This window comes from Carcharodon carcharias, chromosome 16 (genome assembly GCF_017639515.1).
Source record: "Carcharodon carcharias isolate sCarCar2 chromosome 16, sCarCar2.pri, whole genome shotgun sequence".
Lineage (NCBI taxonomy): Eukaryota > Metazoa > Chordata > Chondrichthyes > Lamniformes > Lamnidae > Carcharodon > Carcharodon carcharias.
The window spans coordinates 10929421-11001509 of record NC_054482.1 but is presented as its reverse complement, the minus strand read 5'-3'; the positions used below and the strand labels follow the sequence as shown (position 1 = coordinate 11001509).

General features: G+C 42.7%; 1 protein-coding gene across 1 annotated transcript; it reads left to right on the top strand.

The window, feature by feature from the left end:
* The first annotated feature begins 47647 nt into the window (after nt 1-47647).
* On the top strand, nt 47648-71448 carry ndc1 (NDC1 transmembrane nucleoporin). The gene is made up of 18 exons (XM_041207571.1): nt 47648-47822; nt 49367-49487; nt 49579-49680; nt 50962-51136; nt 51263-51398; nt 52600-52708; nt 54869-54920; nt 56884-57016; nt 57728-57820; nt 57939-58020; nt 58877-59035; nt 59500-59790; nt 60504-60619; nt 62691-62741; nt 66973-67036; nt 69347-69447; nt 70600-70760; nt 71012-71448. The coding sequence occupies exons 1-18, from the start codon at nt 47787-47789 to the stop codon at nt 71073-71075; spliced, it is 2046 nt and encodes a 681-aa protein (XP_041063505.1). The 5' UTR covers nt 47648-47786; the 3' UTR covers nt 71076-71448.
* Nucleotides 71449-72089: the final 641 nt, after the last annotated feature.

The window sequence follows — 72089 nt, the reverse complement described above, 5'->3', positions numbered from 1 at the left end:
GGGGGGGAGAACTTACAACAATCACGATCACTAGGGAAAGGGTACTATTAGAACTAAAGCCTGACAAGGCCACTGCACCTGATGACTTGTAAGTGGCTGCAGACATAGTAGATGCATTGGTTGTGATCTTCCAAAACTCCCTCGATTCTGGAAAGGTCCCAGTAGATTGGAAAATTACTAAAGTAATACCTCTATTCAAGAAAGGAGGGAGACAGAATGCAGGAAACTATAAGCCAGTTAGTTTAACATCAGTCATAGAGAAAATGCTATAATCCATTAATAAGGAGGTAATATCAAGGCATTTAGAAAATCATTATACAATTAGGCAGAGTCAACATGGTTTTGTGAAAGGAGAATCATGTTTAATTAATTTATTAGAGCTCTTTGAGGAAGTAACAAGCTAGGTGGGTAATGGGGAACCTATAGATGTGGTGTACTTGGATTTCCAAAAGGCACTCGATAAGGTGCCACAAAATGGCTACAACACAAAATAAGGACAGGCCTGAATTTTACCCTTGGCAGGCGATTGGCAGGCCTGGGACGGGTTGGGAAACAGGACCCCAACCACGATCAGCCCATGGCTATGATTTCACGCTGCTGGCCAATTAAGCACTGCGTTGACCCTCATGGCTGAGCGCACTGCGTCTTCCATTGAATGGCAGCTCTCATGGAGAGGCAACGCCAGGGACAGAATTGGGGGTTCCTGAAGTTGTGCTTGGACATGCAAGCCCTCACCCAGGCAATGACCTCAGATGGTCAGTACCAGTGTGGGAGATGGATGAAGCACCCAGTATCCCAGCTAGGTGCCCGTCCATCAATGGCAAGCAGTGAGGTCCAGACTGACCTCATGTTGGTACACAAGCTGCTTGTCATCTCTGCGGGCTCCTCTCAGAGCACTTTGGATGACGGCAGCAGCTCCTCCACCCTCTGCCAGTGACCGTGGCATCTGTGAGTCTGCGATGACCGGGGAGATGCCAGCCATGGCACTGGCTGCTCCCTCCCAGGCGAGACCAGCACAGACTCCACTGGCCAGAGAACGACCGTCAAGGTTATCAAGGCCAACAGGACAGCAGAGTCAGCAGGATGTCTCCAATGCCGCAGCCAGTGAGGGGGGAACGTGGGAGCATCAAGACGTAGCACTCGCAAACATAAGTTAAAAGCACCATGAGCACAAGAGGAACTGGTCATGGGTGATCTTCTGTTCTGTAGTGTTTTGTTTATGTGTTTACTGGTGTGAAAATGAACACCAGAGGTGGTAATGTTAATTTGTTTTGAGTGAAAAAATTACATAAATTTTGCTTTTGTCGTAAGTCTGAGTATGCTTTACCTTTTTTTTTGATGCAGGGCATGCCAGTATGTTATGCTGGACATGAGTGATTCTAAACTTTATTGTACAGGCATTGAGTGGACTTTGGGTTCAAATGAAAGGGTCATTTCAGGCATCTGGGATGGAGGCGGCAGCCCTGGCATGAGGTGGGAACAGATCTTTGGCAGCCCAGCTGAAGGAGCGTTGGATCAAGGCATCTCTGGTGTCCCTGCCTCCCTGAAGAATACAGAGGTGTGCCTCCATGCCCTCAGCATTCTCTTCACCGTGCTCCTCTTCTGCCTCATTACTGGATTGTTCCTCTGTGGAGCTGCGTCAAGATCCTCTTCCTCCAGTGGGTTCACCCTTGCCAGTACCAGACTGTGGAGAGCGCAGCATGCAACCAGTATCAGTGACAGCTGCTCTGGAGTGCATTGTAGTGCTTCCCCTGAATGGTCCAGGCATTGGGAGTGCATCTTAAGAAGACCTATGGTCCTCTCTATCACCATCCTTGTGGAGGCACGACTCCTATTATAATGACTGCACTGCCTCTGTTCTTGGGTGGTGGAGAGGCATCATAAGGCACCTTTTCAACAGATAGCCCTCGTCACACAGCAACCATCCATCCAGTCGGGCCAGAGCACTGAAGAGCCTTTGCACCTGGGAATGTCTGATGATGTAAGCGCCATCGGAGCTGCCAGTGTACCTTTCACAGACTTGTAAAATCTGCACCTTATGGTCATGCACTATCTGCACGTTCATGGAGTGGAATCCCTTCCTGTTGGCGAAGGCATCCGGCTGACCCGTTGGCGCCTTGATGGCCACATGTGTGCGGTCGATGGCACCCTGGATGCGAGGGAATCCAGCAATCGCTGAAAATCTCTGGCTCGCTCAGCCTGGCTGGCCTCATCCATACGGAAATGAATAAATACCATCACCCACCTGAACAGAGCTTCTGTCACCAGCTTGACGGAACTGTGGTCAGCTGATTGGGACACTTCACAAAGATTCCCACTGACCCCTGGAAAGAGCCGGGGGCATAGAAGTTAAGGGCCACTGTGACCTTTAGAAACACTGGCATGGAGTGTCCACCCCACACAGTTGGAGGTGATCTCTGGCCCAATCATCTGACAAATGGAGGTCACGGTCTCCCTTGAGAGGTGGAGCCTCCTTCGGCATTGCACCTCGGATATGTTGGGTTAGCTGCATCGCTGCCTGTATACTCTGGCAGCAGGATTGTGGCATCTTCTGTGGCCCCTTCTGCCTTGGACTACCTGCTGGCCCTGTGCCCCCTGTGCCTGCGCCTCTTCTCCCACAGGTCCCTCCCCTGGAAGCTGCATTGGGACACCTGGCCTCCTCTCCCTTCTGTCCCTCTCTCCCTCCACAGAGGAAGTGTCACCAGCGGAGACCACAATCCCCGTTACCAGGGTAACACAAGGCTGTCTGATACCTGGAAGGATCCACATAGTCAAAATCCTCCGGGAGCCTTGGAGACACCAATGAGTTCTGAAATGAAGCCTGGAAATGCTCAGGATGAAGCTGAGATGAATCTGTCAAGTTCAAATAAGCAATCAGCTGCAAGCTATCTCCTAAACTCCTCACTAATCACACTGGCAATGCTGCTGAACCTTTTTATCCCCTCCTTGGCTGAGGTTTTGCAAAAAGTGGATTGCCCGCCTGCCCGTTTTGCCCCTGTGACATGCACAAAATCACACAGGCAAAGTAAAATCTGGATCAATTGGGTTTTTAATGGCCTTAAATGGCCTTTCAATAGATGGTGGGCGAGGCTCCAACACACGCGCGCACCCACCGACCTGAAGATTGTGCGCGTCATCTCGCACGATTTTATGCCCAATCAGGTCAGGTGCGCGCCCGCCCATGTGGTGTAAAATTCTGCCCATGGTGTAGAAAGTAACATATTAGCATGGACAGAGGATTGGTTAACTAACAGGAAGCATGGAGTCATTTTCAGGTTGGCAGGTTGTTCCTAGTGGAGAGCCACAGGGATCAATGCTGGGGCCCCAACTATTTACAATCTATATTAATGACTTAGACGAAGGGACCAAATGAATGGTAGCTAAATTTGCTGATGACATGAAGATAGGTAGAAAAGTAAATTGTGAAGGCGACATAAATGGGTTACAGATGGATTTAGAAAGGTTGTGAGTGGGCAACTATTTTGCAGATGGAGTATGATGTGGGAAGATGTGAACTTGTCCACTTTTGTAAGGGGAATAGAAAAGCAGCAAATTATTCAAATGGAGAGAAACTGCAGAACTCTACAATACAGAATCACAAAATGTTAGTAAACAGGTACAGCAAATAATTAGGAAGGCAAATGAAATGTTGGTGTGTGTTGCGAGAGGGATCAAGAATAAAAGCAGGGAAGTGTTGGCACAGCTGTACAAGGCCTTAGTGAGACTGCATCTGGAGTACTGTGTACAGTTTTGGTCTCCTTACTTAAGAAAGGATATAACTGCATTAGAAGAAGTTCAGAGAAGGTTCACTCAACTGATTCCTGGGATGAAGGGATTATCTTATGAGGAAAGGTTTAGAAGAATGAGAGGTAATGCTAATGAAACATATAAGATCCTGAGAGGACATGACAGAATAGATGCTTACAGGTTGTTTGCCCTTGTTGGGGAGTCTAGGCCGAGGGGACACAATTTAGAACTTAGGGGTCTCCTATTTAAAATTGAGATGAGGAGTTTTTTTTGTTTCAGAAGGCCAAGAATTATCTTCCCCAGTGAGCAGTGGAGGCTGGATCATTGAATATATTCAAGGCTGAGTTAGATAGACTTTGATCAACAATTCAAGAGTTACGGGGAGATAGACAGGAAAGTGGAGTTGAGACCAAAATCAGATCAGCCATGACCTTATCAAATGGCAGAGCACAATTAAGAGGCCAAATGGCCTACTCCTGCTCCTAACTCTTGTGTGCACACTCAGATCACACCCATCACCGGCTTGAGGCCTGTGTTTATAAATTCCTCTAGATCTACCTAGACATGTCAAAAGAGATCTGTCTTTGCTACCTCTGTTTCCAGAGACAGGCTGGCAGAGAGTTGTGCCATCTGCTGCCTAAAGACCTGCACACAAAATGGAAAACAGCTAAATTTGTGGCAACTTTCCCTTAGAAGCCAAGTGACTACAGCACAAAGTTTTCATCTACTAGGTCCTTCCAAAGCACCACAACAGACATTTGACACATCAGACATGATTCAGTGCACTCGAACATAAAGCAAATGCAATATTTGACATTTGCAACAGCAGCAAGTTCTCCGTTTTCTCGTGAAAAAGAGACATCAATTACAGAGGATGGAGAGTTTTTAAAATGTACCTGAGCTCCCTGGACAGCTAAGATTTGCACATGGCAGCCATGTAGGCATCAGAGCTCTTCAAATAAATCTCATGGCTGTCATGAATAAAAAGGGTTTGCATTCAGAATTTAGACAGCATCTGACCACTTTATTATGCACATCCAGGAAGCAGTTATGATGTCCTCTTTGTGCAACAGTCCAAGGTATCCACACTGAAAAAAGAGGAAACGCATCCTCTGCATCCAAGGCTGCTGCCCTCACTGAGAAACCTGCTGACATAAGAGGAGCACCTATACATCCCAGACCATCTTATCCACCTTCAAGAAAAGTGTTCCATGCACCTTGGGCAGAACAAAAGAGGGTGTAAAATAAGGGAATGATTTTAAGCAGTGTGAAAGCATAGAGGACACTTACCTTTACCTTGCTCCTCTTAACAGCCCACGTGCTTTGTTACAACTTCTGCAGTGCTACCTGCAATCTTACTGCATCCAAGGCAGCAGAATTGCATATCTCTCTATTGGGCCATCGTGATCAAATGCATCTAGTTTTTTCTGCTATCTACATAATGTCCCTTCTTATGGCGAGTCCTTTAAGAGCTGCTGCCCACCTGGATTTTGCACCTCCCAGCCAAACGTGCTACTCTCCATACAGCAGTCTATTCAAAATCAGCTATGGTCTGTTCCCTGAGATACCAGTGCAACTGTGCTAGCAGCATGTGTCAACACAACCCATTTTTGCCAGTATGGAAATTGGGGCTAATCTTTTCACCTCTGAAATCTGGATTTAAATCTAAACATCACAAATGTACAATTAAACTGCTGCTCTGAAGTTGGTGTTATGAAACATTACTGAGACAGTGTAAAGGGAGCTTTACGCTCACCCTAAATTATGCTGCATATGATTTGGAATGTCTGATGGTTGTTCTACATTGCATTGAAGCTGCTTTTCATATGATCTTCATTAGACAAAGTAGATGAAACTTTAATCAACATCTGTCTCATGTCAGAACGGAGGGGAGAGGCATTCTCCTCGGCAATCCCACCCAAAAGTGGGTGGGATCGAGGTAGAAAATATTGGCAAAGCCAAGCAGCGAGGCCTATTGCCACCCCATCACTCCGACATGAACCGCTAATGTCTGTCACTTCCCCACTCAGTACATACAAATAATAATAGGCATGAGGCCAGCATCTTCCCACCCCAGCTACCACCACTTCCTAGGGCACCAAGTGGAAAGTAAAACACGAGAAGTGGCAGTAAAGGCCCAAATCAGCCACCGAAAGGAGAGAGACTTCTTGTAGCCACCTATCGTTTTAGTTGGTCAGGGACATACCTGCTGAAGGCCTTGGCCTTGGCCAATGGGAGGTTTTTTCTGTTCTTCACAGCACTTCTGCCCCTTATCAACCCTTGCCACCTCTCCTCAAGCTGCAATGATATATATATATAATGAACTCTGACCAAAGAAAATGGTTCTGAAGGGACCAAGTGGTCCCACTCTGTCCCAAAGTGGAGAAGGGCCACCAGGGTATCCAATCTCCAGTCCCCTGGAAATCCAGCCTACAAAGCTATAGTGTAGTGCTATTTGCAATTATTCTCATTTACCTCTTAGAATGTGTAATTTTACATGCAGTTTCCTCATTATTGAATAAATCCTACATTAGAGAGAAAAGATCTATTGGTATCAGTATTCCGAGATATATGCAAACTAATGAGAGTTTGGAAATTGAAACTTAAAACGTGGCCATGAGGCCCATGGATGCAACCAAAGGCCCCATGAGAAAATGGTATAACTAACCTGGATACACTTAATGGCACAGGGTAAGTAAATCTGTACCCAGCATCTAACCCACGCTGCACCTGACTGGAAGTGATTGAGGTGGGGTGCAGAGTAGACATTAACTGCATCAAAACTGTGCTTTAACTGCTTTGTGAATGCATGACATTGAGATTACTGCATGACAGAGAGCTGCAGTGCACCTGAAGTAAGCTGGACCCACAAAGAGAACCCCAAATATCATGGCCCAAACCATAACCTTAGTTTGGGAGCCCACCGCACAGGCCCAACTCCTACACATGGCTGGGTATTATGTGCTGAGTGGCTCACCTTTGGACTCTCCACCTCAAAGACACAAGACAGGAGTGAGATGGAATATTTTCTAGTTGCCTGGATGGGTCCAAAACTGCAACAGTGCTCAAGAAGCTTGACAACATCCAGGACCAAAAACAGACAGCTTTATCAACATTTCACTCACTAGCCTAAACATCCACCCCCTCTACCGGCTTACAATGACTGTAGTAAGTACTATCTATGGCAATTCACCAAGACTTTTTTGACAGCACCAATTAAACTTGCCAGCTCTACCTCCTAGAAGGACAACGGCAGCAAGCCCACCTCCAAGTCCCTGTCCTTGTCACACACCATTCTGACTTGGACATATATCGTTGTTCCTTCATTGTTGTTGGGTCAAAATCCTAGAACTCTCTCCCTAACAGCACTCAGATGCACCTACACCGCACAGACTGCAATGGTTCAAGGAAGTTCACTACCTTCTGAAGAGCAACTAGGGATCAGCAGTAAATGTTGGCCTTTTCAGAGAAGGCCACATTCTAAAAATGGATGAGGCAAATGGAAGCAGGGGATCAGTAAAATGGAAACATAAGTACAGTGTGTGAGGAAACTGATGTGCTTATTAGTTCCGCTCTCAATCTGTCCTGGCTGCTACCAGAAGATCCCTAGGCCCAAAGATCCCACTGGAGAGGGAAACCAAAAACCTACCTGCGGCCAGTCACCCTCTGCAGGGTGATCTGCAACTCTCCTCAGACCCTCCAATCCAAGAAAAGTCCTGGCAAAGGCCCCATTGTCAGCCTTCTGGGGCAAGCATGAAGAAAGTGAGGAAAAGGACTGTCTATGTACCTTCCCATCTCCTTTTAATGTTACACCTGGCTTGGCCTATGGCGGGGTGTAGATCCACATGCGACCAATTAGGCTACTCAAGGAAGTCCCAGGGCTGCATAGAGGGATGGAGATCTGAAATTTTGGGGTTTTTTTATTCAGTCATGGGATGTGGGCATTGCTGGCTAGGCTAGCATTTATTGGAAATCCCTAATTGCCCTTGAGAAGGTGGTGGTGAGCTGCCTGCTTGATCCACTGCAGTTCAGTTTTTGTGAAAACCTTAAACTTTCCAAAGTGGAAATCATTTATTGAACATCACGTGATGAAACATCATATTAATGCCACATAATCATCTCCATACACCGACCAAAACACAAAACCTTAGATCAAAATTCTTTCTTAATGTCCTTCTACCTCCCACATGCACAATTCAATCATCAAAACTTAATACTCTAAAGCCAAAAATATTTTTCATACTACAATTTAATTAGCGTAAAGCTAACTTATTTACTGCGCCTTATAAGTTTATTACACAATAGTTTCCTCTGTTCCTTTCTGCAATAATTTTGGGTGAATCAGCCCTTGTTTGGTTTCATTGTCTGTGTTTAACTGGGCTGTGGTTACAGTAGAAATGTCAATTATCCAAAGTAATTGAGACCAGGGATGTCCAGATAATTCCTTTGTTTGGATAATGAAAGACCAATCAAGAAAAACATTGCACTGTGCTTTTCCTTTCATAAAGTAATAATGTGCTGGGCACTTAGATCTTCAACTCATCATACTCTGAACAACTGTGCAAACATCTGCAAAATATTTAACTGTACTCTCTCTTCCCACAAATCTGTAATACAAAAACTAAACTGAGACACCTGTAATACAATAAATTGTATCAAACTTACAGCTGTACTGTAACAAATTACATCCACATATTTCTCACATAATAAACTACATCCCTGCATCTATGCTGTTGCAATAAACTGCATTAATGTATTTCAATAAACATTTTTCCCATTAACACAGGAGTTCCAAATCTCTTCCACTGTGTTCCTTCTTTATATCAATGATCTCTATCATACATTCAACCTTTTGCTTATCAGCACATTTTACAGTATTTGATATTTGAATCACTGCACTTTCATCTCCAAGCCCTTTAATGAGGTAATGAAAATCTTGCTTCTTTCAATTTGTCAACAACTCCAAGTTCCTTCATTCATCCAGCAAGCCTACACAACTGCCAGAAATTTCTTTCAATGGTTCCACACTTACTCCTTCTTCAATGATCAATGCTTTTAGACAGCCTCATCATCTTCCTTCATGTCAAATTAAACTTTCACATCTTCTCCATTGCTTACAAGCAGCTTAGTTTCCTCTTTCAAGTCAAACAGTGCTGTGCCCCATAACATTCTGCAATGCCATGCTCTCAGTGTGCTCACAGACACCGTGTCCCAAAGCATAAGGGCTGGGAGCACAGAAACCAAGGAACTTTCCTCTCAGTACTCTACAAAGTACAAGTCCATCCAATTGTGAATACAGCTTCCATTGCTAGATTGAGTCTCCTAATACATTTCCTGTACTCTTGGACAGAAATAGCTCATCTTCTAAAACACAGGACTGAATCTTACAGGGATGGCTGGAGTCCTGCTGCCGGCGCCAGGACTAGGAGGCGATCCTGCTTAGCAAGAAGGTGGAACGCGGGAGGCATGTTCCCAGCAGTGACCCATTAAGTGACTGCCACCAGGGCTGCCATCCCAATTAACAATGGTGGCCCATTCCTAGGATGGGGGAGGTGATCCTTAACTGGGCACTTAAATGGCACAATTGGGCTCCTGGCAGGTAGTCGATCTGACAGCTTTCCCATTGCTGGCAAAATGGCATGGCAGTGGGAAGGCATAAAGCACGGCCCTCCCCATGCCTTCCCATGCCATTTTACCTGCCTTTCCTCCTCCAGTCCATTGCCAAAGAGCTGGTAAAATCTCAGCCACAATCGTTGACTCACCTCTAATATTCAACCTTTTGTTCCACACCAGTCTTTCTTGATTTTCTTCATTTTAACAATACAATTCTGGTCAACACTCCTCTGATCTTTCCTCTTTTATTCCTTCTCTGCCATCTTGTACACAGTTACTTCTCCTTTCATCTTTGCTGTGTTGAGATCAAGACTCGTTGCCCAGTCTCTTGCTCTATCTCATTTTCCAAAGACTTACCCTCAATCTTTTCCTCCTCCTGCAATCTCCGGGCTTTTAATAACCATGCTTGTTATTACTTAGCCATTACCTCCTTCTTTACCCTGTCTTCACTTTTATTCTTTTCAATGTTGTTGTTGCTCTACATTATGGCCCTTCAGCTGAAATTCACAATAAACAAGAATATACCCAATGAAACTGTAATGTAGTAACTTCATTGAACAAGCGTCTGTTTTTCCAACTTTGAAACTAATGTGAAGGACTCAGGCCACAAATCCAAAACACTACCATGCCTGAAAATAATAAGAGAGAAAAGAAGATAAATGAAGAAGTGATTAGCCAAAACAAACCCTGGGTTTTAACCATACAATGGATGTCACCTTTTGCTCACTGGTCCAACTCTTGCCTCTGAATGACAAAGTTGCAGGTTTGAGCCTTACTCTACATACATGAGTACGTAACCTAAGTTGATATTTCAGTGTTGCACTGATGGAGTGCTGCACTGCCAGAGGTGATGTCTTTAAGAAGAGACAATAAATTGAGGTCTTATATGTCCTCTCAGGTGAACATAGGCGAAAATGAGCAGGGGTGTTCTGGTGCCTTGCCCAATATTTATCCCTTAACCAACACTACTAAAAAAGATTATCTGGTCATGTATCTTGTTACTATTTGTGGGTTTTGCTGTGTGAAATTATATGATGCATTTCCCACACTGCAACAGTGACTGCACTTCAGGAAGTACTTGTTTGCTGTTCTGAGGTGGTGAAAGGTGTTATTTAAATGCAAGTCTTGTCTTTCTTCATTAGAGGAAGGGAAGATTGATTGACATTGGCTATAAAGTAAACCCCCAGGAAACAGTTCAATGGCTCATTATTTCAAAAGAATGAGCATTTAAATACATTTTATAAACATGGGTTGCACAATGGGCCTGTCAGTCTAGGGAGGAGAAATGTCTGTGCAGCAGATTATCCTGATATAAAAGCAAAATACAGTGGATGTTGGAGTTCTGAAACAAAAGCAGAAAGTGCTGAAACCAGATCTGGCAGCATCTGTGGAGAGAGAAACAGAGTTAATGTTTCAAGACCAATATGACTCTTCTTTGGAGCTGAAGAGTAGAAATGTGATGGATTTTAACTGTTGAAAAAGGGGGAGGGGGAGGGGCAGTTGGAGCAAATGGGAAGGTCAGGGATGGGTTAGAGGGCAGGAGAGATTAAATACCAAAGATGTCATGGAACAAAAGACAAAAGCAGTGGCAATAGTTGTAGTAAAGAAACAAAGCATAGGTCCAGAATAGATGTTAATAGCAGAATAAAAGTCAACTCAGTCCAAACACAAAAACAAGATACAGACTGGTACTTGCCAAAAAAGAATTCAAAGTGGGGGACAGAGTTCATGGGTCTGAAGTTGTTGAAAACAATGTTGAGTCCAGAGGGCCTAATCGGAAGATGAGGTGCTGTTTCCCCAGCTAGCACTAGGCTTTGCTGGAACATAGTAGCAGGCTGAGGACAGAAATATGAGCATGCACATGATGGTAAACTGAAATGGCAAGCAACTGGAAGGTTGGAGTCATGTTTGAAAACTGAGTGAAGGTGTCCTGCGAAGCAGTCACTCTGTGTTTGGCCTCCCCAGTGTAGAGGAGACTGCATTGTGAGCAGCGAATACAGTAGACTAATTTGAAAAAAAGTATAAGTAAATTGCTGCTTCACCTGGAAGGAGTGTTTAGGGCCTTTGGCAGTGAGGAGAGAGGAGGTAAAGAGGCAGGCATTACACCTCCTGCAATTGCTTGGGAAGGTGCTGTGGGAAGGGGGTGGGTATTGGGGGTGATAGAGGAGTGGACCAGGGTATTGTGGAGAGAATGGTCCCTTCAGATGCTGACAGGGGAAGGTAGGGGAAGATGTGTTGGTGGGGGCATCATGCTGAATGTGGTAGAAATGGCAGAGGATGGTTCGAGGAGGAAAGGGAAGAAGTGAGAGCAGAAGTGTGGGAAATGGGTCAGACATGGTTGAGGATCCTGTCAACCACAGTGCTGGGGAATCCTTGGTTGAGTAAAATGGAAGACATGTCGGAAATGCCGTTATGGAAGATAGAATCATCAAAACAGATGCGACAAAGACCGAGAAACTGAGAAAATGGAATGGGGTCCTTACAGGAAGCAGGGTGTGAGGAAGTGCAGTTGAGGTAGCTGTGGGAGTTGGTGAACTTGTAATGAATATTAGTAGACAGGCTGCCCCAGAAATGGAGACAGAAAAAATTATTCTGATAGGTTTTTTTTCGATGACTGGCACTTTTCTGCAACTCACTGCTCTGAATTAAAAAGGTCAATTGTGATATTTACCACCTGATAGGGGAGAAGGGATAAGGCAGCAGGAGACAGGATACAGAAACAGTATTTTGCAAAGTCTTTTTTTGTTTTCTAATTTTTAAAATATTTTTGATGTTTTTTGTGCTCATTGGTATTAGAGGTGATAGTGATAGAGCATGGAACACTTTACTATTCAAACGTGAAGTTTCAGCATCAAGCATTCCAGCTCAGGTTCTCCTAAATCAGCCATGACCCTAAGGGTCAGTCCCATGGCTCTTTTTTTTGAGCCAACCCAGGACTTGAATGTTTCTTCTGTGTCTTGGTGGATAGAACTTGACAAAATTTAAAATGAGATCTATCAGAGCAATGTACCGGAGTCAATGGAAGTCAAGATGGAAACTTTCCTCTGGTTGGAGTCATACCTCGCACAAAGATAGTTGTGGTTTTTGGAGACCAGTCAGCTCAATCCTAGACATTGCTTCATAAGTTCCTCAGGGTAGTGTCCAAGCTAGGCCCAATCACCTTCAACTGCTCCACCAATGACAATTAACATTTTTTTTAAATCAATTGATGCCTATGCACCTATTAAGAATAGCAGCTGACCCCAAGGGCTATTGCTGACAGTGGTGTTTACTGCTGAGACAGGCAGGAGATCTTCATAGTAAGACAGGCTGCCACTGGCAAAATGCAACCCCAGGTCCCGCCACCTGATGAAGCCGGTAAAATTCAGCCCAATGAGTTATGTGCAGCCAATTTTCACACAGCAAAATCCCAAAAACAATTAACATGAATAATCAATTGATTTCTTATATACTGTTGATTAAGGAAAGAAGGTTGTCTAGGAGAACTCCTTGCTCGTGTGGGAATAGAATCATTTGCATCCATCTTAATAGACTATACTGGGCCTTGATTTAAGGTTGGTTCATCCAAAAGACTGCTTCACTACTGGAGTGTTAGCTTGAACAATGGGCCCGAGTCTTGGAGTGAAACCCGAACGTGCTATCATGTGATGCAAAGGAAAGAGTGCTTTCAACTGACACTGTGAATTCAATGATTCAAAAACTGGTTAGGAAGCACAAGAAGCAAAAGATAACCTAACGCTGAATACAGCTAAGGTAACGGGCTAAATTTTATGATCCACCCCCAACAGGTTTGAAGGCGAGAGGCTCTTAAAATCCAGCATGCAGCCTTCCCACCGCCTACCCACCTGACCCGACATGTGGAAATTTTACGGTGGGGGAGGGGTGGGTTGCGAGGTGGAGACATCAGGTGGCCCACTTTTCCTTGGGCCTACTGAGGCCCTTAATTAGCCACTTAAGGGCCTCATCCTGCCCCCCCCCTGCTATTTTACCTGCGGCAGAGGGAGACCCCCAGCAGCTTTGTTTTTGTGGTTTGATGTCGATCATGGGGAGCCTCCTTGGTGGGTTACCTGTACCCATCAGAGTACCCCTCCCACCCCTCACCCCCGCCCCCGCAACCGAAATCACACTTGCCTCTTTACCCTCCCATCCCTTGCCAGCCTCCTAAAACCAGCCTCCCATCCCCCCTGCCCACTTCAATGAGGCCTGTCAGCCTGACCCCAGTGAAATCCCCACTTTTACCTTGGTGTCCGGCTCCAGCAACAATCTCCCCTGAGGGCTGCCAATAGTCCCAGCATGGCCACCACTCCTACCAGGTGCTAGACAGCTGCCGGCCATTCGATTGGTCGGCAGCGCTCTGAGGTGGGACCTCCTGTCCCTGAGGGACGGAAATCCCTTCTCTAGTTTATTAATGGCCAATTGCCAGCTGCTCTTTCCCCGGGCCGGCTCCCTAACGACCTTTTAGCCAGGGGCACGGGCACCATGGTCGCTGTAAAATCCAGCCCAATATTCAAACAGTTGTTTGGCCAAATGTTAGAGCCCTGTGGTGTGTTACAGCTTGGTCAAGGAGTCCCAGTCGCTGTGGCGCTTTTAGGTGCATATTGGTGTCTGGAGCCACAAATAGTGATGGTAGAGGCTCCAACTTTTTTTCCATCTCTTGCTGACCAGCTTTGTTTCCTGCTCTTACTGCTTGCCATTGCCATGTGCTGGAACTGTTGTATTATGTCTTTAAAGGCTGTCAGCATGACATCACTAGAAGGGAAGTGTGCCAAGTGATCCATTCTTAGTTTCACTTCTGCTTTGAGCAGAACATGCTCACATCAACTCTGATGTTTTCAAGCTTTATACCTATGTATAACTGTTCTCATGGGTACAATTTTCAGGTCAGCGGGTGGGCGCGATTGGCAGGCTCGGGGGGGGGGTGGGGGTGGTGCCTGTCGGCCGCCGGGTCCAATGGCGACCCAGCGGTTGGTTTACAAACAGCACAGGCAGCTCCTTGAAGGCTGCCACAGGAGAAAGTCTCCTCTGCATTTTCAATATTCAAGTTATGGAGTCCAGTGAGGCTGGACACAGCAGGCAGGAGGGCAGGCCGGGTGGACACTTGCCGCCCCCCCCCCCCCCCCCTTTTTGGATGAGTGCTTTGCGGTCCTCCTGGAGGAGGTGGCTGCCAGGAGGGACACCCTTGTCCCCAGAGATGGGAGGAGGAGGAGGCCATCACATCTCACAAAGAGGGCATGTGAGGAGGTTGCAGCGCTGGTTAGCAGCCATGATGTGGTGCAGTGCACATGGGTGCAGTGCCAGAAGAGGTTCAATGATCTGCTGCGCTCCAGGAGGGTGAGTACCATGTTGGCATGGATCAGCTTGTTGAAGTGTTAAGGTGTGGCTGTCCACCCATGGACCTCAGGGGTGCTAGAGTCTGAGTGCCAACTGTCAATGACGCCGGAGTTGGCAAATGGGTGAGCCCTGGCTGTTTAGACTGAGTGCCTTGCGGCTCAAGGGCCACAACTTGGATGTGCCATGCGAGGTGTTCCTAAGTTGGCGTTGGCCAGGCTGCAATGGCACTGCAGGTAGAGGTGGACTAATCCATGCCCATCTGTTCTTTCAGGAGAAGATGGACCGTAACCAATCAGGGAGTCACGTACAGACAGAGGCCCACCCAACCTGCTGCTGCTGACCAGGTTTGAGCAGGACGCCTTTGAGCTGGAGAGCCAGCATGCTCCCTGTGCAACCGGGCATGGAGAGGCGGGGGTGCCAGACGAAGGTAAGAGTGCAGTGCACAAAGGTGAGAGTTTCAGATTGCGCAACCATTGTAGTGTAGTCTCTTCATTGATGGGAGCCTCAAACCTGGAGTCCCCCATTGACCATTGAAAGATAATGGCACCGTGATGCAGATCTCCATTGTCTCACCAGGTTGCCTGGCATGCACAGTGACACTGTGATGGCTTTAACCAATGAAATGTCCTTGTTCTCCCTTAGGTTCGACAGCACGCACTCGTTCTCTGGACCCCGAAGGGCCACCCCTGCACCGGAGGACCACCGGGCTTCATTTGCACCTGCATCACACCCGCTCTCTGAACCAGGCACCAACGCAGATACCTCGGTGGGCATTAGATCAGCAGCAAGAATGTTGGTGCACATTTGTGAGGGTGCTTCACACTCACTTGAGGTGCAGGCGAAGGCAAAGAGTGCTCAGGGTGCCAGCAATTGGAGGACTACTAGGGATGAGGACGATGCTCAATTGAAGGCAGATGATGAGCATATGGAGTCATCTGTTAGGCAGCAGGTGCTGGATGTCCAGCGTAATGTGTGGGAGGATCTGGAGGAGATGCATGAGGTTCTGCGTGCCATATTCTCTGTTGTGGAGGAGTTTATGTGGAGCATGAGTATTGCGTTGGCCCTCATGGCCCAGCACACTGCCTCCTCCATTGAGAGTGGTGAATCTCATGGAGAGGCAGCTCCAGGGACAGAATCAGGGGTTTCTGCAGTAGCGCTCAGACCTGCAAGCCCTCACACAGGTCAGTGCCAGTGTGGGAGATGGACGAGGCACCTAGTATCCCAGGTAGGTGCCCGTCCATCAATGGTGATCAGGGTGGTCCAAAGCGACCTCATGTTGGCATGAACTGCCTGTCATCTCTACGGGCTCCTCTCAGGGCGCTCTGGATGATGGCAGCAGCTCCTTTGCCCCTCTGCCAGTGACCATGGCATCTGATGAGGCTGCAATGAGTGGGGAGATGCCAGCTCTCTACCAGGTGGGGCCAGCACAGGCTCCACTAGACAGAGGACGACCACCAAGGTCATCAAGGCCAACAAGACGGCAGAGACAGCTGCCTCCAATGCTGTTGCCAGCACGAGCGAGGAGGCATCAAGACGCAGCATTCGTAAATGTAAGTTAAAGGCAACATGAGCAGAAAAGGGACAGTTCACAGGTGATTTTCTGTTCATTTATGTTTGGTTTATTTGTCTGCTGATGTGGGCATCAGCACCAGTAATGGTAATGTCATTATGCTTTCAATGTGACAATAACATTAAATTTGCTTTTGTTCTGATGGCCTAAGTATGCTTCACTGTTTTTCTTTCTGGTGCAGGGAATGCCAGTATGTAATGCTGGATGTGAGTGGCTGGATACTTTACTGCGCAGACATCAAGTGGACTTTGGGTGCAAATGAAAGGGTCATTTCAGACATCCAGGATGGAGCAGCAGCCCTGGCATGAGGTGAAAGCAGATCTTTGGTAGCCTAGCGGAAGGACCGTTGGATCAAAGCGTCCCTGGTGTCCCTGCCTCCCTGGAGGTTACCAAGCTCTGGTTCCATACCCTGAGCGTTCTCCTCACCATGCTCCTCTTCTGACTCACTACTGGACTTGTCATCTGTGACCTGTGCAGGTGTGTCAAGATCCTCTTCCTCCAGTGGGTCCCCCTTGCCAGTGCCTCAGATTGTGGAGAGCGCAGCATGCAACCACTACCAGTGACACCTGCTCTGCAGAGTATTGCAGTGCACCCCCTGAATGACCAGATATCGGAAGAGTATCTTCAAAAGACCTATGGTCCTCTCTACCACCACCCTTGTGGAGCCATGACTCCTATTATAATGCTGCTCTGCCTCTGTTCTTGGGTGGCAGAGAGGCGTCATAAGCCACCTTTTCAAGGGTTAGCCCTTGTCACCCAGCAGCCATCCATCCAGTCGGGCTGGAGCACTGAACAGCCGAGACACCTGGGAGTGTCTGAGGATGTAGGCGTCGTGGGAGCTGCCTGGGTACCTTGCACAGACTTGTAGAATCAGCATCCTGTGATCACACACTATCTGCACGTTCATGGAGTGGAAGCCCTTCCTGTTGACAAAGGCACCCGGCTGACCCACATGTGCAGTCGATGGCACCCTGGATATGAGGGAACCCAGCCTCTGGCTCGCTCAGCCTGGCTGGCCTCGTCTGTATGTTAAAGAATAGATGTCAGTAACCATCTGAACAAAGCTTCTGTCACCAGCTTGATGCAACTGTGGTCAGCTGATTGGGGGACTCCACACAGATCCCCCACTGACCCCTGGAAAGAGCCGGAGGCATAGAAGTTGAGGGTCACTGTGACTTGCAGAGCCACTGGAATGGAGTGTCCACCCACACAGTCGAAGCTGATCTCAGGCCCAATCATCTGAGAGATGGAGGTCAGAGTCTCCCTTGAGAGGCGGAGCCTCCTTTGGCACTGCACCTCAGACATATTGTGGTAGCTGCATCACTGCCTGTAAACCCTGGCAGCAGGATAGTGGCGTCTTCTGTGGTCCCTTCCACCTTGGACCACCTGCTGACCCTGCACCCCTTGTGCCTGCGCCTTTCCTCCCACACATCACCCCCCGCACCCCCCAGAAGCTGCATAGAGACACCTGGCATCCTCACTCTTCTGCCTTTCTCTTCCTCCTCAGAGGAGGTGCCTCAGCGGAGACCATAATTCCCATTACCAGGGTAACGGAAGGCTGTCTGAAATCTGGAAGGGTCCACATGGTCTGAATCCTCCAAGGACCTTGGAGACACCAATATGTCCTGAAATGAGGCCTAGAAAAGCTAACAATGAAGCCCCAAACAGAGATGAAGCTGCCAAGAACTAATAAACAACAAGCAGCCAACTATCTCTAAAACCCCTCATGACTCACAATGGCAATGCTGCTGATCCTTTTTATCCTGCCCTTGGATGAGGTTTAGCAAATTGTCGGCTGCCCACCTGCCCGTTTTGCCCATGCGACAAGTGTGAAATCTCGTGGGCAATGTAAAATCTAGCTTAATTGCTTTTTTAATGGCCTTAACTGGCCTCATAATTGATGGCGGGCGCGGCTCCGGTTCCCACACGCATCCACTGACTGAAATATCGCGCAGGTGCGCAATGACATCGGGACACTCACCCAATGGCACCACACGTTATTTTACGCTTGAGCAGGTCAGGCATGCGCATGCCTGCTCCGCGAAAAATTCCACCCCATGTCTAGTCTTAATAAATGAATCCACAACATGTTTGCCAAATCCCTTATGAGCGACTTGTGCCTTGTGCCTGACACAGCAAATAAGCTCAAGGACTTATATTGTGATAATAAGGCAATAGGAATGATTTGCAATTTCATATTCAATCTGTTCTGCCACATTATGAATGCATCCTCCTTGACTATCAAGTCCTGGAGTAGGACTCAAACCTAGAGCTTGTGGCTCAGAAGCCGGGTCATTACTCACTGCATTGCAAGTCCTCCTGTTAGAGCTCTAAGACAACTTACACTGCAGCAGCTCAAGAAGGCAGCTCACTACTACCTCCTTAAGGGCAGTTGGGGATTAGTAATAGATACAGGCCTTGGTAGTGACACTCACATCCCATAAATGCATAAATAAAAAAAATTATGCAAGTTGACCATAGCTTCCGCTGACCTCTATGTTTTGCTATATGGGCTCAGCATTCTACCTGCTTTGTTGATTGCTGCCCCACAATGATCAGACATGTTGGGGGTGAAACTCAACTTTGGTGTGAGCACAACACAACGAATCAGCCGCCCTTTATGTACCCTGCCCCTTATGTACCCCGCCCAATTTTCCTATCCACTGAAATCCATTGGCCCAATTCCTTAAAGTCATTTTCCCTCACCACCTCCCCCCTGACCCCCACAAACCTCTAACGTGGGTCAAAGTTGAATTTTATCCCCGTTGAGCATCAAGCTAACTAAAAACCCCCAAGATGATTTTCAGCTTCATCCTTAGATATTTTAACACCACTGATGGAATACTTCTGTTGCTCAGTTTTTCTCCAAAGAGTAGTATTCTTGCTTGCCCTTACTACCGCTGTTCCATTTTATCACATATTTTCTCGATCTGATTTTGCAGCTCCCAAGATGCTTTCTCAGATTGTATTACCCCACCTATTTTGGTATAATCTGCAAGGTTGTCCAATTTGCATTGAGCTTCTGACTACAAGTCATTAATGGGAAATAGAAATAATAAGGGACCCAACAGAAATCCCTGGGGCACCTCACTCAGCACATCTCCCCACTCCAACGTATCTCCTCAAATAAATTTCACTACTTCCTACTTTCTGTCAATTTTTGACCTAGTCCCAATATAATAGCAACACAATTCATTCATGGTCTCAAAACAGGAAAATGCCTTCATTGCATTTGATTTTTAGTGTAACTAAAATAGATTTAGTAAGAGTTTTATAATAACTTCAGTTGGTGGTGGCTGACCCATAGAGGGAGGAGAGGCAAAAGAGGTTACTGACGGGTGATCTTATGAGGTAGACAAGAAAGTAAATGGACTGGAAAAGTTAGCTCCAAACATTACCTAACTTAAATCATAAGAGTAGGATGATGAGTCTTAGGTTAAACTGATAAAAGATTAATTTAGGAATGGTATCAAGAGGCTCTTTTTCACACAGATCAATCAAGAAGGATAATACCAGGACTATTGCTAAGAGAGTAGAGAAGGCTAACTGAACATTTAATAAATTATGAAAAATATTGACAAAATATTGATAATTTCCTCTGGCTCATGAATCAGTACTAAGGGATTACTAAGGTTATGAGGAGAGAGGTTAGCTTTTTGTCGTAGCAATTTCCATAGTACAGGGTACGTATGTAAGGCAGACATTGCATCTCTTAAAAATAGATAAACATTTGAGTAGTTTCTGACTGCTCTAGCACAGAGCTAACACAGTGAATTGTTGTTAGAGAATGTTAAAATTTAAAATTTTACATTTTTTTTCTCATTTTTTTTCTCATTTTTCCTTTCTGTCTCTTTTCTCTCTCTTAACCCAATCCTTCCTTCCTTCTCCTTACTTCTCTTTCTGTCCTAATTTGACTCAAATTCATTCTATTTCCTTTTCTGTCATTCCTCTGTTTTTTTTCTCTCAATCCTTAAATTTCATTGGTTAAGTAGTTCTCAGCTCACTTGCTACTGAAACCCTCATCCAAGTCTTCACTACCTCCAGACTTGACTATTCCAACACATTCCTGGTTGGTCTCCCACATTCTACGCTCCGTAAACTTGGGATCCAAAAAACTGTTGTCTGCGTCTTAACTCACACCAAATCCCATTCATCTGAGGCCCTTGTGCTCACTGGCCGACATTGGCTCCGGTAAAGCAATATCTTGATCTTAAAATTCTCATCCTTGTTTTCAAATCCCTCCATGGCCTTGCCCCTCCCTATCTCTATAATCTCCACAAGCCCCACACCATCCAGAGATACCTGCGCTCCTCTAATTCTGGCCTTTTGTTCATCCCCAATTTTAATCGCTCCATCAATGGTAGTTGTGCCTTCAGGTTGTCTAGGCTCTAAGCTCCAGAATTCCCTCCCTTCACCTCTCTACCCTGCTTTACTCCTTTAAGGCACTCCTTAAATCCTACCTCTTTGACCAAGCTTCTGGTGATCCTGCCTAATATCTCCTTATGTGGCTTGGTGTCATAATTTATTTTATAATGCTCCTGTGAAGCACCTTGGGAGGTTTTATTGCATTCAAGTTGAAATATAAATATAAGTTGTTGTTATTATTAGTCTGTTAGTCACAGATGCCCTGTTGCCCTCATCTCTATCAGCTTGCATTTCCAATAACTTGGAGAGCAAAAATACTTCCAGCTTGAGGGGAAAAGCATTAGTCTCTAACTAACAGGGCCCTACTCCAGCAAAACCCAGGTCATTGTTTCCTTTGTTATCAAGATATCTATAAAAGGTTGATGGAGTTATACTTCCTCTTTTCTGCCAAACAAGGTGCCTTATTTAAAACTTCAGAAGAGCAGTCCCTGTTACACCAGTGGGACATTTCCATTTAACTTGCCCAATTGTCCTGTGAGCTCTGTGACTGAGACTAATGCTATATATAGGGCAGGATTTTGCCCTTGGCTTGCGGGATCAGTGGGGGCGGGAAGCTGACCACCGTTCATGATCGGCAGCGCTCCGCGGATTTTACACGGGTGGGCCAATTAAGGTCTGCCCAGCGTGATACATGAGCGGCAGTGCTAAGCGCTGCCTGTGCGGGCGGGGGGAGGAGTGCGAGCTGGCTGAGTGTGGACTCCACGCATGCCTAAGAGACAATGCAGAATAATCTCCCTGAGGCACGGAGCTGCCTCAGGGAGATGAAGAACATATTGAAACAATTCATGAACATCAGAAAAATGTAATAAAACATGTCCCCTCATGTGATTCTGTCACATGAGCAGGGACATGTTTTCAATTAAAAAGTAAAGTTTTTATTTTATTTGTATTTGCTTTTGGAAACCCCATTTGGCCTGTGGATGAAGTTTCCAAAAAATGCAAAGGCCGCTTGGCCTTTTCACCTGCCCGCCAACCGTTAGATTGAACGTACAGTGAAACATTAACATCTGTTGATAACTTAATAGCTTTAATAGATCTTTTAATTGTCAGCAGGCGCGCTGCCAGCTCCAGCATGTGCCCACCAACCGAACTATCGCGCATCTGCACACTGACATCAGCATGCTCGGCCGACATCATCACGCATCATTTCACGCTCAGTCGGGTCGGGCGCATGTCCACCCGCCGAGCTAAAAGTTCTAGCCATAAGGTGTGCTTACTGATAGGTAGTTTTATGTTTTGGTCCACAACCATAATGAACTGAGTTGAGATTGCGACAAACGTATTACACTTGAACCCTTGTAACCAACAAAGAAAGGAGACTTTTATTCCATCATTGTGGTGTGTATTCAAACACAGACCCAGAGATTAAAAGGACAGGAACCCACTGCACCAGTCGACACAGTTGTAATTGCTTCCTTCAGCAATGAATTATATCCCCTTCCTCATAATCAAGTTCCCCTTACATTGCATGGCAGTCATCTTCTCACTGTATTAATGAATCATTTCTACATCCTAAAATCTGTATTCACAGGGTTTCTGTGAATGAGATTAACTGCAGTGAATCCAAATTGTGAGCACACTTTGGTATGATGGAAAATATGTCCTAAAGAAAGTGATTGCGATTACCTAATTCATTTCACTTTTGACATTTAGACAATTGGGGTAGGTAGAAATGTGCAGTTGAGGTTACCATCAGATCAGCCATGATCTTATTGAGGTTTGAGGGGCCAAGCGTCCTCCTCCTGTTCGTTTGTCCGTGTGAGTAAGCAACTGCAGTGATTTAACATATTTCCTATATAAACCACTAACAAAACTCCAGAAAACAATATTACAGAATGAGAAGAAAGTTTGGAGGCATATCCATTATTGTACAGCGTAGGTTTTTAAAAGCCATTGCACAGGTCTGTTTTATGATGATGATTCATGTTAGTACAATGCTCAATCTGGCACAGCATTCAATCAATAGTTTAATCTGACAGATGTTTTTCAGATGAAATACTCAGTGGCTCAGCGAGTGAACACATCACCCATTATGACACAGGGCCAAACATGCCAGGAAGACTCAAGGCTAAATCCCTGGTCAATGTTGCATTGGTTGTTCTCAGCCAAGGTGAAAATGGATGTGCTTTAATTGGTTTTAGCATATACCACCAGGGAACAGTCCATCTCCAAATTACTAGTCAGTAACCCCTGATGTAAAGTGAGTGTGCACATGCACAATTATGCCAGACAGGACAGACACAGGTTTGATCTAATGTCTCCCACAGCATCAGACGGCCTGCTGGCAATCACTAACTGCATTCACACATGAAAAATGTCACTTGGGACAAAATACCAAGGAGGGTTGCTGCTGTCCATGGACTGTACCCTGGGAAGAGTAACGGTAATATGGAGTGAGATAGAGAGGAAAGGAGAGGAAAGGAAAGGAGTAGAGAGAAAGAGGAGTTTGGAAGAGAGGAGAAGAGGAGACGAGCAGAGGGGAGAGGAGAGGAGGAAGAGAGGAAGGGGTGAGGAGAGAGGTGGAGAGATGAGATGAGAGGATGAGAGGAGAGCAGTGGAGCGGGAGAGAAGTGGACAGAATTTGAGTTGTGAAAAAGAATCTTCCCAGACCACATAAACTGATCACAGATATCTTCTCGATGGTTTTAAATATTGTTCCTGAGAAACAAACATTAAACTCTCACACTCTATCTCGGTAAAGCTCTTCAACACCTACAAACCACATGATGCAGTCTAATGCATGGCATTTCATTTTCAATACAATCGCTCGTCTATTTTTCTCTCATTAGAAGATGCGCTGAATGTCACAGGTCGGATCAGTATTTGTTTCACTGCACTTCTTAAGGTGCGTAGTTACACCAGTAATTACTAAATTTGCTGCTCTCTCACATTAACAGAACATACATTACTTCCAAACTTAAACATGAAACTGTATTACTGAAAAGAAACTCTCATACTGTAATCCAGAGATTAAAATGGAAGTTGAGCTAATCAGTTCCTGCCGGAGCTGGTCTTCAGCTCCATGTTTATCTAAATAGGGTATAAACTCGATAAACATGTTTATCTTCTGATAATTTCAGTTTGTATTGTGTGGTTTGCAGCAATTTCCAACAAATTGACCATGGCTACTGCAGTCATATATTTTTCTTTTGCATTTAGATGTTATTGGGGACAGTGTGCACACTCCCAAGTAGCTATCAAAATGTCCTTGTGCTATCCCTTACCTTTATTGTTGTGATTCTTGAGGAGGAAGCACTGCTTAGAAGGTTTAGGGCTATGCGTCTTATTTGGAATTTGAAACTCTTCCAATACATCTTGCCCCTTGGGACTGACACACAGTAAATGAATCGCATCTCCTGTCAGCGTCCTCTGAGGTACAACACCAGCGTGGTTGTTGCCGCATGGCTTTTTATTCCCATCGGGAGAAGAATTTTCTGAAACCATGCTAAGAGCTTTATTGTTTGCTGAAGATGTCATTCTCGAATAATCCCTCAATGCAGGCATTCGGTGTCCATTGATCATCCCAAAGGCTTGGGATGCAGTACTCCCACTGTGCATATTCTATTCCTTCTAAGCCTTCACAGCATAACTCCTATCAAAAATATATTTGGGAAAAATGTTTAAATATTATATCTTTCAAAAAAGGAACGTTAGAAAACTCAACATGTTTGAACATATAGACCTTAAATCTTTCCGTTTTTTCTCAATTCTTTGCCCCAACTGCCCAGATGAGTTGATTTCTGTTGGAGCACGATTCCAAAAGCCTCTCTCCATAAGTGACTGATCTTCATGTGTGAGTACAGGTGCTGAGCATCTTTCAACCACTTCACCAAGTAGGATATCAGAGCCAAGCCTAACTCTGTCCCCAACCCAACACCCACAGGCTACATTCTCTGAAAAAGGGTAACCGGACAGCAATCAGGAACAGAGAGCCCAGCAGACTGTTTCCCCACATTAGTTCGTGAGCACTGACGGTATTTCCACAGTGTTCCAACTCCAGCTGAGATCAATTAACTCAGCAACAGACCAGAAATCAAACTTGGGGTGTTCCTGGTCTCACTGTCTCACACAGTACATTTACCCACTGAGCCATAAGGCAAGATTTCTTTCAACAGTTTCTTTTTAAAAATGTGAATTTAAGAAAGTTACATAAAGTTCTTTTTAAAAAATTCTCCTTTGTTACAGTTCCCCTTTAAGAGGATATCACTTTAACTTGGTTTGATCTATTTATTTAATTTGACCTGTTAACCTGTTAAATTTAGTTACAGGTACACTCAAAAGAGTATAAGGAAATTGCAATATCTTTAGATCATTTGAAAACTACTTTAAACTTACTGTGATTCATGTAAAGCATAAGCAAACACGGGGTCAATCCTTCAAATGTTAGCTTGTAAACTGGATCATATAAACATACGAACAAGGAGGAGTAGGAGTAGGCCATTCAGCCCCTCGAGCCTGCTCCACCATTTAATAAGATCATGGCTGATCTGATAGTAACCTGAAATCTGCATCCCACCTACCACCAATAACCTATCACCCCCTTGCTTACCAAGAATCTATCCACCCCTATCTTAAAAATATTCAAAAACTCTGCTTCCACTGCCTTTTCAGGTAGACATCTGACAGATCTTTTCCCACTAACTTAACCTATCTATTTTTGATTGTAACCTCCTTATGTCCCCTTCGCAACTTACCTTCCTATTTATCTTTGTGTCATCAGCAAATTTTGCAATCACTCCTTAAATCCCTTCATCCAAGTCATTTATAGAAATTGTAAACAGTTGAGGTCCCAGCACTGATCCCTGTGACAAGCCACTCACTACATCTTGCCAACCTGAAAAAGACCCATTTATGCCTACTCGCTGCTACCTGTTAGCCAATCAATCTTCTATCCATGCCAATATGTTACCCCCTATACCATGAGCTTTTATTTACCGCAATAACCTGCACACAGTGCTCCTGCTGTAGCCTCACCAAGGTTCTATACAACTCCAACATGACCTTTCTACTTTTGTAATCTATGCCTCGATTGATAAAGGCAAGTGTCCCATATGCCTTTTTCACCACCCCACTAACATGCCCCTCACAAAACCTTGTTGAGTCTGCCTGATGACCTTGAGATTATCCAAGTGCCCTGTTATAACTTCTTTAATAATAGCTTCTAACATTTTTCCCTACAACAGATGTTAAGCTAACTGGCCTGTAGTTTCCCGCTTTCTGTCTCCCTCCCTTTTTGAATAATGGAGTTACATTTGCTATCTTCCAATCTAATGGGACCTTCCCTGAATCTAGGGAGATTTGGAAAATTAAAACTATGTATCAACTATCTCACTAGACACTCCTTTTAAGACCCTAGGATGAAGTCCATCAGGACCCGAGCTCTTGTCAGCCCGCAACTCCAACAATTTACTCAGTACCACTTCTCTGGTGACTGTCATTTTCCTGATTTCCTTCCCTACTTCCTTTTCCTGGTTTATAGCTGCTTCTGGGATGTCACTTGTATCCTGTATAGTGAAAACTGATGCAAAACACTTGTTCAATTCATCTGCCATCCCCTTGTTTTCCATTATCAATTCTTTCTACACACTTTCTACAGGACCAATGCTGACTTTGTTAACTCTTTTCTTTTTTAAATATTTATAAAAACTCTTACTATCCGTCTTTATATTTCAAGCTAGCTTTCTCTCATACTCTAATTTTTCCCTCCCTGTTAGTCTTTTAGCCATTCTTTGCTGTTCCTTATATTCTGTCCAATCTTCTAGCCTTCCACCTATCTTTGCACAATTGTGAGCTTTTTCTTTAAGTTTTATACTGTCTTTAACCTTCCTAGTTAACCATGTCCCTTGGACTTTTTCTTACTCATTGGAATATATCCATTCTGTACATTCTGAAATATCCCCTTAAATATTAGCCACTGCATCTCTATTGTCCTACAACTTAAACCTAATTTACAAATTCAGTTTAGCCAGTTCAACTTCATGCCCTCATAAATGCCCTTATTTAAGTTTAAAAACTTAGACCCACTCCTCTCTCCCTCAAGCTGAATATAAAATTCAATCATATTATGGTCACTGCTATCTAGGGGCACCTTCACCGTGAGATCATTTATTACTCCCATCTCTTTGCAACGTAAAAAGTGTAAATAACAATAATATTAAAACAACTCTGTGGCACTATCACTTCCGCATCAAAAGAATGTCCATCTTTCTGGACTTCTTTACTTCTCAATCACAAAATTGAATAGTTTCAAAAGTTAACATTTAGACCTTGACACTTAAAAGCCTTGACTTCTCGTATAACCTCAAACAACAGCAAACATTTACATATCACTCCTCACATAAACAAAAGGAATTCATAACTAACCCCCATTAAACAAAGCAGTATTAATTTTTGGGTAGTTTGTTGAACTGCCAATTAGTTTGGTACTTGAAGGTGAATGCTTAAAAATGATTTATTAGATGGATTCTTCCCCCCCCCCTCCCTACCAATGGTTCATTAAGATAATGCCCAAACTGGCATAGTACTAAGCCAATGCAGAACCAATCCAGACAAGAGCTGATGCATTTGCAACAGTCTTGATCCAGAAGTGCAAGTGGGCGATCCATCTCAGACTCCTCCTGAGGCCCCCACCCACCATCATAGATGTCAGTCTTTAGCCAAAATTGATTCACTCCACATGACATCAAGAAATGGCTGAAGGCACTGGATACAGCAAAGGCTATGTAGTGCTGAAAACTTATGCTCCAGGATTAGCTGTGTCCCTAGCCAAACTGTACCACTACAGATACAACACATGCATTTACCCAACAAAGTGGAAAATTGCCCAGGTATGGCCTGTCCACAAAAACACAGGATAAAATCAATCCGGGCACTAACCACCCAAATTTCTACTCTCAGTCATCAGTAACATGATGGAAAATGTCGTCAACAGTGCTACCAAGTTCGGTTTGCAGTCCACCAGGAGCCACTCGGCTCCAGACCTCACAGACAAAAAAGCTGAATTCCAGAGGTGCGGTGAGAATGACTGCCCTTGGCATCAAGGCAGCTTTTGACCAAGTGTGGCATCAAAGAGCTCTGGCAAAATTGAAGTCAATGGGAATCAGATGAAAAACTCTCCAGTGGCTGGAGTCGAACCAGCACAAAGGATGATGGCTGTGGAAAATGGAGGCCAATCATCTCAGCCTCAGCACATTGCTATAGGCGTTCCTCAGGTAGTGTCCAAGGCTCAACCATCTTCAGCTTCTTCTTCAACAACTTTTCCTCCATCTTAAGGTCAGAACTGGAGATTTTCACTGACGATTTCACAGTTCCATTCACAATTCTTCAGATAATAAAGCAGCCCATGCACACTTGCAGCAAGACCTCAACAGCCTGGTTTGGGCTGATAAATGGCAGGTAACACACCACACAAGTGCCAGGCAATGATCATCTCCAACAAGAAAGAGTCTAACCACCTCTCCTTCACATGCAATAGCATTACCCTTGCCGAAACCCCAACATCCAGGGGGCACATCATTGACTAGAAACTTAATTGGACCAGCCACATATATATTGTGGCAATAAAAGGAGGTCAGAGGCTGGGCATTCAGCGCTGAGTAACTCGCTGACTCCACAAAGCCTCTCCACCATCTAAAAGACACAAGTCAGGAGTGTGATGGAGTAGTCTCCACTTGCTGAAGGAATGCAGCTCCAACAACACTCAAGAAGCTCAACACCATCCGGGATAAAGCAGCTCCTTTGACTGGTGCCCCATGCACCTCACTCATTCCCTCTACTTCCGGCACACCATGGCTGCAGCGTATAACATCTACAAGATGCACTGCAGCAATTGGCCAAGGGTTCTTCGACAGCACCTTCCAAACATGCAACTTTTACCAGCTAGAAGACAAGGGCAGCAAGCGTATGGGAGCACCACCCCTCCAAGTCACACACAATCCTGAGTCGGAAATATTTTGTTGTTCCTTCGTCATCCCTGAATCAAAATCCTGGAACTCCCTGGCTAACAGTATTTTGGGAGTAGCTACACCATATTGGACTGAAAAGAAGGCAGCTCCCCACTGCCTTCCCAAGGGCAATTAGAGATCGGTAGCAAATTATGGCCTTAACAGCGATGCTCACATCCCACAAACAAATAAAAAAAATTCTCATTGTCCTATAACTGGACACTCATTGTTTCCCCCGAGAGACAATCAGATGGAACTCCCACTCCCCAATCCAGTGGCTTCTGCTGGAAAAGGCATGTGTGTGGACTCTGGATGAGGAAAGGATCAGGCTCAGCTATGATCCTTCCCATGGCTAAATAGTTTGCTGATATTCTATCAATTAAAGATTGTCGAGAAACAGTCATCTGAGTGAGGTACCAGAAGAAGTACCAGTATGAGTGTGAACCAACACTATGGGCAGGAATCAGAGATTTTGGTGGAGGGCAAGGCAAAACCATGAGAGGGAAAATAGCTTTACTTGGCTGTCACCCATAAACTCATATGCAATAAGCAACAGATTTCAAACCATTGGCCTCAGTCAGTTACAGAACTAAACCGTTCTCGCACCTAATTGACACCATGCACTTTTCACATAGAAGAGAACAAATGTAACCAAACAGTATGATTTTCTTGAAAAAAGAGTGACCAAAATTATTTGCAATCACATTAAAATATTTACCTTTGCCTTATGTATGGTCCCTGGCATTTTCTAATCTAGGTGTCACTTCTGTGACAATTGGGACAATCTTTAAACACTGTAAATTTTCACAGAAGGTCCACAATGTTGTAACCTTTGGTGATGCTTTTCTTATTTAGAAATGGAAGCTTAAAAACCTCATTTGCTCTGAAATTTTTTTTTGCAGCACACAGCAATTTCTAGAACCCACTGTTTGTTCTCTTGTGAAGTCGTCTTTTATTTCTTTGCCCGCAACTTTGTGCCAATCATGGAACCTGAACTCAAGGAGCAAAGAATATGTCCGTGATGCTGGGCATTAAATGGCATGCTTCCAAAATTGAACTTTGGTAAGAAAACTTAAGCATTTTCATAATGGATAGTGATAGGAAGCATGTTTTAAGGAAACTGTCATAAATCTCAACCAATATGTATTGTTAAAACATAGTGATGTCTTTAGAGAGCTACATGCAGTTTTGAACAATATTTTCAGATTAAGAAGCAATAAGTTTCTATTCGGCTTTCACAAACAATTTCTTTTACAGTGCAATGCCTCATACCCTGTGGTTACAGATCGGCCTTAATTATTTTCTTCATCCATTTCAGAGTCTGTACATACCATGTGTGTATTATTTTCAAGTGATGACTAATGGTTGTTTAATACACAATATGACCATTGCATTAAATTGTAATGACTTTATCAAAGCAAGGTGCATTAGCATATACTATTCTCAACAGGATTTCTTTGAGATTCAATTTTCTTCTCCTGTCAAGCAGCTGCTAGCTCTGAGTTAATGTTCCATGGCATGCACAGCCCTCTGACACCTCAATCAAGATACAATCCAAGGTTACAATCTCAAACATTCATACCTCCTGAGCTTGTAATAAGTATGGATGTTTACTTATCCAAAGTTGGTACATATCAGCCCTACCTTGGTGCCAACCTTGTTTACAATATAAGCACAGTCCACATTAATATCATGAAATAAGCCCTTCTATAAAGGGATAGATTGGAGTTAACATATTATAATCTCACTTTATAAACTAAATTGTCAAAAGATTTATGCACAAGCTTTTTTTGGTCACTCCTATATCTGACATGCATGGAAGCCCCAAGTCCAAGTTCAAAAACCTCTAAGCCATGCAATTGGCAAACCTGCAGAAGTAGAGATTTTTTTTTTGCCCAACGAGTTTTGGGCACACAAGTTAAAGATAAATGTTTGCACCTGAGTAGATCAGATTTATAAGACACATGTCCCACCTGAAAACACCACTGCACACACAGACAAGATTTATTTCAATAAAGTCCTTTGTGCAAATTCCTAGCATTGCTAAAACATAACTAGTCCAATACAAGCTGCAATTTATAAGTGAATGAACAAATGTTGATGTAAAACAGCAACGGGTTTTCAAAAAACATATTCTGTATAGAATGATATAATGCGGCTCGTCTGTATAACTTTGTATAGGTATCTTTTGACACTTAAAAGATCAGTTTATATAAATGTATAAGAAGAAGTACCTGGATGAGAACATCGCCTGAAACAAGATGCGGAGTGCATTGCAGGATCCCAAAGTGTAGCGAGTTACTCCTGCCCCCGGCCCCAAACAAGTGAAGAGCGGCGGCGAGGGTGGGAACGGCGACGCTGATTGACAGAGGGATTAGCCAATCAGAAGGCAGAGTTCGGTACGTTCCACCAATCAAAGGGGAGTGCGAGATTGGTGCTGGGGGGGGGGGGGGGGCGGGTGGGGGGGGGGGGAAATCGGGCATTCTCGCGGATCAGCCTGCAATGCCGGGAAAAAGCGAGCGGCGAGCAGGCAACAGGCTCATGTGTAATAACACCGAGAGCACGAGCAGATGCTGCAGGGGATGCCAGTGTAGGAGCGGTGTGGCAGTGTGTGCCGTGTGGGATGTACCATAACTGTGTTTACGCTTGTCCCATCGCCGTCCTGAATTTCACTGAATTCATTCAGCATGCAACGCAATTTGGTCTCTGGGCTAAATTTTCTCAACGGGGCAAGAACTAAAATACATGTTACTTGGCTATTGGAATTAGCAAGCGTTATCTGTAGCGCCCATTCCCAGAGTTAGTCAGCACCTACGGAGTGTGCACACAACGGTACTTACTAGTCATCACACCGGACAACTGGAAATAATCCCCTGCCACTCGCATTATCTCGGTACTTCGAGCTCTCTAATAATTGTTGTCAAGTTTCTTAATCTAACATTTCGACCACCTCTTCAGAAGGATTAATCATTCAACAACGTGGAGGCGCAGAGACAACGCACTGAAAAATAACGAGACACTTGATGTTTGGGGCTTAAAACCTGTCTTCGCATCAGTTCTGTTTAAAACCCCCTCTTCATCACACTTTTATGTAAATCTCTCCTCACACCAGTTCTGTTTAAGACCTGTCCTCACACCAGTTCTGTTTGAAACTGTTTCTCACAGCAATCCTGTATAAAATCTTTCCTTAGAAGTTCTGGGAAAAGGTCCTATACCTGAAAATCAACTGCCTTGTGGTCTCTCAACAGGTACTGCCTGACCTGCTGAGCATTCCCAACTGTTTCTGTTTTTGCTTTTGATTTTCAGCATCTTTTGTTTTTTGTTCATAGCCCTCAGGAATTCTGAGAGGGCAATGGGGCAAAGCAGCTTTCAGGAGATTGGTGAAAGGCAGTGACCAGTATGGCACTGAATCCTATAGACTAGGGAGCTCAAAGATTTGAATCCTGTTTTGTGTTATCCAATTTCAGCCTGGCCCACAGCGAGGGTGCTACAATCGGCCTTAGCAGCCGGGAACTAAGGGAAGGGGGAACCAGCTAGGGTTTCCCAAGCCTGATCCTGATGGAAAGTGAGCATGTGTGGCCATCTGGAGTAAGTATGAGATCATTTCTTAACTGGCTGCACAAATGACCAACGTGCATTGCTTTACAAGGTCACACTAACAAATGGTCACTTGGTTGAGAGTACGGTTAGAATCCACAGAACCATGAGCCCACTTCTTCAAGGGAGGGGGGGGGAGGGCAGGATTGGGAAAAAGATCACTGAAATATACTTAGAAGCTCTGTTAACGTAGAGAAAAAGGGAAACTGAGGATATTGAAAATTGCACCTAAAACAGAAAATTGTGAATGATTTGGTTTCTGAAAATGGAATGATACCTGAAATGTTAACCTGCCTTTAGCTGAAGGTCCCGCTTTCCATTTTTATAGTCATTCTTCATGTGTGTCCTTTAACAGTGAGTGTCATTAAATTAGAGTCAATGGACGGAAAATCATGCCCATGATTTCCCAAGGTCCATTGGGTAAGGTTCTGTGCTGGTGGTACGAAAGAGTCTTTTCCTTAATTTAAAATGGAAACACGCTAGAGGATCATGCATCTATTGTCGTTGCTACATCTCCTGATGTGAATAAACTAAACTGGGATAAAATATTTGCATTTTCCATTCCTGCCTCCCATTGTTATGTTTACTCCAGCGACCAAAATCAAGCGGTCCTGCAGACTATGAGCCCTCCCTGTGCACCTCTAGTCTCGCTCGACAGCCAAGCAATTTTATGTCCCTTCAAGTAGATTGGACTTGCCAGATTTTTGGACCCCCTTCTTCCCTCCCAAGATAAAGCCATTCCACCAAACAACCCAATCAACTGCCAAAATATCAATGAGGAAGTAAGTTCAAATGTCAGTCAAGACTGAGAGGGTCAAAAGTATTACCATCTGGGTTAGGAATTATGTGTTGTAATGGTAGATCACCAATTTTTAAAATATTTTGATGTATACTTCTCCCTTAAGTTAACCACCTCACATTAACCACCTTCTTCCTTGGTTGAACTCTGCAGCTCTCAGACATCACTCGAGTTCTGCTCAATGCTCCTGGTTTACTTTGTGGGATATGTACTTGTCTTCATTTCTTCAGGATGGATTATCCTTTGTTGGGAAGTTTCCAGCTTTTCCCAGACTGTTCAAACCAGCCCTCTAGTGGAGGTTCAAGGGATCAAATTTCCTCTGTGCTACTTTTAGCAAACTGATTAACACATTTACAGCACATTGCATTGCTGTCTGCACCATGTTGATGTGATTGTTAACCCATTTATTTATGGAAGAATTACTAATTTAAAATAGGAAAGATAGGAAGCTACTTCCAGTGTATTAACCGATGTGCTGAAAATAACCTGGAGAGAAATGAAGTTGAATCCCAAATGTTGATCAAATTTAAACTCTTAATTCCTGGGTAGCAGACTTCCCCTGTGCACTCTGTGTAACAAAATCATAATTCAATTCAAAAAGAGCTGTTTTATGATATAGTTACATACAGAACATGGAGCCACCACCACCTGCACCCTCACTCCCTCACCCAACCCTCCCGGCCACCCTGCTGATGGTTAGAGTGTTGTTCCAGAATCACAGTTAAATAACTTGCTCCCGTTGTATATGCAATTGCTACTTAAGAACACAGGAATACGGAAAGACCATTCACGCCATCCAGCTTTCTGTCAACCTGGGACATTTTCAAAGGCCAATTTAAAGTTAATTCAATTATTTTTAAAATAAATTTTCTGCTCCAAACTATCATTCAATAATCAGTCTAGTTCCTTTCCAAATGCTTCAAAGGTGTGAATGTTTACTGCATTCAAATGTTGTCTGTTTTCATCTTGGGCGAGAGTGCTGTGCCAATCTCCTTCTAAACGGTCTACATGATGGTGCTCATTATTATTGAACACACACGTGTCCCATAACAGTTTGACCAGAAATCATAATATTGCATTATTACATCACTACAGATGCAGTGGCTGTTCTTGTGCATCATGACATCACCGCCAGTGTTGCAGCCACCAGTGTACCCACATTTACTGGCATCAGAAAGTCACCAGTGGGCTTATAAATCCTGGCAAGTTTATCTTCATGTTGGTGCAGCCCGTCCAATAACCGTGTTATTGAAGTCAAGAACTGCTCAAGACCCATTTCACAGGCCCCAGCAGCTGCTCAACATCTATATCACTGGGCCCAGCAACGACATTAAACTTGTCCCATGGTAGACCAATGGTTGTAATCAATATTTTGCTGTGGTAATGATGATGAGAGTGTCAACCCTTGCCAATATACCCCTTTGAAACTGAAAGCAACTTCTGCTGTTCACACATGCTCAGTTAAATGCGGAAATCCAGGGGTTGCTATCAGTGGTTGTACTGCATTTCCACACAGGGTCCACTGTCGAAGCCCCCCAATCAAATAGAAATCATTGAACTGATTAAAAATTTTCCTTTTACACTATTAGTCTCGCTCTAAAAACCCTTGAAAATGTTACACCTTGTTAAATGTGGTGCAAATTAGGGTTATTAGTGGATTCTAAGTTCATAATCACTACTGAACAGCCTAATTGAAAACTAATTTTATATTTGTTGAATGTCAAATTTCTGCATTATAATAAAATAAATCACATATTCCTAAAATGATAAGATTGTTAAAAAATATTTGTTTCTGGTATTTCTGCATTACTCCTATGTGTATGTCCTGATCACTTATTTGGTCACTGTAAAATTTCAATTAAAAGTGAAGAAAATTCATTGTTTTTTGTGGGTGGCATTCTTTGAGCTCAGCAATGAGTGCTGCCTCTTCATCACTAACTATGAATTCCAGGCCATTACAGCCCTGATGCCATTGTTCATTGTTTATCTGTGAAGAAGTTTTATATCTGTCGCCGATCTATAGTGGTGTCCTGATTTATATTAGATTGTGATAGAAGAAACATATTTCTTACAAATGACCTACAACAATACTGCCAGTAGCACCACTAACCAGTGGAAACTTTCAGACAATTTGGTTTGTTCAGACCTTTATCAGAAATATAGTTACTTTGTGTGTGTGGTAGGTTAACATTAAGAAGTTCAGAGACCAGGCATTGATTGTTCTGGACTTCCTGTGTTCTACTATATTTTTCACAAGTGTTAGTTCAATATTTTTATGTGGTGCTACCAATGTCATGTCTATGTCACTTAGTTCCAATTTTAGGGTTGCTTAGCATTTAGAAATGTAAGTGCAATATTCAAAATAAATGGTATTCACTTCCAGAATCCTCCACCTTCATTTCTTCTTCAAGTCTTCAACATCCTGTTTCTAATATTAAAATGGGGACTGATGGGAATTGCTCTTCGTTGTGCTGCCAGCATTATAACAGAAACTTTACCTCATTGGTTGTATAGTGCTTTGGGATGTCCTGAGATCATAAAAGATGTTATATAAAACCAAGTCTTTCTTTCATAAACCCAGGTTGAAGTCAAGGAAACAACTTCCAGCTTACACTGTTACATCCAGGACAGGTCCCAGAGAGGCTTCTGGATGCATCGTAAATGGCAACCTTGTTGAGAAGCACTGAGCAAGCAGAGTGAAAATGTGTCAACAGCCAGATTATTGTAGAGGCATTTTCATTCACACTTCAGAATTTGTAGACAAGTTTGGAGCATCACTGCATGTAAACACTAGTCTCTGGGGTTTCTTAATTTGACTTTGAACCCAGACAAAGTGTATTTTTTTCCTCATCCTTTTAAAATAGATTGATATAGAATGAAAATAACACTGGGGCCCACAATATTCCTTACAAGAAGAAATAGGGGCTTGCAAATAGGCTTGTGGGCCTGAATTGTGCAACACTTACCTTCCTGTGATGTAGGATGCAGTAACTGTAAGAAACACATGACTGATGTGAACCTATTCCTGTGCCCTGGAATAATCATTTTTTTTGTTAAATTATTCCTATTGATAAGACTATGTGAAGGTCAAAGACTAAGGCCGGAATTTTACACCCCCATCGCAGCAGGGCTGGGCCTTAAAATGCAGTGAGCTATTCTAAATTCCGCTGACTTTGGCAGGACTGTAAAATCCCCCTGTCGTAAAACTCCAGCCTAAGAGTGTAACGAAGCAAGCACCAAGAATGAAAAAAAAAACAGTGGGAGAGAAGAATAGGAAGAATCAGGAAACATCTGGTGAAGGGTCATACGGACTCGAAACGTTAACTGCATTCCTCTCCGCAGAGGCTGTCAGACCTGCTGAGTTTTTCCCGGTATTTTTGTCTTTGTTTAGGTTATCTCAAACTTAGCTTTGAAAAGCCTGATGATTGTATGAGGAAGACTGGGGTGGGGGGGGGGGGGGGGGGGGGGGGGGGGGGGTGTTTTGCAGGGAGAAAACAGTTCCATATTTTAGAAGTCCCGGGAAAGAATGAGTTAGAGTCAGGAACAGCCCCTTTTAACACAGGAAATCAAGAGGGTGAGGGCCGGGGAAATGCAGGATGATATATTGAGGCTTAGGAGGAACAAGAGTTCCTGCATGGAGTTCAGCTGAACCGTCATCATCTTAAGACATTAACTCTGTTTCTTTCTCTACAGGTGTTGCCCCACCTGCTGAGTATTTCCAGCATTTTCTATTTTTATATCAGATTTTCAGCAGCCACAGGCCACAGTATTTTGCTCATCAAGAGTTTCCTGTATGTGTTACTGTGACAGACAATTTGGTGCATTTGTCTAGCTTTCCAGTTGTTATACATATTTACAAGCTGCTGTTCTTGTAATTCTGATTTAATGACTATCCCTTCAAATCCACTACTCAAGAATGTTAATGATTAACTGAAGTTCAAATCCCTTACAAAGCTTATTTTGACATTAGTGGTAACAGGCTGGAAAGAGAAATAATCACATTTAAATAATACTGTGGTCAATTTTCATGTGACCATAAGCGAGGCGGGTGGAGCAAGCCCACGCCCACCTGATGGAAGCGACTAACCTTCATGGTCAAGTCTTACCATCCCATTGATGAGATACTCACACATTCAGAGCAGCTTGATGATCAGAGATATCCAAAGGCTCAGCAGTTAAACTGCGGAGGCCATCTTTTCCAGGTTAAGCTAAGATGGGGGTAGGGAGGCAATCCCAGAGGAGGACCACAGACGATCAGTCATTAATCACAGGGGTCATTAGTTTGTGGGGCTACCCCCTCTTCTCAGCGAAATAATTTACAAACCTGTTTAAACTTTAAACCACAGTCCCCTTAAAGACCACAGATTAAGCCACTTTATACCAATGGGCAGAACATGTGCCATGCATGCCTCAACAAGTAGTACCTCGAAATGAATTTGGTGTTCTCTTTGGCATGATTGAACCCCAACTTTTACGGGTTAATGGGGCTGCTGCTTGATTCCAGTGGTCTTCAATGCCACCCAGTTTAAAGCTCCGACTAAAATGGCAGAGACCCTGAGGTCAGCAAGAACTGAGCTGCCATTTCAATATTGTCCTCATCCAGCAGAGGGGATGGAAAGCAGCCTCACTCTGTGACAGGTTCAGTTTGTACATAACTGACAAATCTTTTTTAAGTTTGACTGGTGGGATGTTTAGAATCGAGGAAGTGTTTTCTAGGATATAACAAGGCTGAAAGTGTATTTGGAGAATTGACTTAAAAGAACTAGTTGGTTTGAAACTCCTGAGAGAGAAAAAAAAATGAAATTTCCAGAAAAAGTTTAGATTAATTGGGCTGTCAAAGTGGTAAGAAATTCAAGGAAACACAAAATTACCTTTGTTCTTAAAATTGCATTTTAGGAATATTTTATTGATCTGAGGAGTTAGCTGAAAAGATATCTACTGTGTGATGTTACTTATTGTGTATGTTCACCTGTTAATAAATTCACTCAATAATTTTAACCTCTACAAGATCTGATGTGACACCTTTGCTGCTTTCAACATTAGAGTGAGTTCTTATGGAAACATAAAAAACTTAAAAGCAATTACTAAATAGGGTTTTCTATTTGCTTTCCCAAATATGTTACTAACAGTTTGCATTGGTTATAAACTGAAGATAGATGTGCTTGAAAGATATGAGTTGGGACTTACCCATGCAAATGAACGTAAAGGCCAAAATAGTCTAAGATAAGAGGAATGAGCTTTTGCCTTAGTCCCAGAGGGTGAAAGATTTGAGCTGTACTCCAAACAGCCCCAGCATGTTGAGGCTAGAATATGGTCTGTAAGATAGGGTTGACTGTGATGCCTGTGTATAGAAGAAGTAACGACTAGAAGTAACGATGGTAGTATTCCCATGTCTGAGGCAAAAGGATTGGGCTCAGTCCCACCAAAAATAGCCCCAGCGAGGAGAGACCAGAGCAGCAGCTCAGGATATTGGGTAAGTCCAATGGGGATCAGGGGTGAGGAAAGTCTTGTATCCAATGGATGAATGTGTCCCCATCGTGATGGTGAGTGGGGCTCTTTGGCCTTGGTTGCAGCCCATTTGAGGAGGAGAAGATGAAAGGTCATTAACCTGAAATGTTAACTCTGTTTCTCTCCACAGATGCTGCTTGACCTTTCTCCAGGGTCTTGTTTTTCTTATTTCAAAAATAACCATGCAGGCAAAACACTTGAGTGGATAGCTACTTTTTTTTTACAGGGGAACTTTTGACTTAATCCATTCACCAGGAACCTGATGAGATCAGGTGCAATGCTGATTTTACATCCCATATGCTTTTATTCCCCATTGAAGTCAAGGGAGTAATATCAGGCAGGGTTTAAAAATCAGTATTCCACCCGATCTTGTGGGTTTTCTGACTTCTGGGTTCATTTAAAATTGCCCCCTCTGCCTCCAATGCTGGCTGTGCCCTGCAACTTGCTCAGCTAATCTGAGTTCTATTATCTTCTTTGATTTCTGTATATTTTTGAAACTGCTTTCCAATTGTCCAAAATCCAGATTGGCAGATGTCACACAAAAATCAAGGGTGCATAATAGGCTTTCAGTTGACATATAAGTTGTTTACTGTACAATAAAGTGTAAGCTGAGAGAATAGGACCTAGCCAGTTTTGCGTGTTAATCCCCATGATCGATTTGTGATTTAATCACACAATACTGACTTAGTACCCAATGTTAGCTTTCCTGCAACAAAACACTTAGCTGATCTGTAACCTGTCTGAATTTTAATTCTGCATTGTTTGTTATGCATTCAACTATATGTTGCTAAAACTAATTTTATAAATGCTATGGTTAATGCCACTAATGGAGTAATTCTATTCTATTCATATAACTATTGCATTTCTCATTCAATGTATTTATTGGACTTTTTCCCAAAAACCTACATAAATCTTCTAACTTTTAATTGATGTTTATTGTTACACATGTGCACAGGCCAAGATGGATTAAATAATGTTAGCACACTGAACGAATATAATTACATTGGAGCTCAGCCAACATTTCTTCATGGTGACATCTTGAGTTGCCTTCACCATATTTTTCCCCTGGAAATGTAATCCCAAACCTAGGGCACCCTCTTCAGGTAGATGTGCAGCATTACACTGAATTTGCTGAAATATTTCACCTCTTCAGGAGGATTCCTGTCACGTTTCTGGTACTGGGCTTTCAGGGCCGTTACAGAGCACACTAGGCAGATGTCAGAACACCACAAGAACTGCCCAGGAGTTGTTTCCATTCTTCTCTTCATGGTGCAATGGTTGCCACGATGCAATGGTTGCCATTTGGGAGTGAAGTCAGCTTCTGGAGCAGTGTTAGCCAGTAATGCCTTTTATACTGCCAGCTCAGAGGACATCACAACACCAGACAAGTGGGCACTGAGATCGACCTGCCTGAATGCCAGTGAAATTCTGAATCTTAGTCTGCAGAAGCAACTCTCCTATTGGCTCTTTGTGCCATTCAAAGCAGAGAGCAGGTCTAATTCAAAAAGTTTGGGAAAAGTATACATTGCAACAGTTAATGTAGCTTGTGTAAAGTCCAAACAGTGTCAGGCTACCTCCTGAAGGTGATCTCACACCTGATGCCTAAACTCAAGCTCATGCCATTGATGCAAATTGTGCACTGTAGGAGGAGGTCTTCATCACTAAGGCCTTGCACCACTGTCAGAAGACTGGCAGATAGGTAACATTATTCCTATATTTAAGAAGATAGAACATTTCCAGGGAACTATAGACCTTATAGTTACTATAGTTAACTATAGTTACCTGGACATCCGTAAGAGGAAAAATATCGGAATCCCTACTAACGAAGATCATAGAAAAACATCTAAACCAAAAATATGATTTGAATAGTCAACATGGATTTCAAAAGAGAAAACTTCACCTGTGCAACTCGTTCAGTGCTTTGAAGAGATAACAGAGAGAGAAGACAAGGGTTATGCAATAGATGTAATATATCCAATTTTCCAAACTGATTTCTGAGGCCTAATTAATAAGCTCAGGGCATGTGGGCTGGCTTTTCATCTTTGAAGCAGGTAGTGAGGGTCACAAAATTTCCCAGCTCAGTCCACCCGCCTCAGGAGAAAGTGCTAGCAAGGGCAGTGTTTTCATTTGCAGGGGATGGCGGGGGTGGGGGGAGGGGTGCAGGTGACAGTGCTAACAGGAATCAGACCCACCACCCCAGGAAAGAATTTCAAGGCAGCTAAAGGGGCTGCCAGGTGTGGAGAGGGGCTGTTTAAAAGGCCTACCTTGGTGCTCTGGGACTTTGTCCCAGTTATAATGAAAACAGAAAGGCCCTCCAGCCCTCACCCCTCATACCCACCCCCCACCCTCTCACACACTCCCCATGCCCCTTCCATGCCTCCTCATGCTCCCCCCCCGCCCATGGCCCCTCATATCTTCCATGCCAAGCGATGCCTCTCCATCCACCCCAAGTCCCCTCATACCCTCCATGCTAAGCTATGTCACTTCATACCCACTCAATTACTATACACTCTATATAGAACCAATGAGCCCTATAGTGACAATAGTCTGTATTGAAAAGCTTTAAAAAACAGTAATTCATTCATAACTTTCCACTTTCTGAAAAAAACCTCCTTTCATTACAGCCCATTAAAAGTGTCTATCCATACCCTTTAAAATATCAATAGAAGAAACTTCAAGCATTTGAAACCCCTTTACTTGTGTAAATTCACATTGTGTAATTGACAGAATAGATTAGAGAGCAAGGGTTGTCAATCAAATAATGTTTTCACTGGGGCACAGCTGGTTCAACATTTTAATGACTGTCTGGGCTCTCAGCCAAGCCTCATTGTGTATTCTGAGACAATATTTTTTGGTATTCTTCCTTTCCAATTATCAAGATGATGTCTTGAAATTCTCCTCCAGCAGTATTAAACAAGCAATAGCAGATCCACCCCCTGTAAGACACAATATTTATTTATGTAGGCGTCACCTCCATATTTTCTTCTCACCTCTTAAATTACATTGTGTGTACAGTTCCAAGGATACAGGGCACATTCCAGTAACTCACCTGATTCCCCTTTATGTGTGAATTTAGGCAATAAGTGCCAGTACTCTCACACCACTATGACCATCCCAGCTAAGTGCAGCAAATCAAGGATTAAATCTAGGGCAATGTGGAAGATTTTCAGCTAGTGCCTGTGGAATTGCAATGCTGCATGATTCAGTAGCTTCAGGAGAAGAGAGGTGAAAATAAATTAATCAGCAAACTTGGCCTTAAGAAGTGAGTCCTGGGGTTTCTATGAATTTATAATCCAGTGGCTATATAATCAAAACCGTAGAACTTTGTGGCAGAAAAGGAATCCATTCAGCCCATTGGGGCCTGTGCCAGCCCTTTGCAAAAACAAATCAAAACTGATCCCACTGACCCGCTGTTTTCCCAAAGTCCTTTATATTCCCCTGCTTCAAATATATATCAAATTATTCATTTAAAGATGTAATGGCCCTTGCTTTAATCATGCATTCCATTATCTGCCAACCCTCTGCATAAAGAAATTTATCCTAATCTTTCTCCTCAATAATAGTTTTAAATTAATGATCACTCACTTCCCAACCAGATGAAATAGCTTTTTCATGTACACACTTTTGTAAGGTGTTAGGTGCAGTTGGGTAGGTCTTATTAAGGTCTTTGTAGTCTTAGGTAGTTCAACAGTAAGTATTTAACTACCAGAAACTATATACATAGGTACAGTAAAGATCCAAGGTAGGAGCTATTTCCATGCTTGCTTCTACACAAGGCTCTGCCCAACACTACAGTGATCCTTAGGTGTGGGTCATGTGTTCTTATACATCACTGTGTGAGTGGTACTGTACTCAGTCCCACGTTAACCCTTTATGTACCAGACCCTTATACTACACCTCCCCAAATCTTTATCCAATGCATGTATGAGTTATCTTAAGTTTACCCCATGTATTTACATCATTACTACTTCCCCATCTCTGCTCCTCAATTCTCTGAGTTCATAGGTTCAGGCAGTCTGGAGGTGTTATAACCCCTCCATATCTTGTTCTCAATACTGTCAGAGGAGTGGTAGTCTCTGTAGGTAAACTTTGTTGAATTGGAGGTTGTTTTGGAATCTGTCTGTCTTTTCATCCTTTTTTCCATTCTTTGGCATTGAATCACTCTTTGTTGATTCCTCAATTGTAGTGATAGATGGCAGTTGGTTTCTCCTGCTCTCTACAGGGTGGACGAACACTGAGCTTGTCTCTATAGTGTTTATTTCTCTTCTCCCTTCATGCAGCTCACTGTGACACATGCTAGGATGGAAGCTTACTCTTCCTGTTGTGTGGCTGTGACTTGGTAGTAAGCTCACCTTTACATTTGACTGTGCGGTGTGCTGTCATCAGTGGATGGCTGCTACTCAGTTCCAGCATTGTTTGTGGCACTGTCATGCTGGCTGGTGATTGGACTGTCTCCTCTGTGGTCCCAGGGTTTATCTCTCCAACTGGTTTCGTGGCTGGAGGTTGAGACTCTTGTTACTAGTTCCTCTCTTTACTGTCACCTACTCGAGGTGTCATGGTAACCATCCGAATGGCTGGTTTGACAAATGAAGGGCTTCTGGCTGATGTAACGAAAGTGGACAAACCTGCTCTGCAAAAAGAGAAGACAATTCAGAGCAGAAGTCCCAGTCGAGAGAACCTTTCTTGGTGAAGCTCTCGGAAACTTGCAGTTCTGTGTAATTTACAACAGTGGGTTGTCTTGACACCTTCTGCCATTTTGAGGAGATTCAGGGCTGCACAGGCATCTCTGCACAAGAGAGAAAAAGACTGAAATCTGGATGACACACATCAGCTCGAAGATTTGTTTGCCACTAAAGCTTAATAGTTCCATAATCATGCCTGTGACAGGAAGCCAGATTCCTCCAGACCTGTAAAGCGGTGTGTCTATTGTTTGTAGCCAGAGGCCTCTCAGCCATGGTTCTTTGTTCAATAGGATCATAACAATGTCTCCCGTGTCCAACTTAAAAGTTTGAGGTGGCCATGAACTGAGATGTTCGCGTTCCAGAACGAAAATCCAGGATCTTTGACCTCATCCAAGAAGAATAGTTGGGTATCCTCTTGGTGTGCTATTTTTACCTCGTGAATCCTCTTGGGATCTTCTGTGTGTTTTGATGTCTTGGCTTTGCACAGCTTCCCAAAGTGTCCCATTCAGTTCCATTGAAAACATTGGGCTGAAATTGCCAGACATTGATAACTCCTTGTGAGGGCGCTTTGCTCCACAACGCTGGCATGGTCACTCTACTAGTCAGTTAAAGGATTGCTTCCCTTGGCCTGGAGTGTCCCTGTTTCTGTGCTGTTTCACAAACCGGACAGTGGAATTTACTTTGTACCTCAGTTTGCTTTCACCCCTTAATATAGATCTGTGCTGCAAACAGATTTCAAATTGCCTGATAATCTGTATGGCCTTCTCAAGGATTAAATCTTCCTTCGCTTGAAGCTCGTCTGAGAGTGCATCATCCACCACTCCCACAACTATTCTATTCCTGATTCGCTCAGATTTCAGGTCACTGTAATCACAGCCTTCAGCCATTCTGTACAGCTCGTTAATGGAGGAGTCGGCAGGCTCTGCTGACTGCTGGGCATGTATATTAAATTTGGCTCTTTCAAGAATTTTGTGACTTCCGACATTAAAATAAGCGTCAAATGATTGTAAACCTTCATCAAATTTTACAGATAATTCATTGATTCCTTGATTAACTGTTATATCATCAGCTCTCGGGCCTACCGCATAGAGCAACGGGTTAACTTGTTCAGCTTCTGTCTTTTTATCCAGACCTGAAGCAATCATGTATCTAAGGAATCTCTTTCTCCAGGGTCCCCAATTTTGTGATTCATCTGGGCCTTGGATAAGTCTAAACTGATTCATGGTTAAAATGTTTAAATTGCAGGTTCAGCTCTAAGAGGTTTCCGATAGGTCATGATTGTGCAGCCGTACACTTCTTCACAAAGGGATTTCCCCCACTTGCTGGTTTCGGTGGGCTCCCGCAGTGCAGACGTTCGCGAGCTCAGCTTTTACATATTTTCAACAAAGTCTGCCTGTGCCGACTGTTTAGAGTCTTACCTACTTCAGCGCAACGTTCCCAGGCCTTGGAAGCATCATTCCTGGCTTTTGCTGTGTTTTTAAAGCTGTCTACTCAGTTATGATTAGTTTTAAATTAATTGTGATTTTTTTTTTTTCCTTTGTCTGGAGCGAGTTTGGCCATCACCTGGTCAGGCACTGACGTGGGAATCGGGTTTCTCGGACTGCAATTTCTGACCATTGCAGTGTTTAGCTTTTTTCAGGACCTCTGTTGTTCAGGAATTTAATTTTTTTTTAGCTCACTCCTGCTAGGTCTGCTGACTCTGCACACTCTGGGGGGGGGCGAGGGGGGGTGGAATTTTCCGGCAATGAGATTTTAAATTCCTGCCAAAGTCAATGGAGTTCAGAATAGCTGACCTCATTTTATGGCCCTACCCCTGCCACAATAGGACTGTAAAATTCCAGCCTGGGTATTCAAGCTGGACTTCCATTGGATTTTTCGCTGCAGTGAGGAATTTAATTTCGGCCTTCAGCTTCCAAGCTCTCCTTTGGAATTTTCTCTGGCGATTTCCTTCTGCACATTCACTTTTTGAGCTTTCCTTCAGGTCAGGATGCTTCTTTATTTTTTCTTCAGTTTTCCAGGGTTTTAATTTTCCTCTGCAAGGTTTTGAGTTATTGCATTCACTGCCACCATCTTGCTAGGTGCTGGTAGGTCTTATTATGGTATTCATAGTCTTAGGTGGTTCACCAGTAAGTATTTATTAACCACTAGAAACCATAGACATAGGCACCGCCAAGGTCCAAGCTGGAAGCTGTCTCCGTGTTTGTTTCTATACATGGTTCTGCCCAACACTACACTGACCTCTAGGTGTGGGTCATGTGTTCTCTTACATCACTCTGTGGGTGATATTGTACTCAGTCCCACATTAACCTTTTCCCTTATACTACACACACTATCAAACCTGAAGTTACAAACCTCAATTTGATCTTATAGTTTTCTCTGATCCAGTAGTTCCCCCTCATAATTATAGTTTCTCATCTCCAGCATCACCTGGTGAACTTATGCTGCACAGTCTCCATGGTTTTAATATTCTTTCTCTCAGGGCATCAAAACTACATATTGCATCCTATTTCAGGCTTAAACAAAGCTTTATACAAATTCATCATATAAAGTAACCTGAACACTTGCAACAAAAAAAATTACAAGCCTCTCACTTTATCTCCTTACCAGAAACATGAATATGTTTATGCAATTTTCTTTTCAATTCCTAGTCTAACATTTCATTTATTGTTGGTATAAATGGGCAGGGAGGTATGTTACACAATGAGGCTAAAACTTTTCAAACTACTTTCCTTCCTTAGAGGACACTTTCCTGACAACTTTTTCCATAATTGCTGATTTTAGGATCTGGAGTGTAAATGAAATTCACTTACCCCACTCTTCCAAATCTCTAATCTGGAATGAATAGTTACAGTAAGAACAATGTTTTTCTGTTCAGTGAAACATGTGATTTTAATTTTTTGTTTGTACTTTTACCACTGATTTATGTACATTTTATCTTTTCACTGCTGTTCCCTATTTTTTTTTCTTTCTCTTTCCATATGATTTATGACTCCCAGATTGTGCATTTCCTGTATATGACAAATTCTTTGTCTGGACTTGTTGGCTGCTCTCTGTATATTTTCATGTTTAAGTTATAAGTGCGAACACACTAACACAAAAGAGATGGAAACAATTAAGAGATAAAAAGAAGGGCCTCAAATGCTGGAAATCAGAAAGGAAAAACCAGAAAATGCTGGAAATACACAGCATGTCTGCCTACACCTGAAAATAGAAGCTAGGTTAATGTCAGGTAGAGACCCTTCATCAGAACAGAGAGGGTTCATCAAAACTGAAATGGTTTATAGAACAGATCAAAGCAAAGAAGGGATGGGAAAGAATGGATAATGGTCACAGAAATACTGTTACAAAGAAATAGATGCTTTAATAATTTGTAAACTTTTATTTAAGTTGGTAAGAAATGAAATGGGCTGAATATCATACAATGTCATTCAGGTTGTGAAAAAGTTAATGCTGATCTAGTACTTTTCCTGTTGTTTTGCTACTCGTATTTGTATATGAAAAATATGTATGCTATTTAATTATTATCTATATATGTGATTTGTAATTGTGTTTCTCCTATAGCCTCTGCTTCTGCATTTTGTTCTCGCTGTTGCTTTTGTTTGCTGTTTCTGTGTTTCTCTGGTGCATGCTTCTTCCACAATAGCCACATCATCTGGTCCCTCAAATGTTTTAAGCTCTACATTAAGATTAGAAAACAGTGTTCCATCTAAACGCAAACTAACCAGACCTGAAACATTTGTTAAAAACAAAAAAACTGCGGACGCTGGAAATCCAAAACAAAAACAGAATTACCTGGAAAAACTCAGCAGGTCTGGCAGCATCGGCGGAGAAGAAAAGAGTTGACGTTTCGAGTCCTCATGACCCTTCGACAGAACTGCCAGTTCTGTCGAAGAGTCATGAGGACTCGAAACGTCAACTCTTTTCTTCTGAAACATTTGTTTCTCTCTCCACAGGTTTAGCCTAACCTGAGTGTTTCCAGCAGTTTCTGTTTTTATTTTAGGTGTGGTGCATATTTATAACAATTTTCATTACCATGAAAGAAAGAACTAGATCATTTGCAAAAGTGTCCCAAGTCCTCTCAAAGAAGCTGAATGAGACAAAACTTGGGATGGAGGGGATAGTAGGAAGGGTGACTAAAAGCTTGCTTAAAAGAATTTAGTTTGTCAGTTTCACTTTAATTTTTTTTTGAAAGTTGTATTATCAATTGCTGCTCATCTGTTGACAAACTTGAAATTTGTGACTAATCGTTCGATAAGGTATTTTGGGATAAACGTTCCACATCTATTTTTGACCCTTCAGAAGTTGAGAGGCCATCCTGATGAATCAAATCCGGCCTGAAGGGGGCGCCAGCGACCGCCAGTATGAAATATGGCGTCGTGGGAGGAGTGGGGGGGGGGTCGCCCAAATGGTCACAGCGGGTTGGCGTCGTCGATGACGTTGAAAAAGGTGCGCCGGCCCTGAGACCGGACGGCTTCGCAAGGGGTTTGAATCGGAAAGCGCGGGAGCGGCCTGGGCCGGAGGCTCCCGGCCACTGAGAGGGAGAGAGAGAGAGAGAGAGAGGCTGGGGAGACATGGAGCAGCTCCCAGACTTCTGGTTCATCCGCAAGGTGAGGGGGAGCAGGCGGCAGCTCTCAGTCCCCCTGTGCTGGGCCATGAGGTCCTGCTGCAGTCCCAGGCCACCTGTAAAGGCCAAGCCTTGGATCTGCTGATGCTCCCCTCACACTGGAACGTGAATCTAGTGAATGGTGTTTTGTCTGTGATGCCCTCATGGTCCAATAGTATTTGACACGGCCTCCAGTCGTACAGGAGCAATGGTTTACTTGTGTGGGACACTAGGTGCTGATTGGCTGTGGGACTAAGTCTCAGCCCCTACCTAAGGCTTTATTTTGGCGGGGGGGTGGGGGGTGCGCTGGTGGTTGCTGATGGAAGTAAGAACTTGCACTATTGAAAGTTGACTCGACTTTTACGAACTGGTGTCCTGCGCCAGTTCAATGAAGCTGGTAGAATCGATTACTGGGCGTGAGCTCAACACGGTCTGTCACTAGCACCAGACTAAATGGAGCAATCTTTGGACGTTTCTGTCATTCTATCAAAAGGGGCAGATGACATTTTGAAAGAAAGGTGTGCCTTTCTTGACCGATGGCTGACAACTGCTTTGGGACGACGAAGTACTTAGAGTAAAAAACAAAAAAAACTGCGGATGCTGGAAATCCAAAACAAAAACAGAATTACCTGGAAAAACTCAGCAGGTCTGGCAGCATCGGCGGAGAAGAAAAGAGTTGACGTTTCGAGTCCTCATGACCCTTCGACAAAACTTGAGTGAATCCAAGAAAGGGGTGAAATAATACCTTGATATTTCACCCCTTTCTTGGATTCACTCAAGTTCTGTCGAAGGGTCATGAGGACTCGAAACGTCAACTCTTTTCTCCGCCGATGCTGCCAGATCTGCTGAGTTTTTCCAGGTAATTCTGTTTTTGTTTAAGTACTTAGAGTAGTCTAGAGTGACCGTATGTCCCTGTTTTCTGGGGCCCACTCCCAGTGAGGTACTGTGTCCCACTCTCTGGGCAGACAATGTCTCCAGAAGAGACCCCTTTTTGCCAGGGTGGTGTGATGGCAGTGTTGTCTGTGTGCACTGGATCCTGGGTCAGTTAATGCTGAGGATGTCTTAATGCATGGAATGGGAGTGCTTTAGTGTCTGTCTCTGTAACTTGGCAGGTAGGGCTCAGTCCCTCAGTCTTGCTCAGTGCAATGAGAACAGTGCAACTCAAAAGGCTAAACGTGGCTCTGTGTCTGTGTGTATAGATGCTGTGCTCTCAGCCTGCGTTTCCCTAGATTTGCTTTAGAAAACATGGTCACTCTCGTGCTCGCTCTTCCAGGATGCTCTTTAAAACCTACCTTTTTGACCAAGCTTTTAGTTACCTGCCCTACTAAGTGGCATGGTGTCAACATTTATTTGACAATGTTGCTTCTAAGGACCTTGAGGCATTTTACTTTGTTAAAGGTGCTTTATAAGTGCAAATTGTTACTGCAACCCTAATGATCTCACTGAAAATAATTTGGCTTCATTCTGAAAGGCAGTGTAAAAAATAACTGGAATTATATGTTAGTTTATAATTCATATTAATTCCTGTTTTGTCACCTTGCTTTCTAGGTGTTCAGCTGGCGAGCAGCAGCTGCAATTGCTTGGTCTGTCCTGCTGTTGCCTGTCTCCACAACTGTGTTTATACTGTTTAGTAGACTGAATGTGTTCCATCCTATCGAGTGGATTACAGGTATGGTGCTCATAATGGCAATGAAAAAGGAAACAATTCCCTTTGTGTGAATCGGTTGGTGAAGCCTCTGTGTCTTTTCTCTTTTTTTCAGACTCGCTGAATCACCTGAACAATTCCTATATAATCTTTGCAATTCTGGTGTTATGTGGAGTCATAGTGACTATTGGCATCTTCAATATGGAATTTTATACAGGTATTAGAATCTTATTCCTTTTCGTGTCTGGTGCTTAAAGCTATGGTCTGATCACATCTTCCTCTTGGTTGCTCTAATTCACATTTTTGTGTGTGATGCAGTTCTGAATATTTCAAGTATTCAGATCGTGTAATTTAAATTTGTGGCCCTTACAGTGTGAGTTAGGATGTTAAATTGATGCTTTTCAAAGGAATTTCAATTTAAAATGTGAAATCTGCCTCATTGTGAGAAACGGCAGTGATTTGCATTTGCCAATTCCTTTTTCAGACATTGATTGACCTGTGTGTTTCCATCATTTTCTGATTATAAATGATTACTATCTTTCCACCGTTCTTCTTGCAGAATTGGAAAAAGTTGCATGTAACACTCCTGTAAAGGCTGAATAACTGGTGCAGATTTATTGTTTGTGGAACAACAAGTTGTACTTACTTTGTGCCTTGATGTAAATAACACTTCACAGTACTCCAGTCATATCCATGTGGAAAATAGATGCTAAATTAGGAAGGGGGACAGAAAACTTGGTTGCAGATTTTTGATTAAGTATTTAAAGGAGGAGAGGTGAGTGGAGATAATTTGGAGGGAATTCCAAATATAGGACCCAGACAGTTGAAAACTTTACTGGTATGGGGGGGGTAGTGGTGTGGGTATGGTATGGAGAAAACTAGCAAAGATCAGAGGAAGAGTGTTTTGGACAAAATATAGAGTTGAAGAAGATTGAGCAAGGTTGGGAGGCAAGACACAAAGATTGAAAAACGAGGATTTTAATTTAACCACTTGGAGCCATTGATTTCTTGGTGAGGAAGGGGTGATGGGTGAGCAGGAAGACCAACTGTGGCAGAGATTTGGATTGGCTGGAGTTCAACGACGGTGGGAGGCCAGCAAGGAGATTGGACTCAACCGCTGCAACAATATCTCCTCTAAATTTTTTTCATTGTGTGCGGCCTGTTCAACTGAGCGTGCAATACCTTTAAATGTTTTTGGGCATGGACGGCGTCTTAAAGCAGAGTTTTCAGTACTTTCCGAGTTGCTGTACAGCTGCAGCTCACAAGGAACATTGAGGCTGATGAAGGCATGTATGATGATATCAGTGGTGGGCATTTTTGAACAGGTGGAGCTAGATGTTTTGGTCAGATAAAACTTGGAGAAATGTGATCTATTTTCCAAGTATTTTCCCCCTTATTCTATCTCCCTGTTGGGTAAGTTAATAGCCTCCACCAGGGTCTTGTATCTGCTGCTGCACGTAAAAAAAAAAAAATAATAATTTGTCCTTTTCCTACGCAGTGGAGCCTTCTATTCCGTGCAGTCGGATTGCACTCATAGGGAATGTGTTCCACCCTCATCGGTTTCTCCATTCAGTCGTGCATGCAGTGGTGGGGATGTTGATGGCATGGTGTGCAGCAGTCATAGCTGGGGGACGCTATCAGTTGATCAGTGTACCTTGTTCATCTCAGGACAGGTGAGCATGGTCAAGCAGTTTATAGAATATTCATGAGTGGCGTTTGTGTGTAACCACCCTGTCCCCCTTACCGTCTTTACTTGTTGCCAACAAACCCATCTACTTTGACTGTTCTTGTCGTTGCAGCTCAGCACCCAGCAGCCACATGTGCCTGAACGAGTTCCACGTTTTCTTACTGATGGAAGGAGCCTTTATAGGATATAGTTATAGCCTTCTGTATTTTATTAACAACTTCAATTATTTATCTTTCCCAATTTTGCAGGTAACAAATGTTTATTACTTATAATTTCTGCTTTTAGATAGACTAAAAGCAGATTGAACTTTCTTTTTTAAAATAACTGTTTGCCTACTTTAAGTGTATCAGTCTTACATCCAGACTGCAAACTGAAACTCTTGATCTACTTAGGTTTTAAAAGGCAGTGGACAAAGCTCATTGCCATATGGTCATTGCTCCTTGATTCATCTGGTCTTTGATTCTGCTCTCTCCACCTTGGAGGTCTCCTGCACTCTGTCCCTCAGCTCTTGTTTTTAGATAGTTTTTAAAGATGGTGATTAATTTTTTTTTTCCAAATTCTTCTGGGGTCTTGCAATTCCCCGTTCAGGGGGACAAACAAGTAACTTGCTCCCAGGCCTCTTCCGCTATATAACCAGCCTCCTGCTGTGCCTGTTTCCCTTTCATCCTTCTCTTGTGATCCCAAACCTTGTACGGTGTGGCAACTACCCAGCAGCCCAGCTGAAAATGGCTCTTAACTTCAGCGAATTGCAGGCCTGAGTTCGTTGCTTTACTGCTTGGTATGAAAGACAAGGGAGTTTATTCTTTTGTACTTTATATCTACAGCTGTATGGTTACATTTAGTTTCCACCTATGGTTTGCAAGTATCTGCTGGACTTTGTAATCCCTTTAACAGGAGCTGAGCAAGGTAGAAGCTAGAGAACCACTCCTGGAAGTTTCAGGCGACTGAAAATGGAATGGCTTTCTGTTATTCTGTGACACCCCAGAGTCTTACTGGAGACTTTTGCAGTTTTGTATATATCTATTGCTGAAACTAATCTGGCCTCCTTGAGAACCTAATGGACAAATTCAATACTCGGAATAGAAATAAGGCATAGAAATAAGATTGATTTCTGATCTGTGCTGTGTTAGCTTATGTCAGATGGATTAGAGATAGCAAAAACCAGTCAGATTTCCTGCTCCTGATTACAATCCAATGACCGCTGCTGTGAAGCATATGAATGTATGCATTGGGTGAGGGCAGTATTGGATGGAGTGGTAGTGCCCCTGCTACTATATTTAAATATCCTGCTGACATTTCCAAGGCTGCCACTTGGATCCACTGTAAGAAGCTGTCCCGCATCTTTGGGACTGTGCCTAAGTGTAAGTCAACACTTGAGGAGAAGAGGAAAATGACGTAAAGGGGAAAATTTGTTGAAGAAGGAAAATAATCATTCTGTTTCTTTCCTAGCAATTCAAGTACCCACGCTTCAAAGGAAACCTGTCTTTGGTTATTAAGTACAGTGCTATGCAGTCTCTGTATTTTCTCAGGAACTACTGCATCCTTTACTACTTCCTAGGTAATCTTTTCATATTTGTCATCAAGCTAGGTGCCATCTTGCTGACTGGGTAAAGTTTAAAAAGAATTGTATTTCCCTCTTGCTATAATTGGCTCTGTTTGTATTCTATTCTTTATTTCTCTCCCTTTGAGTTTGTCTTCCAATGTGATTTTGATGCTCTTCCCATGTGCACTGCAGCTATTTTTATCAAGTTATTGCTCCATTTGACTCAAGAAACCGGACAGTGGACAACCCAGAATTAAGCGGTTGCTGGTATCCTCTGCCTGCTGCTGCTGTGGCCCACACTCTGGTTTTGGACAAATGTCATTCTTGGCAATTTCCATTTGAAAGGGGCAAGGTCCTTTACACAAGGAAGAGCTTGTGCTGAAGCACATAATCAGCTAGAGCACTTAGCACAGAAGAGTCTCGACTGGGAGTGGAGCTGAACTTACACATGGCACATGAGCAGAGTTGAGGAAAATAGAAATAAAAACAGAAAAATGCTGGGAAAAGTCAGCAGGTCCGGCAGCTTCTGTGGAGAGAGAAACAGTTAACCTTTTGAGTCTGATATGACTTCTTTGGAACTAGGAAAAGCAGACGTCAGGGAGGCTGGTTCATTAGGTTGCAGCTGAGGGAGGGATTGAGTAAGAGGTGAAATTGGGAGTAAGTTGAGCAAAAGTCTGAGAACTGCGCAAAACGAACTGGTGGACAAAGTTCCAGCTCCTTTGTAACTTTCAATGGATAGCCAGAACAAATCATTGTGCTATACTGGTGCTGAGCATTGACACTTGGAATGAATGGCAAGAGGTGGGAAGAATGGAGCTAATGGTAGCAAACTAGAATGGAAGAATGACCGAAAGTACGGGTTTTCAACAAAAATCCAATGAGTTTTAACTCTTGAAAATTAAAAGAATATATTGCTAAAATAGAATATAACAAATCAATTTTTTAAATAAATGATTGTGTTAGCTGGCATCACTTGATGCAGTATCTTCATATAATGAGGGCTGGGGAGGAGATGCATGCATTAATTCTGATTCTGTGAAATAGAAATTCAGGTGAAAGACATGAACCTGAGAGGACTGGTTTATGGGGAGATGGTGGTGTCGTGATAATGTGCTGGATTTGTAACCCAGATGCCCAGGAAAATGCCTTCGAGACATGGGTTCAAATCCAGGTGGAATTTAAGTCCAATTCAATTAATTAATCGAAGTAATATTGAATTAAAGATAGTCTCAATAATAGTAACCATGAAACCATCATTGATTGTCATTAAAAACCCATCGGGTTCACTAATGTCCTTTAGGGAAGGAAATTGGCTGTCCTTACCTGGCCTGGTCTACATGTGATTCCAGACCCACAGCAATGACTCTTAACTGCCCTCAATGGGCAGTTAGGGATGGGCAGGAAATACTCACATTGCCAGCGATGCTCATATCCTATGAAAGAATGTTTTTAAAAACTGGTGTTTATTAATGAAGCAAAGATAATACCACAAGGGAAAAGACATTTGCATGAAGCTTAAAAGAGACCCGTAACATCCAAACTTGAAGAGTCATGCGGACTGAAAACGTTAACTGTGTCCCTCTCCACCGATGCTGCCAGACCTGCTGAGTTTTTCCAGGTATTTTTGTTTTTGTTTTTGATTTCCAGCATCTGCAGTTCTTTGCTTTCAACCCATTACATCCAAACCCCCTGGAGCAGATTTCTACAACTGTCTCCCTGCTTCAACCTATCTTGCAATTTAGCTGCAACATCATCCGCAGGAAACCTGGTGTTTGTGTTCTGACATTCTAAAATTTTATTTTTGGCATAAACCATAAATTTCAACTGGTGTTGTATTCTATTTTTCTGGAGAGCTATATGCCTTGAAAAATATTTCAGTTTGCATTTTACCATAGTCCATCCAATTTCTGTATGTGTTTACTTCTTTGTTTTCTCAAAGGGAAATAGTAGAGTGCAGTTTGAACAGAATGAGCTCATTTATAAATGCTGCCTATTGCACTGAGGTGGTGTTTACAAAAAATTGTTTGAATGGAGCACCTCTTCTGTGGTGTCCAATATCCAAAATCTGAGTGCAGGGCTAAATAATATCTTAGGAGTGATTAATTTATAGATGCTTTTTTTTCTTTTTCTCTGGAATATTTTCCCAATGGTACCTTTTGTTTTTCTCTCCTCTAGGTTATGTTCCAAGGGCCTGGATAAGTGCCTCAACAACCCTTCAAAGAGACAGGTTGGTGAACTACCTGCAAATTATTCATTCTTTGATGTCTGATACTGTGTTTGCATGTCTTTTCTGTTCTTTCCCTTCCTCTTCTGAAGCCAATAACCTTTCCACTGTCTCGCCCAAGTCTCCATTCTAGATGTGTGAGCTGAGTCTTTAATTTATCAGCAACTATTGTAACACAGAGGGAATCAAAAAGAGTCCCATCCTATCGTCATTAAAGTTTAGCTTCCCAAACTTTTTTTCGATGTGACCCATTTTAATGCCTCAGACTTTGTGTGACACCAGAATGATAAGTTGGCAGGCGTGAAAGCTATTAAGCAGGGCGGGGGTGGTGGGGTGGCCTTCAGCTGTTGAGCATGAGAGAAGAGGGCCAAAATGTAACATTCAGCATTTAATTATTAAAGTTCATACATTAAATTTTAAACATATATGAAAATCTGTTTTTAAATCTGAACTATTTCGTGAAAATGTTATCTGACCAACTAATGGGACACATGAACATGCTGGAAGTAGGAGCATGCAAAAAGTTTCTCCATTGTGTGAGCTGGTGGTTATAGGTAATTATTAAAATGTGTCTCTGCCTGTTCAGCTCCCGGTTATAGAAGCACCATGCCAGTGAGGAGTTCAGTAACCTTCACACACAGGCTACTTCCTGGCCCCTCACCCCAATCCTCCAATTGCAGCATGACCTCCCTCACCCACTTAACTGATCTTCCAATCGGAATTCCCGTTGATTTGATGTGAGCCTGTCATGCGTGGAGTCACTTAAAGCTTCAGTCCCCTTGCACCCCCCCCAAGCAAACTGTGAGCCAGAAAAAAGAAATCGGGCACATTGGCAGCAGACACTGAGGCTGCCGGTGTGAAGTTTGTTCACTGCCTCCCTGTCCAGCCAAATTGGGGAGGGGGTTGGAATTGGCTATGCATGTTGGCTTCCCTCTTGCCTCAGATCCCTCGGAGCCAGTCCCAGGAATTTCCTAACAGTGTCTCCGCTCCACGGCTGTCATTAGGGCCTCTGAGCTCGCAAACCAAAATCTTGTCCCATGACCCCGCTGGAGGTCACGACCCATGGTTTGGGGACCCCCTGGTTTAACTCCACTCGCAAACTTTTATGATGCTTTTACTAATGATCAGTATCTGGGAACAGTGTCATCTTCACACATGCAGTGCTTCTTTCAGTTCGTTTCTGTAATGGTAATTGATTTTTCACCTCCTTAGCAAGGGACATTTGAAGCCAATTGTAGCATCGTAATACCTGCTCTGGCTGATGTCAGCGAACGTGGCACAGACTAAGGATTTAACCTGGGACTTTCTGGCCCATAGTGCCATACCACCCATTGCATATTATCCATTGAGTCATTTTCGGGAGCTATTGGACTGTTTCTCGAAAATTGACGCTAGTAACTTCTGGGTTTGATGATTTTTTTAAAAAACTATAAAGTGTTTGTGAATACTGAATCTGTTCAGGCGATCTCAATTCGGCCAAAGCAGAGTGTTCTGTTCTCCCCACAAGGCTCCCACAGATGTTCACTTAAATTGAGAACTTCCATTTATTTTCTCCAAGTGTTAATTCCACAGTATCATACAAATTCGTTCTGTGTCTGCATTTCCCAAATATTTAGCACGGAACCCACTTAAACAAGTGTACTTGAGTAAATTGATGAAAGAGGTTAGTGGCACTGTTACATCTTATCAATATGGAGTTGTATTTTAATTAACTGTGTGCCATACCCTTGTATTTTGCTCATGTGAAACTTTTGGCTGCTTTGATTCTGCATCCTTGTGTCTGAACATTGGGTTTGGTTGTGGGGGAGGCGGGAGGCAGTGAAGAGATTGTGGTCATTGCTTAACCTCCACATTTCTTTTTAGAATCTGTCAGATGACCACACAATGTGGTGCAATGTTTCCAAAGCTAGTGCCAATTGTGTGAGTGAGCACTTGAAAAATCATCTGTCTGTAACTTTTTCTGAAGCACACAGCATTCCCTGGATACCCTGACTGGACTGTTTGACTTGCCGCTGCTCTGCATAACCTGGCTAAGTGGTACATTTCTCTTGATCACCTGGTACATTACGTGGTTGCTGTTTAAAATCTTCATCACTGAGGTGAGTAAGGAACGGGCAGGTATAAAATTAAAGGGTGTCACAGTTTATAAAAAGAGTTTCTGAATTTTGTTACCAACGATTCCAGATTTCAAGACCTTAGAATCTGAGTGCAAGTGACCCTGTTCCAAACACCTCTAAAGGTGCTAATACTACAGTTCATTAGTCAATTTATTCTGACTTTTTTCATTTTGAAACTGTCACTTCTAATAAAATAGAACCTATCTTCATGCCTGCATGTTGGGAAAAGATTTGTTTCCAAAGTGCTCAGCAGCAGTTGTGCTTTCCAAACTAGATTGCTCTAGGGTGAGCTTCAAGAGTTTTTTTTTTTGACGGTCCAAAAAACTGTTTGAATCCTGAGAGTTTTACAACTTTTCTATTTGCGTGGAGAAAATGATTTCAGATTATTGAAATACCAAAGTGTTGAGATTTGTCCATTTTGAACTGCATCCCAAATTACAAAACTATCGTTGCCTTATCTTGATGCCTTTCTTCTCATCTTCATTTCATCCCTCCATAATAAGTTGTTGGATTGAGAATATCAAAGTCCTATCATTATTCCTGTGTGTTTTTTAATATGCAGAAAGGTTCTTACCAATTTTTTTGAAAAGTCCAGAATTCTGTTTAGACCTGTTCTGACTCTGCATTTTGTATTTAATTCAGCACTTGCTTCATCATGCTTTGTACTGTTTTTGCTTTCTCCCATTGACTCAGGCATCCCAATTTCCTGTGCATTCCTCATTTGGAGAGGAGGCTGATCGATGTCTCCCTAAAATCCTAACCAGCAATGTTTCCCCCTGTGTAAAGGTAAACCAAATAGATTCATTGGCACACATACTACCTTAATGTTTAATGAGTCTGTCTTCTATTAGCAGATTGGTTTACATCTGGCAAGATGCTAAATGAGTGGGTATGTTTCTTTCAGTATCTAGCATTGCAAGACTTGGCCTTACTTTCCCGGTATTCAGCTTCTCGAAGACAGGAGGTGTTCAGCCTTAGCCAGCCAGGTATGGAGAAACACCCTGTTTAGTAACTCTCTTGGATATTGGATAGAGGCAACATTACTCTTGTTTAAATATTTAGCAGCATCCAGAGGCTGTTGTTGACTTTAGGAATGGTGGGGAAGTATAGCCATGTGTAATAATCTTAATCCAGGTGGACTATTGGAGGACAGCACTGGAATAGGGATGGAGGATGGAGGATGGAGATCCGTTCTGGCTCAGTGATGTAGACCCAGGGTTTATTTTTGGGTCTTGGCTAAATGTTTTAGTTTGAATGGTAATATCTAAATTTGTTTTTGAAATGGGCTGCAAATTTCAAGTGACTCTCACATGGAAGCTTTAGTTATAGTTTTAATTGCACTGCCACATGACAATGGCCCTACAAATCAACATCAAATCACCGTACCCAGGATGATCACTGCTCTCATTATCTGCAATCTCTCTCTTTGTTTGACTTTTACTTTTCACCACCCTAATCTCTTGTTTCTCCCAAAACTTTCACATGAGTTACTTAGCAGATCTATTGTTACAGATTATCTCTTATCTGGACTCCATTCTCTTCAACCTGCTTACACCTGTAAGCTGCCTGCAGTCACTTACTAAAGGAGGTTGAATACAGATTCCTCTCAGCTATTTCATTTCTGCACCCTCTGTTGCAGACTATCGACTGCTTCACACAGGGACATTCCTGATTAGAAATGTTAATCTTTCTTTATCTTTCAGATTCTGCTCAGTGCTTTCTGTTTCTGCTGGGGGTGCTTTATTTCACATTTACAAGTTATGGAACGTGTTCTCAAGCTATTAGTGTAAAAATTACTATTTTTAATTTCATGCTGAGCTAATCTTTTTTTGTTTTTTTAAGGTGGCCATCCTCATAATTGGATAGCCATATCAGGTGAATGCTTAGCCTTGCTAAATGACCTAACGCAAAAGCTAACGGAGTATCAAGAAACTGTTGCTGCTAATGGTCGGATTAAGCCGTATCCGATTTCTGGGGAAGGACGCCTGTCAAGCACCTCAGGTCAGATTTTGACCTTCATTCTCTTTAAACTGTGCTTTATAACCTCCTTTTAGCATAATGGGTTAATAGAGTTGTTGGGGGGGGGAGGCAGGTCTTTGAAATGGACAAAAATTGGTTGAGTGACCATCTGAAGTGGAGAGAAGGAATTGTTACATGTAAGACAAGTGGGTGGGTAGAAATTGATCAGATGGTTCAAACTGATGCCCTTTCCTCCATTTCATAGTTGGATTAACTGAGTGGCAACAGGAACACTTGCAGCCTGTAGTTTGCTTCTGAAAAATTGTCCAGTATTGTTGCATTTATTTCTGATCATTTCAGAAATATAAATTTGCCTTAGATTTTTAAAATTTGGTTACTGTACTTTTCTATATAAACTAGATACTTAACCAGTAGGATTAGCTTGCAGCAAACTTAATTTGAATAGACACAGCCCAGCTACCGATGTGCTTTTGTTCCTATTGCAGGAACCTCCTGCCTTGAAGAGCCTGCCAGCTACCAGCCTTCCTTACGGACTCCACTCTCTACCTATCATCCACAGCAGCCTCTGCCATCATCATTGATCAAGCCTTCAGACACGTTCAGGAACTTGCTTGGCTTCCCCTTTGCATCAGATCCCTCTAGTCCTTTGGGCTCTCCATCTGTGAGCCGCATGAGTGACATGTTAGACTTGGGCTCTACCCACTACGGCTCTTTCCAGAGTCCTCTCAAATTGAGGAAGGGACCGAAGCTTTGGACCTCACCTTCTACTTCGTCAGGTAGGCCTGTGCCGTGGTTGGCCTGTAGGAGTTGAAATGCTATTCCATTGAAAAGACCTAATTACGAACTCAGCTGTGGAAAATAAGAGTTAAAAATTGACAAAATTATGTCAGCGGCTTTAAAAATCGATTTGGACATAGCACAATTGAAATGCAAAATTAGATTGGTGAACTGTTTAGAGTCCTGATTCTAATTTGGTGACTGCAGCAATATTGAGGAGAGATTGTGTTAATAACAATTGGTCTGGCACCTGTTTCTTTCCATGTACATTTATGTTTCTAACCTTCCTCCTCTGCTTGTCACCATGTTTTTATCCACCCCTCTCCCAAGGTTGCTGGTTGATGCTGCATTACAGATATTATCGGTGCTCTGCATACCACCCAATCTTTATGTGTATCCTTAAACTGTGCATATTATTGATTTTGAGGGGCAGCTCAGTCAAGCTAAACCCTCTCCTCACGCTGCATGTTCCAGCAGAAAATGCTGCCTAGCTCCTTGTGAATCAGGCTTGCTTTGAAATAATAAGTAGAGCATTTGTTAACAAAGCAAATGGGGTAAAAACCAAGCCCACATAATTTGAATAGCTTTTTGTATAATCTTTAGTACAGAAGGGTTAAAATCAGTGGAAATGTTAACTACGTTGAGAGTATAGGTTGATGTTTGTTTGAATTACAGGCATTATTGAGAATTAACAGTGCCTGTGTATTTTCAGAGTACCCAATGAACACAAGTGAATTTGTTGGTCAAGCTGCTCATGTCAATGCCAGAACTCCTGAAGTGACTAAACACAGTGCCATTTCAGAATGGATGCTTCAGAGACAAGATCAGGTAAAGGTGTCCTGTTCATTTGAATGAACTAATTGTTTGCTTCCTGAAGTGGATCAGTGAGTAAAGGAACACTGGGTCTTGGCCACAGCAATTTGATCTTCAGTTGTGTTAAGTTAGCTGACACCATCTGTGGCAGTTGTTGGGTCTTTACAGGTGGTGTCTCCTGACCTTCCAACTAAGTTTACTAACTGTGACTGGAGACATACTTGGAGGTTTGATCACGTGACATTCTGACTATGTAATGCCCCAAAGCGTGGCAGCCGATCACATGATTTCAACAGCTGTAAATACATTTACCTAATAAAGGTTGGGTCCTCTGTGATTGAGTACTTCTGCTCATGGTTTCACTCCACAAGTTCCAAGAACCAGGAGGCCGTCCTGGAGCAGGCAAAGTGGGTAAACTTGGGGCTGGGGCTGGGGCTTGAGTGGGGGGGCATAACTAATGGTAATATAAAAATCAGTGATGGTCTAAATGTAATTGGCAGTAATAGATGTAATGTCCTGATAGCCTACCTGTAACTAGTAATAATTCTAGAACCTGCTGGTATTCATTCTGAAGCCATAGCTTACTGCATTGCATGAGGTATGGTCAGGTTCCCCATTTGATGCCAGTTTAAGAGGTCCTAACTGTCTCCCTATCTCCTTGGACTCTGGTTCCATGTGAAGGTGACAATTCTGAACTGGGAACCTCAGTCAGAACTGATCTGTATATAGACTTCTCATGTCTAAAGCAGCTGGCAGAGACTAAACTGAACCAAACCTGGAGATTGCACCAAAGACAGTGGGCTCAGTGTTTGTCACAGAGCACACCATACCAAACACAGCTCAGCACCAACATTTCTAAACTGCTCCCTGAGCTTGAGAAGACCATTTGACCTTCAGCACTGGCGATCTCTACTCTCTACACTCTCACTCTCTTTCTCTCTCTCTTGTTTCATCCAGTTTGAATCCTTGTTCTGCTCTCCATTTGCTACCGATGGAAATAATCTTAATATTTATCCACAATCAGGCCCCTGACTTCTAGGCTCCTCCCCTCTGTGTCACTCCCACTCGCCACCTTGCTGCTGCTGTTCCCAGCTGTGTAAAAACAAAAAAGTGCTGGCCCTCGCATGCACCCACAACCCATTTTCCCCAACCATCTCCCTTTGCTTCATTCCTAATCCCTCGACCTCAGGTCCCCTTCTTTCCCAGGATCTCTTAATTCCCAAGACCCCATTCCCCAATCTCCATCCCTCCTCCCAGGTCACCATTTCCCAATGTTCTTTTTCCTGACCTTCATTTCCCAAGCCTCCCATCTCTCTAAACCTCTGCTGATTGTGTTCCACACGGTGACAGTTTCCCGTGGTAGTGACTCAATAACATTGCCGAGCCTCAGGTTTTAACAGCAGCAGCCGGCAGGAACCCTCATGGCTACAAACAGACCAGTTATCCAATTTCTGAAGATACCCTGTCTGGACTTCAAATGGAATAAGGATCTGAGTTATCTGTGATAGTGGAAGCTCGCTTTTCAGGGTCCTGTGTAAATTGTTTCTCAGTTGAGGTGCAGCCAGTAGTGGAGGGAGCCAAGATTTGGAAAGGTGACGACCCACTGGTGGGCGCTTCTCCATTATTGTTCGAAAACATGCAGTTGTTTGGTTTGTCTTGCTTTATATGATTCACTTTTGTCAGAGTCTCAGCCTTTCTTTTTTCTTACATTTGTGAGCTGATATATTTTAATGCTACATTACCTGTAGCAGACAGACATCACAGATGGAGACCAGACTCTTGAGAAGAAGATGTTTCACAGTGACATCACTGGGACCATCTTGCAATCTATGCATGAGTTATTGTCTATTTTAAATAAGTTAAATGATTGGTTTTAATTACATGCCAAATATGGGGCAAGATTAGACAATTGAAGAGCTGTAGCATATGATTCAGATCTCACTTGTGGCACAGAACATAGCTCAGTTCTGGACTGGTTGTTTATCTAGTCAGCTGCCTGATGAAATATAACCTGTAGCCTCCATCCAGCGCCTTAAACCTTAAAACAAAATGTATTAATGTGGCTTTGAAATATGTTTTTATTTAGGTTAAGACTTTCTTGTCGAAACGGGGGCTGGTAATGTATTTATTTAAAAAGGTACGGTCATGACTCTCATATATGTTGCGTCAGCTCAACAGCATGTTAGATTATGCTTTTCTGGAAATCTATGTTGCATGCTGTGCATCGCTTGTTGTCCCTTTGCTTGCACAGTAGTTTTGTTCAGCATCCTCGTGTTAATGGCTCCGCCAGCTCAATAATTAATTTGCACTTTCCTTGGGGGCTTTTCTTGGAATTGGCTTGCTAACAAATGGCTCTTTCGATTTAACTTTGGATGGAAGTTGTGTCCAGCTAATTTCATTGGGGTCAAATTGGTTTAGGAATGTGAACGTAAGTCTCTTTCTTACAGTGCTATTCACTTTGTCAGTTCAAAAGTAGTGTGAGCATTTCCATATTGCAATGGTGAGAAAGAACACCAGAGATCTTGCAAATAATTTCACAAGCTGTAAATGCTAAAAATAAAAGATATAAATGCATACGCATAATGAAAGAATACATAATGGGTCAGTTTTCCTTTCTAAGAAAGGTTTCTATTTGTATTTCTAACTTAATAAATAATGATGTCTTTGGTGATGGTATGTTGAATACTGCCGTCTCTCTCTCCTGTTTTGATTTTCTTTTGAAGCATTGCCTCCTCATGCAGGGAGTGAATGATGAGCTTCTCATTCTAATCAAGCAACAGATTTCAAAGGATTATATTGTTTCCATCTTTTAATCCTTTTAGGTCTTGCGACCAACAATTCTGTTAACTGCTTGATATTCTTGAAAAAAGCTGTAATACTTTGTTCTTTGTGTGTGTGTGTGTGCATGGATTTTCTTAGAGAATGTTTTTGATACATTTACAAGCAGTTACTGATGCCCACTAACCTGAGTGGCACATAAGTAACCGGAGTTACCTAGAGCTGTAGCCAGGGCACAAATCAGGTTAGCAGCTATATATCATGGCTGTGATCCAAGCTCATTACTGTTGATGAGTAATAGTAATAGTATCTATTATTAACAGGAAAAAAGGTGACAAGTACATATGAATGTTTTGTGAGCATCAAACATATCTTCATAATTCAGCTAAAGTAATTTTCACTTCACAGACATAGCATTTTTCCATAAGTCAGGCAGGGTGTAATTGCCTATGTCATATCTCCAGTGACGCTACAATCTACCCCTTTCTCTTGGAGAATGTGGGATGCTCTCATCCTAATTAGTCAAGGGGTCGTGGAATCTTGTTCTGCACATCAGCTTCTGATTTCAGCAGAGAGTTTTGTGGAAATTGGTTTCATTAGTCAGAGTGTCTCAGTGACCACAGAGGACCAAGCCATCACTTAGTTCTACCAATAAGGAGGAGGCAAATTAGGGGAAAAGTACAAAATGAACAAGACAACACTAAAGGTATTGGTTAAGAAGATGGGCGGAGATTATACTAGAACAGGAGGGGATGGGGAGGGAGGATAGAAATTGGTGCCCAATGAGAAAGACATAGGAGAAACTTAATTTTTTCGTTTCTTTTCCAACCTTGTTGCACTAGATTTTTCAGACTTTTGAATTTTTAGAGCATTTTCATAGTTTAGTCCAAAGTCCCTATGCTTTTCATTGTCTTAACAATCTTTGGGTAATCTCTCCCTAATGTACCCCAAATAACTAACAGCTACTGGAAATATCGTTTGTTGTCTTGGAACTTTCCTTCCATCAATGATGAACAGTAGGGCATCACATTTTCAGATCTGATTTTAAGCTTAAATTATTAAGCAAATTTATTTGACAACAGGTGAAAACAAATAACTGATGTTGTGTATAATTAGAACAAAGTGCTCCTGTCTATGTTGATGAAAATAATAAGTTAGGATCCAGTGCCAAATTACTTTGTAGACTATTTTTAAATAAATGGAGAGTTTTTATTGCATTTCTTACTATTTGTGTAGAGCATAAACACCAGCATAGACCTGTTAGGCTGAATGGCCTATTTTTTGTACTGTGAATTCTGGGTAATTGCTGACTTACACCATTCTATTCAGACCTCTGAACAGCCATAAATAAAAAACAGAAAATGCTGGAAATATTCGGAGTCAGGCAGCACCTATAGAGAGAAATAAACCTGGTTAATGTGACCTTTCTTCAGAGCCACATTTCCAGTTCCAAATGCTACAAATGATTTATCCAGAGTGACTGGGGCTTCCTGACTGAAAGGCTGTAATATTCAGAAATAATTGGCTAAAATGCATTTAATGGAACAGATGGTTTGAAAGTAGCCTCACTCCTCTTCAGACATCTAAATTAAACTTGCAACATTGGTTTTGAGTTAAGTATAGTTACAAGGCTTCTTCTGCAGCTTACTGCTTGTGCATTGTGACTTGATTTAAAGGAACGGCCATCAAGCCGACTGAGTCTGGTACTTAAAAAGGGAATATTACAGTGCACCTGCACTTAAAGGGACAGAGGATTGTGTCGAGCATGTAAGAAAAAGAATTTTCTTTAAAATACACCTCGTGTCCCAAACTGCTGAGGGAGGCAAGAGAGGAGATCGCTGGGGCTTTGACCCAATTTTTAATTCCTCTCTGGCCACAGGGGAGGTGCCAGAGGACTGGAGAACAGCTAATGTGGTTCCGCTATTTAAGAAGGGTTGTAGAGATAAGCTAGGGAACTACAGGCCAGTGAGTCTCACGTCAGTGGTAGGGAAACTATTGGAGAAAGTTCTGAAGGAGACTATCTATTTCTACTTGGAGAGGCAAGGTTTGATCAGGAATAGTCAGCATGGCTTTGTCAGAGGGAGGTCATGCCTAACAAATTTGATTGAATATTTTGAGGAGGTGACCAGGTGTGTAGATGAGGGTAGTGCAGTTGATGTAGTTTATATGGATTTCAGCAAAGCCTTTGACAAGGTCCTACATGGGAGACTTATAAAGAAGGCAAAGGCACATGGGATACAGGGTAATTTGATAAGGTGGATTCAAAATTGGCTTAGTTGTAGGAGACAGAAGATGATGACAGAAGGATGCTTTAGTGACTGGAAGCCATTGTCCAGTGCGTACCACAGGGATCTGTGCTGGGTCCTCTATTATTTATCATTTATATAAACAACATAAATTGAGTAGGATTAGTAAGTTTGCGGATGACACAAAGATTGGCTGGGTGGTTAACAGTGAGGTTGAATGTCTTGGGCTACAGGAAGAGATAGACGGGATGGTCAAAGAGGAAGATAAATGGCAGATGGAATTTAACTCTGAAAAGTGTGAGGTGGTACACTTTGGAAGGAGTAATTTGACAAGGAAGTACTCAATGAACAGCATGGCACTAGGAAGTTCTGAGGAACAAAGGGACCTTGGCGTGTGTGTCCATAGATCTCTGAAGGCAGAGGGGCACGTTAGCGGGGTGGTGAAAAAGGCATATGGGACACTTGCCTTTATCAATCGAGGCATAGATTACAAAAGTAGGGAGGTCATGTTGGAATTATATAGAACCTTGGTGAGGCCACAGCTGGAGTACTGTGTGCAGTTCTGGTCACCACATTATAGGAAGGATGTGATTGCACTGGAGGGAGTACAGAGGAGATTCACCAGGATGTTGCCTGGGATGAAACATTTAAGTTATGAAGAGAGGTTTGATAGACTTGGGTTGTTTTCGTTGGAGCAGAGAAGACTGAGGGGCGGCCTGCTCGAGGTGTACAAGATTATGAGGGGTGTGGATAGGGAGCAGCTGTTCCCCTTAGTTGAAGGGTCAGTCACAATGGGGCATAAGTCCAAGGTAAGGGGCAGGAGGTTTAGGGGGGATGCGAAGAAGAACTTTTTTACCCAGAGTGTGGTGACAGTCTGGAATGTGCTGCCTGGGAGGGTGGTGGAGGCGAGTTGCCTCATATCCTTTAAAAAGTAGCTGGGATGAGCACTTGGCACATCATAACATTCAAGGCTGTGGGCCAAGTGCTGGTAAATGGGATTAGGTAGGTACGCCAGGTGCTTCTCACGTGTCGATGCAGACTCGATGGGCCGAAGGGCCTCTTCTGCACGGTGATTCATTTAATTAATCTTTTTAATGTCACTATTTCTGTTATGCATGTCTGATGTTTTTTAAGAAATGAAATTTTGCCAATCAGTAAGTTGCTTTGAAATGATACAGGCTTTAAATATGCTCCACTGGATAACTTTGATATTTGTGTGTGATTGGCATGCCATAGTGTTTCAAAATCCCAGGTGTCCTGTCTTGTCAATCTTACTTATGATGCATGTCTTTTTTATTTCTTTATAATGAATTGAGATTAGTTTAAATTACATTTTCTTTTCAGCTTCCAGAAGCTTCAAGTCAGGCTTTGTTTGCCAACAGTCAAGCACATATATGGGCTCTTGAAGGTAACTGCCTGTGTGTGAAATGTGGTATTTACAGAATGAAACCATAACTGTTAAGGAATTCTTTCTAACCAGCAATAAATTTTATTCTATTTAATATGAAACATATTTATAGTTAATCCAACTCAAATGTTACGGTAGTTTTTCATTAACTCCTGCTGGTTTATACTAGTTCTACCCCTCCCATTGAACTTGTAACCCTTTTTAAAGCACTAGTAATACCATTACTAAGGAATTGCTCTTTATCTGTTTGTTTTCATTTTGGCCTAACTTATGCTCTTTACAGATTTCCAATGAATGCTTGCCCATAGAAATTTTCATTGATTTTTATAAGTGTGGAAAACTGTTGTGTGATACTGAATATATGGTGGGATATCATGGCTGTTTGGAGAACTGTTTTCCAAATTGCTGTCCTGGGAATGTCCAGTTCCGATATGGGCTTTTTAAAATTTTAAATCACTTTGTTGTGCATCGTGCCCCCAACCCCTCCACCTCAGCTCGAAAAAATTGTTTTGTGACCTCGATTAGTTCCCTTTTCCTATATGCTCTGTGCACCTGCACAGGAAAATATAGTCTGTAAATCTTAACAGTTCCCTCCCAATTACACCATACCACACATCAACTCCTGCTCAAAAGGGAAAATGGAAGTGTAAGAGAGAGAAGTAACAGGAAGACAACAGAAATAGATGACTGAGAAAATCCACTTTTAATGATACACTAGAAGGGCTGCCTGTGCAATAACTTCATTTAATGATTTACTTCTTGTAATACTTCATTCTGTCATGCTATTGGTGTCACATTATTCCAATCAATTTTCCTGTTTGAATCCTTTCCGTGGAACCTGAGTGTTCTACATTACTTATCTTGCATCTGATTCCAGCTGGAGCTGATCGCGTTGTCCGATCCATCCAGGTGCATTTTGACCATGACCGTTATTTGTCACTCCGCTGACGTGTCTTCAATTCAACCTGTTTGAATTTGGGCTTCTCGGCCCACCATGTTCCTACTATCCATCCTCTCCTACATAGCGTAGGCTAAGGTGTGAAAGGAAGTGGCAGGCAAAAGAGTTATAGGGTCATCAGTGAAGGCATAGGGTATTGGGATACCCAAAGAAGATTAGCCTGTGTGTTTATGTATTCATATTGAAAATCTCTAATATTCCCTGAAGACAAAACCGTGGTACATAGAGCTGGTTATGGAAATTTTTTGAAAGCGGGAATAAAATTTGATGCTTCACTCCAATTGTTTGCAGAACTTCAGAAATGGTGGTTAATCTGTAAACTAGCAAGAGAATGAAGGGCTTGTCAGACATTGTGTCAGCATACCTGACCTGACTCTGATAACTCCCCTGAACAATATCCTTTAAAAATAGAGATTTTACAACTGTCAGTCATAGTTTTGTAGTAATTTATTTTTTAACAAGTCTTTAATTTCACTTCCTATTCTGCTGTTCCTCCTTCGGTTTTAGAAGTAGGTTGAGTCACGAACATATAATTAGATCCAGCGCTTCTGATGAAAGGCTGTTGACCTGAAACGTTAATTTTTTCTGTCTCCACAGATGCTTTCAGACCTGCAAAATATTTCTAACATTTCCTGTTTTTATTTTAAATTCACCCCATTGGATACAAACTGGTTACAAAAAGCATTTTTTTAACAACACTGAGGATTGGCATTTTCTTCATCTGGTTGTATCGTTGGATTGACCAGATCAAAGAATATTGGATGGCTGTTAAAATCACAGTGGACTGGAATGTCTGGCCAGTTGCTGGTGTGCAGGAATGAGTTATCAATATGCTTGAGGGCTGAGAATTTAACTAAACGATTGGATTGTTCTGGACATCAGTTGGCATAGATTTAGTAAATAATTTAATATAATAAACTTAAAACTCAACATTGCAGAATAAACCAAGAGCAACTTTATTTTCCTCCAGGTTTGTTGCGCAGTGGTTAGTCAATCATTGGTTGGCAGCTTGGTAAACTTTAATTGCTAAGTAAATCTTGATGGGTTGAGGAGTTTCCCAGCTGATGGTGTTGGAGGTACACTTCTTCCATGTTTGCAGGGAAAACATAGTCGTTTGGAGAAAAATATACCAAACCGAGTAGGGGTAGACGCAGACCTGTTTCACCCCATTCTCAATCTCAAAACTGTCAGAGGTGCATCCATCAGGCTGAATGTGCCATTGCATGTTATCATGAAAGGACAGTATGAAACTGTGAAGAATCCAGATTATTCTAGTAAGGAGTAGTGAGGGTTTTATTTAATTTTGCTGGTGTTTGGATTTAGTTGTTGTAGCTCTCTTTTGTTTTTTGCAGGCCTCTCTCATCTTGTAGCAGCCTCATTTACAGAGGACAGATACGGTGTAGTACAGACAACGTTATCATCCATTCTGTGTGCCATGCTCTCTCTTCAGGAGGTAAGGTTCATTTATATGATGTGCTGGGCACTGCAGGACATATTTGAAATGCTGCTTTTTCCTGTGGATTATATTATGATAGTAAATGGTCTGTAATTAGAAATATGTTGTGTGCCTCAATCTTCGCTTTATTTTTCTTTTACTACCCTCTCTCCACACCTGTTAAACCCCACTAACTGGACATGCTGAGTCCTGAGGCTAACCTGGGACCCATCCACATTAGCAGTGTCAATCAGAACCTCTGATCATATAACTGGCTGAAATGCAGTTTCATGAGGGTTTTTTCCCCCACATTGGAGAGCAACTGGATAGCAACTTGTTGATCATAAGTCCTGTAAAAGCTCAGGTCGTAGCCACTCAGTTTGTTCAGTTACTGCATTTGACTTGTGAGGGAGTGAATATCCTGGAGTTACAAGCCTGCAATGCAACTCACTACTTGAATTGCTTATGTGCAATGTAATTGGTGCAATAAACATTCCTAATTTATTGAATATTGTATCGGGGTTTCAGGGACGAATAGGTATGGGAGACTCAAATAAGAGTCACATCCTGCCTTTAGTGTCATAGGTATTTTTTTAAAATTCTCAAATAATTGTGTGCATTTGTGCACTTAACTATGGCTGGGAATTATGTACTTTCACACTTTAAATATAGTATAGGCTCACATTCCAGGTAGACATGGCAGCTGGAAGAAAAAGCTACCAACAGTCTACTTTTGCCCCAATGAAAGATGATCATCACTTCCTACTGTTATGATATTTGCATTTCCCGTGTATCCGCACAGGGCTATGTTAAAACTATCTCAGATCATTTCATGTGAAATATTGGAGCCTTCAAAGGGACAGAGTTTCCATCCCGTCATTCAAACTAGTTTGGAGTACAGGTCCCAGGGTGAAAGGGTAGCAGGTTAATCCACTGTACAGGTTAATCCGCTGTACCACTCAGTTTCTGAATCCAGTACAAACTGTAAATTACAACAGGGGAGTCGGCATCTGAAAGAGACCTGATCAAACTATTTTTATTAAAATTACTTTATATTTCAGACTATTTAAATCTGTCTTTCCATTTTGCTTCAGGTTTCCTTCAAAGTTCCTTTCAAATCTCTGTAATCCACTACTTTTACCGTGATTGCACTATTTCTTTTTTGAACAGGCTGTGGACAGACATTTTAAACTGCCTCATGCCTCCAGCAAACCAGCTAGATCCACTGGCACTCTGATAGATTCTTCTTACAAGACACTGAGGTTTGCCCTCCGTGCCTCCTTGAAAACTGCAATTTACAGGATAACCACTACCTTTGGAGAACATTTAAAGTAAGTTTGCCCTACATGCATGCTCTAATGTTCTCACATTATTACAAGATACGTTTTCCAACCTCTCACTTGATGGTCTTGCTAAATATGTTTACTTAAGACGACTGTGATAAAACTAACCTTAGATGAAACTGGCATTTTTTTTCCTGAAACTCTTGTGAAATGTCCAAATAAACATATTCAATAACTTATTAAACCTACCATGTTCTGACCAGAAACCGGTTTATATTGAATTTTTTTTTTAATTCCAGAGCTGTCCAGCTTTCATCAGAACACAGAAAAAAACTGCAACAGTTTCTGGAGTATAAAGAGTGAAGTGATTGAAGTTTTGTTTCCTCCCAGACCTGATACTACTCAGTGCGGAGACTTTATAATCCACTTCCAACCTTATCCTTTTTTTCCCTGAAGTTCATTTTTTTGTACCCTGCAGCAGTATAGGATTATTTTCTGTTTGGAACCTTAATGATCCTGAGATTTCTGTTTTCATTCAGTATACATTTTGGATTTTTTTCCTGGGGTCTTTTTGGCCTATTTTTGTACATCTTTATAGAGAGAGTCTGTGTGTTTGTAAAGAGCCAGTATTTTTTTTTGTTGAAATACTGTTTTAAATTACATGTGATTAAATCAGAACTTAAATATTTTTGACAGCTGTACCTATTCAAAAGTCTAAATAAATATTTGAAATTAATTTCGCTGCATTTCTAAACATTGGATACAATTTTAATTGGCTTGAGTCAAAGTGGCTTGCATCACCACGAGCCAGCTTTTGAAAGAATTTTGTTGTATCTAATCTCTAAATTTTTAGCTCTGAATGCTTCCATGTCTGGACAAGGTGATGTGTGAATCCTTTCTTTTAAATGTAGGGGTAAAGATTCAGAACATAATTATTTGGCTCTCTCAGCAATTGGAGGAGAGGCACTTGCTAAACTGAGTATAACTTGGCAATGGTTGTCAATCTGATGCTGTGCTGAATGCCAAAGTGTTAAGACCGACAAAAAAAAAATGGGTCACTCACAAATAACTTGCTGTTTACCTGAAGGAATGAAAAGGAAAACTCGTTTCTGGCAGGGAGTCTTGCCCAGTGGTGGTACATGTCAGAAGTTTGGGCTTGTTTTCCATACCAGTGTACATAGTTGAAAAACTATTACTGCTCCTTCCTTTAGGATACGCACTCAGATTCTTCCGTTTGCAAATCAAGCTTTGTTTTGAATCAGGTCTTGTGCTCGTTTTGTCCGCCGCTGAGTACCCAAGAGCATTTGAAATGCTTTAATGCTAACGATAAAGTTACGATACAGAGGCAGCAAGCAAACTGAGTGAGGTAGGAGACCC

Coding starts and splice junctions, on each gene's coding strand:
- ndc1 (XM_041207571.1), top strand. CDS start 47,787: ATGGAGCAGCTCCCAGACTTCTGGTTCATCCGCAAG. Junction 49,488..49,578: donor TCCTATCGAGTGGATTACAG/GTATGGTGCTCA, acceptor TCTTTTTTTCAG/ACTCGCTGAATCACCTGAAC. Junction 67,037..69,346: donor ACATATATGGGCTCTTGAAG/GTAACTGCCTGT, acceptor TGTTTTTTGCAG/GCCTCTCTCATCTTGTAGCA.